This window comes from Podarcis liolepis (genome assembly GCF_965112155.1).
Source record: "Podarcis liolepis genome assembly, chromosome: 13".
Lineage (NCBI taxonomy): Eukaryota > Metazoa > Chordata > Lepidosauria > Squamata > Lacertidae > Podarcis > Podarcis liolepis.
This window is the reverse complement of record NC_139573.1, coordinates 11,679,462-11,751,550: the sequence shown is the minus strand read 5'-3', so window position 1 is coordinate 11,751,550 and position 72,089 is coordinate 11,679,462. Positions and strand designations below refer to the sequence as shown.

Sequence of the window (72,089 nt, the reverse complement as noted above, 5' to 3'; positions counted from 1 at the left end):
ACCTTTGGGAGCTTGCCTTGCCTTACTCTCAGCACAAGAAACACATTTCATGTGGTAGGGACATTCTTTTAACCTCATACCCTGAACCATATCAGGCATTTTTGCCACAGCCTGGAAATTCAGATGAGCATAAATACGGTGATAATAATGAATACATTGGTCATGCAACTTCTCATTCTTATCCACAGACAAATTGCAACACTCTTTCTCAGTTGCTTCTGCAGTGCCTGTACCTGAAACAAAAGGCAATTGGTACAATCCATTTACACATTTTGCATACAGAATGAGCTTGCCATCTCTAAGAATTTCACAGCGAGATTTAGCAAACACCACCTTAAACCCTTGACGATCAAGCTGGGAAACACTCAACAAATTGTCCTGAATATCAGGTGCATACAGGACATTCTTAATAGTTGCATTCAGGCTCTTTAAGAACACAGTTCCCTGAGCCACACTTGTGAGAACTGTCCCATCTGCTTGATGAATTGCTTTCTCTTGCTTCTCAAGCTGAACAAAGAGATTCTTATCTTTGGCCATGTGGTTTGAACAGCCAGAGTCGACCACGAAGAAACTCCGCCCACGTTGACTGGAACAGCGAGAGATCAAGGCCTTTGAAGTAGCAGGTGCTTGGGGATTTCTTCCTCCTCCCCCTCTGCCTCTGAAGTTTCCCTTCTTCTTTGAAGACTTCTTGCACTGGAAACTCAAATGGCCTTGTGCTCCACACGAAAAGCACCGCTTTAATTTCAAAGCTTTAACAGCAGCAGTTTCACTTTCACTTTCCCCTGCTGAAGACTCAGGCACATTTGCAAGCACATTTTTAACAGCACAGTTTTCCCGGCTTTCTCTAACAGCCTGTCTGCGATCCCACTCATTCAGAAGCACACTAGAGACATAATCTTCTGTTAGCCGGTCAAAAGGCATCGTGGAAATCTGGGCAGCCACTCCATCATAAGACTCATCTAGGCTATTGATCATTAACATTGCAAACACAGCCTCTGAAATAGCCAGGTCTCGCTGAACAAGGTCTTGTCTGAGACGCTTTAATTGAGATAGATGGCTAGGCAAATCACCACCTTTCTCCAACTGCAGCCTGCACAGCTTCTTAAAGAAAATCACACTGGAACCAGCATTCTGTCTCAGATGCATATCTCTCAACTTATGCCAAACAGCTTGTGCAGTCTCTTGACCCTCTACGTTCACCAGCAAGTGGTCTGAAACACTCAAAACAATTGTCCCTCGGGCTTTCATATCTGCAGCATGCCACTCAGCCCAATTATCTGCATCCTCATCGGGAGGGTCATCTTCTATCGTGTGAAATAGCTTTTCCCTCTGTAAAAGCGCTTTCATCTTTACTTGCCAAACTCCATAGTTTTCAGGCGTAAGGAGGGGAAAGGACAGAGCCATCTGGCCAGAATGTGCACAGGCCATGTCTGCTATTACTTAGAGCAAGACACTTCCCTCGTGCAACACAGATAAAGCCTTGACTCCTTCAGCCACTCTCTCTCCCACTCAGAGCGCAATTAACAGGCAAACAGGGATGCTATCTTCTTCCTTTGGCAGTCAGCAACATACCTCCATAAATCAAGCAGCAGCAACAGCAACAGCGGCAGCTTGAACACTCTGCTCCAAAACAGCTCTGCTTCTGGGCACCGCAAATCAGTCCAGCATGCAGCGTCCGTTCCACCGTCCGGCAATCAGCAACAGAAACCTCTGGCGACTGGGACGACTGGGACGACTGGGATGACTGGAACAACGCCAGGTCAGACGACTGGAACAACGACTGGGCCCATAACCGATGTCAGCATCGCCCTAGAGCCAGTTCGCCAACTGGACTCATGTACCTCAACCCCGACTGGGCTGGGCGAGCTGGGTAGCACCGCCAGAGACCTCCTTCCCGCAGGAAACGGTCACAGTGCTGTGGACTCACAGCTTAGAGCTGAGAGCACCGGATTCACTGTCTCAATACTTCAGTCGTTGCGCAGCAGAGTTTTGCAGAGTCTTGCAGAGTATAAACCACTCGGAGAGCAGCTCTGTAAAATATCTTCCTTTTATTCTATAACTACAACTATGGTACAAAACTATATACAGAGCTAAGTATTCTGAGCATAAAGCAATGCTACACTGAGAGTCTGCAGCTGCTCTTAGCAGCAATCTAATCTCTAGGATCTCTAACACTCTCACTCTCTCCGATATACTGACTGACTGACTCTCTCTCACACACACAGATATGTTGCTGGGCAGAATAAGTAAATAGGCAGGACACGCCTCCTCTTCTCTGTGGAGTCAGCAGAAACCATCAGGAGATGGTCAGGAGATTCTTGGGTATGGGAGGGGTGAAATCTCCTCTTGAGAGTCCCATGGACTGCAAGAAGATCAAACCTATCCATTCTTAAGGAAATCAGCCCTGAGTGCTCACTGGAAGGACAGATCCTGAAGCTGAGGCTCCAATACTTTGGCCACCTCATGAGAAAAGAAGACTCCCTAGAAAAGACCCTGATGTTGGGAAAGTTTGAGGGCACAAGGAGAAGGGGACGACAGAGGACAAGATGGCTGGACAGTGTTCTCGAAGCTACCAACATGAGTTTGACCAAACTGTGTGAGGCAGCGGAAGACAGAAGTGCCTGGCGTGCTTTGGTCCATGGGGTCACGAAAAGTCGGACACGACTAAACGACTAAACAACATGTGCTGCCTCGGCACATATGGTTCCTACATTTAACATTTCCGACCCTCCTGTTTACTTATAGATCACCTGATGTTACCTGAATCCCCTAAAACATTTTCTTAATATTAACCCCTTCGTGTCCCTTTGGATAGGTGCCACCCCTTTCCTTATGTAATGCCAACTGCCATCCTGGTTATGAGAAGAAAAAGAAGGAGGGGAAGAAGTTTTGTTGTTATGATTGTGATCCATGTCCTCGTGGGATGTTTTCAGATGAGAAGGGTGAGAGATATGCCATATTATATTTTTTTATATGCCATATTAGCATATAAAAGTCATTTTAGAAACTTCTGAGCAAATCGGCAATGGGATTTGCTCTGTTTTATTCTACTATTAACAATAATCTCCCTGCTGTCTCAGTAAAAGCTGCCAGTATGAAGAAATTATATTAGCTTTCTAGTGGGTATAACATGAAAATGTGACTTTACCTGTAATGTAAAGATTTTCCATCACTTTATCTATATTGATCTTTGAAACGTTATTAAATATAACGTTCCATGATGTTTAATGCAGTTTCCCATTGCTGGTGGCTCACTGCTGTGGTGTCACATTTTAATAATGCATTTTACCGTTATAAATCACTAGTGTAGCTCCACCCCAAGATTGTTTTGTCCTGAAGACAGCACTAAAAATTTTAGGGGGGAGGAGGTAATAGGAGTGATTGTCTTTTCTCTAAGAACAAGGATTTTGGGGACCGGGTTAAAATCCTATAAAAATCACCCCTCTTGCTTCCAAGATTTCAGCTGTAATATTTCTCTGATTTCATTATGCAGTACCTGTTGTTCTAAGAATATGGAAGAGGATCACTAAAAATATAGTTTCTCCATATAGGAAATGTTAAATTCCATGCATAACTTTATCTTCAAAGCATCTAGGGCACTAGCATTTGCACTAGAAGTTTTGAAACTTTTCCTCATGGAAACACTATGGTAAGGAGTCTCCTGATTTTTTCAAGAAAACCACTCTTAAGCATATTCTGGATAGTTATCAATTGTCATGCAACCTTTTTTCAGGGTTGGAAACCTGTGCCAGATGTCCTTTGGATCAATATCCAAATGAAGAGCAGAATGAGTGCATTCCCAAGAAACCAAATGTCCTAGGCTTTGGTGAAACTTTGGCCATGGTTTCAACTTTCTCTGCGCTTTTATTCTCTCTGATCACAGCTATGGTACTTGGCATTTTCATTAAGCACCGGGACACTGCCATCGTCAAAGCCAACAACAGAAGCCTCACTTACATTCTCCTTGTGTCCCTTCTCTTGTGTTTCCTGTGCTCCTTGATGTTCATTGGAATGCCTAATAAGGCAACCTGCCCACTCCGACAAACGGCTTTTGGCATCGTCTTCTCTGTGGCCCTCTCCAGCATCTTGGCCAAGACTATTTCAGTGGTTTTGGCATTCATGGCTACCAAGCCAGGATCCACAATCAGGAAGTGGATAGGCAAAAAACTGGCTTACTCCATTGTCCTTTCCTGCTCTCTGATTCAAGTAGGAATCTGTGCCTTCTGGTTGGCAACCTCTGCCCCATTCCCAGATGTGGACATGCACTCTAGCAGTGAAGAAATCATATTCTTATGTAATGAAGGGTCAGTTCTCATGTTCTATGGTGTTTTAGGCTACATGGGCTTCCTGGCCATTATCAGCTTCACTGTGGCCTTCTTAGCCAGGAAGTTGCCGGACAGCTTCAATGAAGCCAAGTTCATCACCTTCAGCATGCTGGTCTTTTGCAGTGTTTGGTTCTCCTTTATTCCCACATACTTGAGCACCAGAGGAAAATACATGGTGGCTGTGGAGATCTTCTCCATCTTGGCTTCCAGTGCTGGGCTGCTAGGTTGCATCTTTTCCCCTAAATGCTACGTTATTGTGGTGAGGCCTGAGCTGAATAACAGAGAGCAGCTGATACGGAGAAAGATGTAAATTACAGTATAGTTTGGCATTTCTGTATTTAGAATCTGTAGAATTGTTTTCATGGTATTTTCACCATCCTTTTTCAAGAAAGGAAGTTACCTGAAATGATCAAAATAACAGAAGAGAGTCTCTTATAATTTATATTCTTGATATCCAGTTTAGTTGCATATGAGGTGTAAATGAACAGGGATGACGTGTATGAAAGAAACTATGAATGATTTCCAAGCACTTGGATGCCTACACGTCCTCTTATTCTTCTTCTCCTGCATCCAAAGAGCTGCCCTCTTATCTTCCCAAGAGGCCCTGAACCTCTTCTGAGGCTATTCTGGGGTGCAGAGAGAAGAGAAGAAAAATAACACAAGAACTTGAGAAGCTTCCCCAAGCCATTTTTGTGCCTATTTGGGAGATCTGGGTATCTATCAAGTTCATGTGGGACAGTCATGAGTTGCAGCAGGTTGGATTAGATGAAGCAGAATGATCCGGGGCCGCTGTGGAGAGGGCCATCAGTCAGTTTGTGGATGCCAGCATCAGACTGGAAAACTTCTGAAAAGGCAGAGTCCTATCTGATAATAAGCTGTACCTTCCTGGGAGAAGGCAGACACCTGACACTATCCGGCACTCCTCCCTGCCAGACACCCCACTCCATGGCATCTATGCCTCTTGCAGGCTTTTAGAATTCCCAGGATAAACTTGGACTTCTACATTTCTGGAATCTCATACATCAATTGACATGATGCTGCGAAGGGAGACAGGAAGTGATTCACCTTGCCATAGGTAGAAACTGCTCTAGACTCAGTGGTCTCTAATACTTGACATAGCCCTGACAGATCAATATCACCCTAGAAATGGAGCCTTTTTCTACTCCCCACTCTTATTTGCACTAGGGGTAGTCAATCTGTAGCCCTCCAGATGTTGCTTAATGACAGCTCCCACCGGCTCATAACAGACCATTATTATCAAGGATGATGGAAGCTGTAGTCCAGAAACATCTAGACGGCATAACAGTGCCTATCACGGCCTTACACTGATGGGCCACCCTGACAATCTTCTGGATTAATGCTTCCTACCAGAGTAAGAGAGAGATGTCTGGAACCAGTGGTTTTCAACCAGTGTGGCATCCTGGGGTGTCTTGAATGATGGTCAGGGGTGCCACGGACAAGACTGGCCTCTGTCCCTCTTTCCTTCCCTCCCTCCTCTGATGCCCTCTTGTGACCCAGCCTCCCAAAGGCTTGCAAAGCCTTGGCTAGAAGCTCCCCTGGGGAATGTTGCCTCGGGGGCTGGCCAGGGCTGCTCCCAAGGCCCCTGTGGGGCAGTGTTAGGAGGTACCTCTCTTTGGGTTAGGGGGGCAGTTCAGAGACCAGGGGAGGCAGCAGCAGCTGCCCAGAGGACTCCCAAGGAGAGGGCAGAAGCGACGTGGCAGAGGGAACACGTGAGGGTGTTTGTAAAAGGGTGGGAGGCTGCCAGCTCTGCAGGCAAGGGGTGACATAACTGGGCTTTGGAGCCCCACAGGGGTGCCGCAGGAAGAGTGTAGTTGGTCAAGGTATTTGGTTTGTTTTTCATTCTGGGTGTCCTGCATTAGCAAACAGATAGGACAAGATGACTTTGGAGGTCTCTTCCTAACCTTTGATTCTGTGATGTGACAGATATGTTTACTTTGGCCGTTCTCCTACCGGTGATGCAACAACGAGCCCAAAAACATTGCAAAAGTAATTATCTCCTCTATAATTATTAAAATTATGGTAATCAATTCACCTGGAAAAACTCCAAAAGGCAGAATGCAAAATAAGAAATAAAAATTAAATCTGAAATGATTAAAAGTACACTGGTGTTCCATAGAGCGCTAAGGTAAGGGAAAAGAGGTGAGGCCAGCTTTTGCTTTTCATTGTATTGGTTAGATTTCAAATGATAGCATTCAATGAATTTTTTGTGACAGTGCTGAAGTTAATGAGAAGGTGGAGACCTGCCTCTTGAAATACACAATTGACAGAGTCAGCTGTCACCAAATCCATCCTGTTCAAGTCAGTGTGATGATAGTAACAATATTGTAGAGAGGCGTATGAAAGTCGGGGTGAATAAGGATATTTGTGATCAGGATGTTGTTGCTGCTGCTTCTCCTGCTGTTTCCCAATATGGTGCCCCAAGTGCATACTGTTGTTTGCAGCGGAAATAATCCTGTGCATATTCCACATGAGTGGTATGAACAAGGTGACCTTATCATTGGTGGGATAATGTCTCATATCCAATACATATTGCCCAGCATTTCCTTCGATGAACACCCATCTCAGGTCTTTATTAACAGCCCAATGTAAGTAAATGGCTCTTAAGATCATTTCATTTATTCTTTCTACATTTATATCTGAGTATGAAGTACTTTATAGTGCTATAGAGACTATAAATACATCTGGAGTGCTCTGGTCCATGGGGTCACGAAGAGTCAGACACGACTAAACAACAACAACAAATAAAGTACTTGGTTTGCTTTAAAACCCAAAGTAAGATTAAACCAAATAGTAAGATTTTATAATGCTATTTTACCCTTGATCAGAGCATCCTCCAATGAAGCTAGACCTCCCCAGTCACAGGAGCAGCGTTAGAGTTCTGCAATAAGTGGCCACACATTGGGTACAAGCCATGGGAGTGCTGTCTCAAAACCTGGTAAACATGGCGCTGGGCTTTGGGAAGGAGGCATGAGCTCTGACAATATCCTAGAGTCCTCCTCCCCAGTTCCCAAAGCATAGTTAGCGCTTTCCCAGCCTTGGGAATGGGGTGGGGGCTCGAGGACCCTACCCGAGCCTCGTGTCTCCTTCCTTAATCCGGTCACAGCTTTACCCACCTTTGGGAAGGCCATGCAAGGGCTATGTGGGTGCAAAATTTTGGCCTCGCCCAGGGCACCATAGTACCGAAGTCTGCCACTGCCAGTCAATTCCATATAGCTAGATTTCAAAAGCCACAATTGTTAAGGGTCAAGGGATCCATTTGGCAGCTTCAAATCTTCAAGCACAGTCACTACATCCTCAGGGCACAATAATTTAAACTGATCCAGCAAAGATGGAACAGAGAGTGCTCTGTATACCATTTGACTCTCTCCAATCATGGCATGCAACTCCGAATCTGATTTATTCCATCCCTAAAGTGTTTTTAAAGTTATAATAGCAGGCTGCTAAAGTTATAAGAGAAATGTTCTCTTGGCCACATAACAAACCTATCTTCAACATTGAAAAGCTCTTCCAGACAGCTAGTTGTGGACACAATTGTAGTGAAGAAGTAAGCCCTCTTCAGCACTGCCCCTTCCCTTCCATGTACCAGGTGCAGAAATGAAACCTGAACCATGTTTGAGTTGATTCTGTTTCAGATCACCACCACTTGCTCTCTAGTCATTGATCCTCCTGCCCACAGTAATATCACATGGCAGACTTGCATTGGGGAGATCTGGGTTCAAATCTCCATTTACTTGGCCAGCTACACACTAGGGGCTTTCATGCATAAGCAAGGGGAGAGAGGAGAGCTATGGAACCCAGCTTGAGCTGCTTTAGTGAAAGATGGTGTAAAATAGAAGTTATGTCTAAAGCACTTTGAAAACAATCAGGGATAAGCATTAAATGCACTGAGTAAGAATTGGATGAGAGCCACTTTAAAATCATCACTTCCAGATCATCAGTCGGCATTCTTCATATCCAAAATGGCAGCTGCCAATTCCATTATCTTCATTTCATACCAGTTTGTGTTGCTAAGGACAACTACTGATGAAGGGGCTTTTTAATGATTTCGATAACTGTACATGTTTCTAGTAATAAAAAGCAACGTGGTTAGAAAAACAGAATGTTATTAAGTGAATATCACTTCTCAGTCTTCATGTTCAGGCAAATAAAAAAATTGATTCGGGTGGAAGAGAGATCCAAACATTAACTCTATAGAAACAAAATCATTTCCGTATTTCTAACATGATTTAATTGAGGAAGTTGTATCCCTCAGATCTAAGTGTTGTGCACTGTTTAATTCCCTATAAAATGGTAAGGGATTTTCTTTGCAGGATTATGAGAAAGTTCTACCAACACGTCCTCGCCTTGGTGTTTGCTGTTGATGAGATCAATGAGAATCCCAAGATCTTGCCCAATGTCACTCTTGGATTCCACATGTATGATAGCTATTTTGATTCAAGGATGACCTACCGAAACACTCTGGATTTGCTCTTTAATTCGCATCACTTTGTCCCCAACTACATATGTGGCATTCAGAAAAATGTGGTAGGAGTCATTGGGGGACTTAATTCTGACACCTCCTCATCCATGGCAGACATCTTAGGTCTTCACAAGATTCCACAGGTAGAATATGAGTTTTGAAAAATTGATATTTCATGCCGTAGTTCACTCTTTTCTCCTCCCACTAGGAATCTGTTGATGCCTAAATTTGAAGTGGCAAAATGGAAAAGGGAAATGGATTGCAATTTATGGAATTTTTTGGGGGGGAAGAATAACATTATTACCCAACCGGGTACATGAAAGGACCTAGGTTCTAAAGAATGTGTGTATTATATATTTAATGAAAGATTTTTTGATATCTTCCAATATTATAAATGGGGAACCTTCCTGTATAGGTATGATGATCTTCAGTATTGTTCACTTTCTTTCTTTTTTAATAAATATTTTTTATTAGATTTTCCATTAAAAAAACATTTTTACAAAATTATACATCCATTTTTAACTTAAACCCTTTTTTCCAGAACTTCCCTCAGCTTGTCTGATAATTTTCCGTTTATTTTTTATCCTCGTCTCACATTTCCCAATATTATATTGCACTCAAATACTCTTAATCACATCATATTTTCAAACAATATTTCTAACAGTAATTTTACAGAGCTTCTTGAAAGCCAACAAACGTTATTATTATCATCACGGAAATTTTTGATATACTCTGTAAATTTCTTCCAGTCCCCAGATAATCTCTGGTCACATTGGTTCCTAATTCTCCCCGTCAATCTGTCCATTTCTGCGTATTCCATCAGTTTCATCCTCCGTTCTTCTTTTGTGAGCATCTCTTCCTGTTTCCATTTCTGTGCCAGCAAAATTCTGGCTGCTGTTACTGCATACAAAACTAATTTCACATCTTTTTTACTAATTTCATTATCCAGTATTCCCAACAAGAGAGCTTCTGGTTTTTTAACAAAAGTATATTTCAGCATTTTCTTTAACTCATTATAGATCATCTCCCAGAAGCTTTTTACCTTCTTACACAGTATTGTCCACTTTCAGAGGCTTATTGAAAACAAATTTCTTGTTATTTTTCTGACATTTGGGGAGGGGTGTATTCTTACCAATATGGTGTTGTTCTGCTGCATTACTAGACTTCTTTTTTGTTGCCTTAATTTTTGCTGGATTATCCTTTAGGATCTTCTGAATCCTTCCATTCCCCCCGCCCTTCCATGGTTACTATTATCAATCTCCCCCCCCAACTGTTTCTCTTATTTTCTCCACAGTGGTACCTTGGGTTAAGTACTTAATTCGTTCCGGAGGTCCGTTCTTAACCTGAAACTGTTCTTAACCTGAAGCACCACTTTAGCTAATGGGGCCTCCTGCTGCCGCCGCGCCACCAGAGCACGATTTCTGTTCTCATCCTGAAGCAAAGCACTATTTCTGGGTTAGCGGGGTCTGTAACCTGAAGCATATGTAACCTGAAGCGTATGTAGCCCGAGGTACCACTGTATTCCATTTTTACCATAGGTTTTCATACATTACAAGCATTATTCAAATCCCGTCAGAGTTTTTAGGTGTTTTCCGTGTTCACTTAAACACATTATGATTTTTCCCCATTCCTTCTTAAAGTTCTTCTCTTCTGATTTTCCCGGTCATTTCAGCATTTCAGCATAGTCCATCAACTTCAGCAGCCATTCCTCTCTGGTCGGGACTTTATCTTTTTTCCATCTCTGGGCCAATAGTATCCGTGCTGTTGTAGTCGCATACATAAATAGTTGTTTCTGCTCCTTTGGTAGCTCTGCATCTTTTATATGTTATGGCTTATTGTGGTCGAATAAAAATAAAATGCACAATATTTAGGAAATCTTCTGAATTTCCAGGAGATCCTCCCACAAGAGTTCTTAGTAGAAATGCCATCAACCTCTCTCTACAAGTGTTATAAAGATTATATACCAAAAGATCAAATGATCAATTGCTTGTATTTCTCCAGTTCCACTTTGGAGTATTGTTGAAGGCAGTGCAGGATAAAAGCTCTCCTGTTCTTGGAGAGAATCCTTCTGTACAAGTATGCAGCTGTGATGACTCCCATAACAATAGGAATTAATATCTACAAAATTAAATGAGCAATATTGTTTGTTTGGTTTTTGAGAAATATATTTTCTATGTAAATGGGGGTCGGCCCTGACTAAGATTAGTAAAATATGGGATATACAGGATTTATACTCAGAAAATGGGTGCATTGTGAATTCTTGTTTCCACTTGGAAAGGTTTGGCTCTTTCCTTTTCAGATTTCATATGGTTCATTTGAACCAGCCACAAATGATCAAATCAAAGTTGCTTCCTTCTACCGCATGGTCCCCAATGAAGATCTTCAGTACAAGGGAATTATCCAGTTACTTCTGCATTTCGGATGGAAATGGGTCGGGCTCATCACTCCAAATAATGAAGCTGGAGAACATTTCTTGCAGATCATTGAACCAATGCTTTTCCAGAATGGAATCTGTTCAGAATTCACTGAAAAAATAGAATACAATCTGCATTTCACTGGTAACATACTTCATATGGTGGGTGAAACAAGGCTTTTGACCCCAGCTTTCATGTCAAGCAAAGCTAATGCAGTTGTTATATATGGAGAAAGTACATCCATTTTATGGCTATCAAGTACTATAGAGGTAAGGAATATGATTCAGCTGATATTGCCTCCATCTAAGAGGAAGCAACCTGGAGGAAAAGTATGGATTACAACAGCCCAAATTGATTTCATATTATATGCTTTTAAAAAAATTATTGAAATTAATGTACAAATGTTCCATGGTGCTATCTCGTCTGCGATTCACTCCAATGAGATTCAAGACTTTTCAGAATTCCTAAGGAGTGTAAAGCCTTCCTGGGCAGATGCAGATGGTTTTATCAACGATTTCTGGGGACAAGCATTCAGTTGTTCACTTTCAAATTCCACAGCGTCAGAAGACACATGTACTGGAGAGGAGTTGCTGGAGAGCCTTCCTGCACCATTTTTTGAAATGAGCATGACCGGTCACAGCTACAGTATCTATAATGCTGTGTATGCTCTGGCACATGCCTTACATATTAGGTACTCCTCTGAAGCCATCAGCCAAAGGACAAAAGGTGGAGACAGACTCTCTTCTCAGAATGTAGAGCCTTGGCAGGTAATGTTTCCTCTTATTAAGTGTTCATCTTGCAAAGTGTTCAGTGTTCTGCACTGTGTTGATAATATAATGTGAGTTGGCATTCATCTATAAGTAAATAATTAAAGTAATAAATACTTCAAAGATTAACTTTAAATTATTTCATTTCCTATAATTATACTAAGCAGACTTTAGATTATACAGACTTTCATAAGTGACACACAAGCAGCAACTACTTGACAAGTTAATAATTTTTCTAAAAATTTAAACATTTACAACTGGCACTGTTCCAATATTTCTACTGGCATTTAATTAGACCAGTGGTTCCTAATTTCCTTCTGAAAATTTTGATAACTCTATGGTAGTTACTGTTCAAAGCAATGTTTTGAAGAAAATGTGGGGTAGCCCAGACTAAGCAAAGGATTTTAAGTATACTGGAAAATAGACCATAAAATTGGTGATTTTACCATGCAAAAATGACCAAGATTTAGTTGGAGGGGAGACATATTTAATTTCATTAAAGTATAGTACAATGTAGAAATTATGACACACATACACATCCTGCTAGAAATGTCATAATTTCTTCATTGTACTATACATTAATGAAATATATACCAGGAACCAGACAGAGGGCCTTCTTTGTAGTGACGCCCTCCCTGTGGAACGCCCTCGCTTCAGATGTCAAGGAGATAAAGAACTACAAAACTTTTAGAAGACATCTGAATGCAGCCCTGTATTGGGAAGTATTTAATGTTTGATATTTTATTATTATTATTTATATGTACTACTCCTCTGGCTGGGATGCCTCAGCCACTTGAGAGTGTATCTCAAGCTGCCTGAAATGACCCTTGTGGCCAGGTACACTATGTTTCAACCCACATTGAGGGGGTCTGGTGCGCATGTGTGATGTCATGTGCTACATGTGAGGTTACAGATTTGGAGGCACCCAGGCAGGCCCATCCGGGCCTTTCAGAGGGTTCTCTAAGGCTTCTCCCAAAGGGTCTGTAAGGGGCTCCATCGCCCACTGCTGCAGCAGGAGGTAGTGATGGAGCCCATCACAACAGCAGGAGGGCCCACTAGAGCCCTGCCGGCTGCAGAATATTGGCCCCATCATTAAAAATGTTGTGGGTGCCTGGGAACCCAGGGCCATGCAGTGATGTTGCTCATCTGATTGGGGTACCCCAGCCACTCTGGGAAGTCTCTGTCAAAACAAAACGCAAGACATGATGAAGGAAGGGAGGGTTTAGCCCTGTCACAATATAGATTGCTTAAACAGGTTTGGCTTGTGATAGATTCCAATATAGATTGCCTGAGCAGCTTTGGCTTTAGATTCCAATAAACAGGTTTGGCTTGTGATAGATTGCAATATAGATTGCCTGAGCAGCTTTGGCTTTAGATTCCAATATAGATTGCCTAAACAAGTTTGGCCTATGACACTGGTCAAGTAGATGAGAAGCCACGTAGGCACAAGGAAAAGGCTTACCAAATAAGACAAGGAAATAGGTGAGGAACTTGCTTAACGTGATTATCCCCTCAAGGTAAAATGCTTGGTTGGCGAGTGGTGATTGGTGAAGGGAAAGGTGTACCTTCAGTATAAGAATGCCTGCCAAATGCCATGTATTTGCGGTCAGTCTTTGGAAGTGATTCCACTGGCAGCCTCTGCGCAGATCTTAATAAACTCTTTTCTCTGAAGAGGAAGTTGCTTCTTTGGTGCTCTTTTGCTCTTCTCGGTCCTGGGCAAGCGGGCAAATGAATCCCCCTTAAACTAAGGCTTCAATGAAACATTTAAAACTTCCCTATACAGGGCTCCCTTCAGATGTCTTCTAAAAGTCAGATTGTTATTCGTTTCCTAGACATCTGATGGGAGGGCTTTCAGCAGGGCAGGTGGCTCAGTGTAGCCACACTTTCTGCATTCAGCATCCTGGCTGAATGACAGGGGTGCAGATGCTCCTTCAGGTATATAGGAGCAAAGACAATAAGGGCTATAAAGGTCAGCATCAACACTCTGCATTTTACTTGGAAACATACTGGGAGCCAATGTAGTTCCTTTAAGACCAGTGTTATATGGTCCTGGCAGCCACTCTCAGTCACCAGTCTGGCAGCTGTGTTTTGGATTAGTTTTAGTTTCTGAGTCAACTTCAAAGGTAGCCCCACATAAAGTGCACTGAAATACTCCAAGCGGGAGATAACCAGAGCATGTTCCACTCTGGTGAGACAGTGCACAGGCAGGTAGGTAGGGTCTCAGCTGGAATACCAGACAGAGCTGGTAGACAGCTGCCCTGGACACAGAATTGACTTGCACCTTCATAAACATCTGTGAGTCCAAAATGGCTCCCAGGCTGCACATCTGGTCCTTTAAGGCCACAGTTACACCATTCAGGGCTAGCGAATCCCCCCCACACCTACCTGCCCCCTGTCCCCAGAAACACTACTTCTGTATTGCTGGGATTGAATCTCAATCCATTAGCCACTATCCACCCCCTAACCGCCTTCAGACACCCAAACAGGATGTTCACACCCAAACAGGATGACTTCTGATTCTCTTTCCACCTAGCTCCACTCATTGCTGCAGAGAATCTCATTCAACAACAGTGCTGGGGATGAAATCACATTAAATGAACATGGAGAATTAGCAGCTGGCTTTGATATTACGAACCTGGTCACTTTCCCAAATAATTCCTATGTCAGGGTCAAAGTTGGAAGACTGGATCCTCAGGCCCCTCCTGGCAAAGAGCTCACCATTAATGGGGACAGAATCCAATGGCACAGAGTCTTCACCCAGGTAAGGAAATCACTGCACACAAGTGGGAGAGAGTGTAGTTTTGCCACATGATGTGAAAAGGGAAGTGCTGCCCAACTTCTGCTGCCACTACTAATAATGCTGCTACTAATAATTTTATGAATAAGTAAACAAATGAACCACATTCATAAAAAACAGCAATATGCACAAAAGACTTCGTGAATTTTTCTGTTGCTGCTTGAGACTGTAGTGTTGAGTTGGAATCATAGAAGTAGGGATGTATAAAGGTGTTTGTCAGATTGGCTTCTGCCACGGGCCCAAGCCCAGGAGGAGACCACAAAACGCCTTCCTCAGAGTGTCTTGGAGCCCAGCTGCCCATCCATGTACCCCATGGGCTGCTGGGCAAGGCATGAAGGATTCTCTCTGTGCCTCAGTGGAGGAATCCAGCTGCTGGCGTTGGCCATCAGAGCAGCTGTGCGGCTCCGCATCCCCAGTTGGCCAGTGGAACTATCATAAGTGTGAGCGGAGTGCCAAGCAGGGCTTGGGGGGAAGAAAAAAGAGAGAGGAAGGAAGGAAGGAAGGAAGGTGGTGAGTGAAGGGGGGATGCAGGAAAGAAGGCAGACAGACAGACCAAGGAGGGCAGGAGGCAGAACCGATGGCCAAGGAGAAAGTGACCGAAGGAGCACAAAAGGTGACAAAAAACAAACTTTTTGAGTTTCTTTTCCATGGTCCCTCCCAACTTTGGAGGCACTGATATATCTCCTTGCCAACGCTCAAGGGAGCCTAGGTACACCACTGCATTGAAGGCATCAATATCCTCAAAAGCAGATCTCAGTTATACTGGAACTAAAGATGGCAGTATGATTGCTCTTGCTTTCAGGATATATATTGGTAAAGAAAAACAGTGCTGTGAAAAGCTCAACCACAGCTGACTTATGAAGGAGAAATCTTCAGTACTTTGGTCCAGAAAGGAATTATTATTTTAAAAGATATTTATTAGATCTGCCTTAATTCCGTTATGCCTTGAACAATGCCTGTTTTCTCAAAATAAATACATAAATAAATTCTGTATAAAGTAAAGTACCATTGGAATATTGACTTAAGATAGTCCTCTTTCAGGTTCACATGGATAAGCATTTTTGGAATATTTTAATGCCCACATCCATTTTGCTTTCAGAATTGTTAAACCAATATTTGCTAAATACCATGCCCATTTCCTTGTATATGAAGGATGAAGAGATTCTTTTTTCATATATTGAGAATCATTGGGGGAAATGTTGGAAATATTTCTTTTTGAAAAATGACACCAGAATTTATAAATTGATTTTGTAGAGAACAAAAAGTTCCAACTTATTATATGTACACATTGTATTGTAGTCCCCTGTCTTTTTATAAAGCTGGTTTTATAAAGCCAGTCCATCACAACCCCAATACATCTGCCCACCATCTTCACTTCATCTTCACTTTATTCCAATGGTATAAGTGGTAGGGGCCGTCCAAATATGAGCAGAACCACAATATTTCACTACTTCCAAATCCCAACACCTCGAACCTCACTAAAGGGACATCAAGTGAATTTCCTAAAGCAAAGGGCATGAGGCTGCAATTCCATCAAAACAAATAACCGATAGTAGTATTAGATTGAATTATGTGATGGTTGCAGCATTAATCAATCTAGATATGAAAAATTGTAATCTTCTTGTGTTTGTATGATGCTTAGAACTGTAGTTTTTTATCGCACTCTATGTGCTGCTTTGGCACATTAACATTTCTGGCCCTCCTACTTACTGGTAGATCACCTAATGTTAGATGAATCCCCTAAAACATTTTCTTAATATTAACCCCTTCGTGTCCCTTTGGATAGGTGCCACCCCTTTCCTTATGTAATGCCAACTGCCTTCCTGGTTATGAGAAGAAAAAGAAGGAGGGGAAGAAGTTTTGTTGTTATGATTGTGATCCATGTCCTCGTGGGATGTTCTCAGATGAAAAGGGTGAGAGATGTCATAGTACCATATACAAGTTATTTTAACATATTCTGATCAAATTGGAAGTGGGGTTTGCTCTGTCTGATACCAATTTATATTGTTTATGAACAATAGTAGAATGATTTCACTTCAGTCTCAGTAAAAGCTGCCACTATGAAGAAATTATCTTAACCTTCTAGGGAGTATACCATGAGGATGTGAGCTTGATCTGTAATGTAAAGATTTTCCAACATTGTATCCACACAAATTCTAAATTGTTTAATACAGTTTCCTATTGCAAGTGGCGCACTGCTGTACTGCCACATCTTAATAACACATTTTAACAATTTAAACCATGATTGTATGTCCACCCACTCTGTTTTGTTCCAAGTTTACTTGGAAGAAACTATAGTTTTGGGGGAAGGAGGATGCAATAGAAGTGGTAGTTTTTTCTCTAAGAAGAAAGCTCTTTGGGGACCTTATCTTCAAAGCATTTAGGACACAAGCATTTTGAGACTTCCGGGTTGGCGCCTCTGGCAATGGCGGATTTCCTCTGATCGGGAGGAATCCGCTCCGTGGAAAACAGGGTCTGAACTGCCATGGCGAGGCGGAGACCCATTAAAAACCACAGGCGGGAGAAGCCTGTGGACGTGGGATTCGGCTGGCACCTTTTGCGCCCCCCTACTCACAGGGAGACCCGGTTTCGGGGATCCGGAGCGACGTGGGGTGAGCGGCGCGGTGCTTTGAATTGACTGCTTCTTTCACGGAGTGAAGCCGCATTGCTGTTGCCGGAGAGCGCTGACTTTTTCCTGTGGACAATTGGACTCTAAACAACTACCCGTGAGTAGAACGGAAAATTGGATTTCTAAACTTTTTAATTTGGCATCGAAACGGGAAGGTCTCAAACAGGAAGTCCGCCTTCCTTTCAATGTAAACAGAGTAAAGCAAAGATGTTGCAAGCTAAAGCCTGGAAAGTTTTCTGTAAAGGATTAAATCTCCATCGGTTAAAATAACTAAACCCCCCTTGGAAGCAGGAGAAGAGGGGGGGGGATTCTATTGTTTAAGCCTGCAGGAGAGAGAGTGAAGAAAGATAAATCATCACTGTTCCGAACCTGGGAACGGACTGTCAGTAAGATTAATGCTTCATTGACTGAGAACAAAATGATGTTGACAGATAGTTAAATAAGAGTAATACATTGTTTCAATTGTTTCCTTTTACATTTAAAAAGGAGGGGGGAAGTAACTGAAAATTGAAACTAGCTCGGTGGCTGGATCTGTGCTTAAAAGGATGGATACAAATAGAAATTGTTTCCTTTAGAGGGAGCTTTTGGAACTGTTGCAGGAGTGGATCCGGGGAATTTTTCAGCTGCAGAGATTAAAGAGTGTGAGAACTAGAGTTTGACCTTGGACAAGAATGTTGACAGAAGAAGCCCTAGTGATTGCATTTTGCAAAACAAGTGCTTTACTGGAACAGCTTCATGAGAAGACGGACGTGAGGATTACTAAAATTGACAACTTGGGGGGGGGGGGAACGGCCGAGTTGGGACAAAAAGGGAATAGGTATACAGAAATTACTCAGGAATTGATCCAGGAATCTGTTTTGACATGGCAAGCTGTGGAGAAGATGAAGGAGAACGTTGTTGTTGAATCTCAAGTAATTCAAGTGGAGGGAGCCCCGGCCTCCCAGAGGCAATTTGATGAAAATAAGCTGTTGCCTTTTATGATTGAATCTAGAGAAAGTCAGATTTGGTGGGATGAAACCCTGCTTGGACTGGAGAAGGAAAGTTGGATAGATCCTCCTATGCAGGGATGCTTTGGCCTTTGGGATTTGGATTTGGGTCAGGGGGAGAGTGGTGCTCTGAAATATTTTTTGGACTTTAGTTCTGACTATGGAGAATGGGCTGACCTGTTGAGAAGGAATAAAGACATTGCTAGGTTGGAGCTCCCCCGAGATCTACTCCTCAGCGCCAAAGGAAGGCAATTAAGACCAAGATCAGCAGAAGACAAAGTAATGTGCATGGATATATATGAAGAAGATCTGCAGAAGGGACAGGGAAGAGAATTAAGAGCCTCGGACAGAAGGTCACCAGGTTAATGGACTATATGGTATTGATAGAAAGGGCTGACAGAATCCGAAACCAGAGAGAGGAGACGGTGGAAGAGGATTGGAATTTTAATTTAATTTTATTTAGAGAAATGTAAAATTAATGAGTGTTAGAAAAATGTTGGAATGAAATTATATGGCTTTAGTAGAAATGTTATAAGGAGTTAAGTATAAATAAGTTTTAGGGTATTAATGGTAAGATAAGGTTAAAATAAATTATGATAATTATATGATAGAAAATACTGAAAGATGGAAAGGATTTGCTGAAACAATTAATGTTGGTACTAAAGGGTTAAGAGGTAACAAGTCGCTCTAATCACTGAGCAGCTGGAAGTCATTAAGCATCCAGGAATGTGAGTTAGTTTGTATAAATAGTCAGTTCACCCGTGTGTTCTCTCTCTCTCTCCGTGTTTGCTAATATGAGTTAAGCTTAGAGTAAAGTTTTCTTTATGCCGGAGATAAAAGCATGTGTGCTTTATCGCCAGGGTTTTTTCTTTTGTAAATAAAGTTTTTTCCTGAGTTCCAAAGTTGCTTGCTCCAGGATTCTTCATTGAAATGTACTGACTCTCCTGCCTTCTTCAACCGCTGCACGAAATTCTCTGCTGAGATAAGATTTATGGCGTTGGAAGCGCACTGGACGTTTACTTAACATTAAACTAATTAAAGTTTAATGGACAATTAATAACTAGAATACAAAAAGGGAGGTGTGAGGAGGTCGTTGAAACAAGTTAATGAAAGATCATGATATGGAAATATTGGATATGTTTTTAATTGTTTTTGTTTTTGTTTTGATATATTGTGTTTTTTATGCTTTGCTTTTTATGTATATGTATTGTAATGTGTTGATTTGTACTGTTTATTTTTTCTGTTTCTTATTCTTTAATTCTTAAACTTTTAATAAATATTATTTTTTTTTAAAGGACACAAGCATTTGGGCAAAAAGTTTTGAAACTTTTCCTCATGCAAAACCTCATAAGCTTATTTGAGTTGTTTCCAATGGTTATATCACATTTTTTCAGGATTGGAAACCTGTGCCAGATGTCCTCCGGATCAATATCCAAATGAAGAGCAGGATCAGTGCATTCCAAAGAAACCAAACGTCCTAGGCTTTGGTGAAACTTTGGCCGTGGTTTCAACTTTCTCTGTGCTTTTATTCTCTCTGATCACAGCTATGGTACTTGGCATTTTCATTAAGCACCGGGACACTGCCATCGTCAAAGCCAACAACAGAAGCCTCACTTACATTCTCCTCATCTCCCTCCTCTTGTGTTTCCTCTGCTCCTTGATGTTCATTGGAATGCCTAATAAGGCAACCTGCCCACTCCGACAAACGGCTTTTGGCATTGTCTTCTCTGTGGCCCTCTCCAGCATCTTGGCCAAGACTATTTCAGTGGTTTTGGCATTCATGGCTACCAAGCCAGATTCCACAATCAGGAAGTGGGTAGGCAAAAAACTGGCTTATTCCATTGTCCTTTCCGGCTCCATTGTTCAAGTGGGACTCTGTGTCTTCTGGCTCGCAACCTCGGCCCCATTCCCAGATGTGGACATGCACTCAATGACTGAAGAAATTATATTCTTATGTAATGAAGGGTCAGTTCTCATGTTCTATTGCATTTTGGGCTACATGGGCTTCCTGGCCATTATCAGCTTCACTGTGGCCTTCTTAGCCAGGAAGTTGCCTGATAGCTTCAATGAAGCCAAGTTCATCACCTTCAGCATGCTGGTCTTCTGCAGTGTTTGGTTCTCTTTTATTCCCACGTACTTGAGCACTAGAGGAAAATACATGGTGGCTGTGGAGATCTTCTCCATCTTGGCTTCCAGTGCTGGGCTGCTGGGTTGCATCTTTTCCCCTAAATGCTACATTATTGTGGTGAGGCCTGAGCTGAATAACAGAGAGCAGCTGATACGGAGAAAGATGTAAAGAACAGTAGAGTTTGTCATTTCTGTATTTAGAATCTGTAGAATTGTTAGCATGGTAATTTCCCTGTGGTTTTTCAAGAAAGGAAGTTACCTGAAATGATCAAAATAACAAAATGATGAAAATAACAATAGAGATTGTCTTACCATTTATGTTCTTGATATCCAGCATGAGGTGTAAATGAACTAGGCTTATGTGTATGCAAGAAACTGTGGATGATATCCAACCACTTGAATGCCTACATGCCCCCTTACTCATCTTCTCCTGCATCCAAAGGGATGCCACCTATCTTCCCAAGAATCCCTGAACCTCTGCTGTGGAGATGATGGAGTTCAGAGAGAAAAGGAATGCAAGAACCTGAGAAGCTGCCTTTTACTGAGTCGTTTAGTCTATCCATCAGGGTTGACCATGACCCCAAGCCAAACTGAGCCTATTTTGGGTGATCTGGGCATTTATCAAGTTCAGGTGAGACAGCCATGAATTGCCGAACGTTGGATGCAAGATACTTTGTCTTCACTATATGTCTAACTGCACTAGCAACCAAAACAGTGTAAAAAGTTGACTGAACCATTTCAAAAGCTGCAGAAAGTAATGGTAAGTAAATAGAGGGAACCAGGCAATAAAGATACTCACTTTATGTTTAGGTAAGGATGAAGAAGAAGGTAAGAATCCAGTACTAATGGCCAAAGATTGCTTGCCCACTGCCACACTCAAGATTCAGTTTCCAGCTTGTGTCATCACACCTCAAGGAAGCCAGTCAAGAACTGACTCTGTGTTAATTACCAACCCAGCCATCCCCCTCCATGTACTGATTATCTTAAGAAATGAATGGAAAGTGAGAATTTCCTGGGAACAGTAATTCTATAAAGTCATGTATCGTGTTTTGTTTGATTCATTTTGAAGCCCCTACATGTATATATTCATTTACGTTGTTCATAATATGTTGAAGCAGAACATTTAAAAGTGATCCAAACTGAAAATCACATGTGCACTCCGTTAGAAATTCTAGGCACAAAAAGACACCTCTAATCAATTTTAGAATTCCCAGGATAAGCTTGGATTTCTACACTTCTGGAATTTCATACCTCAATTGACCTGGGGCTATGAAGGGAGACAGGAAGTGACTCACCTTGCCCATACGTAGACAGTGCTCCAGACTCAGAGGTCCCTAATATTTGACATACCCCTAGCAGAACAATATCTCCCTAGAGATGGAGCCTTATTCTACACCCCACTCTTATGTGCACCATGGGTAGTCAATCTGTGGCCCTCCAGATGTTGCTGAACATCAGCTCCCATCAGTTTTCAACAGACCATTATTATCAAGGATGATGGAAGCTGTAGTCTAGAAACATCTGGATAGCATAACAGTGCCTATCACTGCCTTACACTGATGGGCCACCATGACAGTCTTCTGAATGAATGCTTCCTACCAGAGTAAGAGTCACTGATTTTCAACCAGTGTGCCATGGCATCCTGGAGTGCCTTGAATGATGGTCAGGGGTGCAACAGTCAACACTGGCCTCTCTTCCTCTTTCCTTTCCTCCCTCCTCTGATGCCCTCTTGTGACTTGGCCTCCCAAAGTTTTCCACAGCTTAGGCTACAAGCTCTCCAGGTGAATGCTGCCTCTGGGGCTGACCAGGGGGTGCTTCCAAGGCCCCTGTGGAACAGTGTTAGGAGGTACCCCTTTTGAGGTAGGGGGGTAGCTCAGAGACCAGTGGCAGGAGCAGCAGCTGCCTGGAGGATTCCCAAGGAGAGGGGAGAGGAGAGGAGGCAGAGGGAACATGCCACAAGGGAGGGTGTTTGAAAGGGAAGCTGCCAGCTCTTCAGGCAAGGGGTCACATATCTGGGCTCCTCAGTCCCATAGGGCTGCCACAGAAAGAATGTAGTTGGTCAGGGAGCCGTAGACTCAAAAAGGTTGAAAACCTCTGTCTGTCAGGCTCTCTTGAAAAGCCCTTCCACCTTTGGCTCAACGCCGTAATCAGAAACAGGCAAGGCTTGACAGTAATCAACTTCATAACTCAGAAACAAAGGAGGTATCACACTGCACATCCATCAGCTAAACAAGTCAGTTGAAGAAGCTAAATTTCCTGCCCTTTTCACCATGTTTCTACCTCCCTTCTTAATTGTTCCAACCTTTTCTTGACTCTTTGAGACTGAGAATGGGGTACGGGAAGGAGCTGGATCACTACTGTATTGCAGAGAAGACACAACCCCTACTCCTTCTCTATCAGTGTCTGTGGCTACCTCAATCATCTCCCCTTCACCTTCACTCTCCAGTGGTGATTCCTCTCTGTCCCACCATTTTGAACCTGGTTCAAAGTCCCCTTCCTCCTCAGGTGCCTCCTGGGTTACTGGCTGCCACTACTCTTCCTCGTCCAGCCAGGCCCTGACATTGTCTTAGCTAGTCCTAAACATGTCACTCAGCTTCAAACAGTATATATACGTTCTTTCAAAAGTAGCTGGACTGTATTATCCAGAGTCTCTATATCCTGATATGGTTTGGACCATTTCCATCATTGTTTCCAAGATCTAGCAAGTGGAATCAATGTTACATATGTCAGAGAGTGTCAATACAAGTAGGAAATTAGACAAATGGGGAAAGGATATATTTGGCTCACCTATAAACACATTTTTGTTAGGGAAAAGATGGATGCCAGTCTACAGGTGGGGTGTTTTTCTTTTTCTTGGTTTGTTTTTAGTTCTGGATGTCTTACATTAGCAAGGAAATAGCACAAAATGACCTTGGAGGTCTCTTCCTAACCTTTGATTCTGTGATGTGACAAACAAAAGTGAATATCTCCTCTGTAATTATTAAAATTATGGTAATTAATTCACCTGGAAAAGCTCCAGAATGCAGAATGGGAAATAAAAAATAAAATCTGAAATCATTAAAACAACCCCAGTGTTCCACTGACAGCTATGGTAAGGGAGAAGAGGTGAGGCCAGCTTTTGCTTTTCATTGTATTGGTTATATTTCAAATCATAGCATTCAATTACTTTTTTTGGCAGTGCTGAAGTTAAGGAGAAGGTGGATACCTGCCCCTTTAAGTACAGAATCAGCAGAGTCAGTGGTTTCAAAATACATCTTGTTCAAGTCAGGCTGATGATAGTAACCATATTGTAGAAAGGCAAATGAGAGTCGGGTGTAGAAGGATATTTGTGATCAGGATGTTGTTGCTGCTGCTTCTCCTGCTATTTCCCAATATGGTGCCCCAAGTACATACTGTTGGTTGCAGCAGAAATAATCCTCTCCATATTCCACATGAGTGGTATGAACAAGGGGACCTTATCATTGGTGGGATAGCATCTCATATGGATTACATATTGCCCAGCATTTCCTTCCATGAACATCCATCTCTAGTCTTTATTAACAGCCCAAAGTAAGTAAATGGCACTTAAGATCATTTCATTCATTCTTTCTACATTTATATCTGACTATAAAGCATTTGGTTTGCTTTGAAACCCAATGTAAGATTAAACCCAATACTAAGATTGGAAAGCAAGGCACTTGGCTTTGGGAAGGAGGCATGGGCTCTCGGAAGGTCCGAGAGTCCTGCTGCCTCCTTCCCAAAGCCTAGTTAGCACTTTCACATATTTGGGAACTGGATGGGGGGTCAAGCAGCCTACCCGAGTGAGCCTTGTGTCTCCTTCCTTAATCCGGTCACAGTTTTACCAGCCTTTGGGAAGGCCATGCAAGGGCTAAGTGGGTGCAAAATTTTGGCCTTGCCCAGGCTGCCCATAGTACCCAAATCTGTCACTGCCAATCAATCCCATATAACTAGTTTTTAAAAGTCAAGATGGTCAAAGGTCAAGGGGTCTGTTGGGTAGCTTCAGTTCTCCAATCCTATTCACTACATCCTCAGGCCACAATAATTTAAACTGATCTAGCAAAGATGGAACAGAGAGTGCACTGCATACCATTTGACTTCCTTCAATCATGGCATGCAACTCCAAATCTGATTGATTACATCCCTAAAAAGTTTCTAAAGTTATAGTAGCAGGCTGCTAATGTTATAAGAGAAATGCGTTCTTGGCCAGATAACAAACCTGTATTCAACATTGAAAAGCTCTTCCATGCAGCTAGTTGTGTACACAATTGTGGTGAAGAAGTAAGCTGTCTTCACCACAGCCCTTTCCCTTCCACTTTCCAGGTGCAGAAATGAAACTTCAGCCATGTTTGAGCTCATTCAGTTTCAGGTCACCAGCACTTGCTCTCTAGCCATGATCCTCCTGCCCACAGTAATTTAGCATGGCAGGCTTTCATTATGGAGATATGGGGTCCATTTTTTCTTTTCTTGGCCAGCTATTATCTAGGAGCTGTTTCCATGATGCTTCGAACAGTAACATTTTCTCCCACTATTTGTGCTACCTGGGCACATACGGATCCTACAGCTAACACTTCTGGCCCTCCTATTTACTTTCATGAGTATGCAAGGGGATAACTGAGACCTATGAAACCCAGCTTGTGCTGCTTTGGTGAAGGCTTATATATAATTGAAGTCATGTCTAAAGCACATTGAAAACAATCAGGGACAAGCTTCAAGTGCACATAGCAATAATAGGATGAGAGCCATTTAGTCAATTGGCATTCTTCATACTCAAAATGGCAGCTGCCAATTCCATTATCTTCATTTCATACCAGTTTGTGTTGCTAGGGACAACAACTGATGAAGTGGCGCTATAATGATTTCAATAACTGTACATGTTTCTAGTAATAAAAAGCAACATGGTTAGAAAAACAAAACGTTATTAAGTGAAGATCACTTCTCAATCCTTGTGTTCAGACAAATAAAAAAATTGATTCGGGTGGAAGGGACATCCAAACATTAACTCTAAAGGAACAAAACCATTTCCATATTTCCAACACGATTTAATCGAGGCAGTTGTATCCCTCAGATCTAAGTGTTGTGCAGTGTTTAATTCCCTATAAAATGGTAAGGCACTTTCTTTGCAGGGTTATGCAAAAGTTCTACCAACACATCCTGGGCTTGGTGTTTGCTGTTGACGAGATCAATGAGAATGCCAAGATCTTGCCCAACGTCACTCTTGGATTCCACATCTATGATAGCTATTTTGATTTAAAGATGGCCTACCGAAACACTCTGGATCTGCTCTTTAAATCACATCACTTTGTCCCCAACTACATATGTGGCATTCAGAAAAATGTAGTAGGAGTCATTGGGGGACTTAGCTCTGAAATCTCCTCATCCATGTCAGATGTCTTAGGTCTTTACAAGATTCCACAGGTAGAATATGGGTATTGAAAAAATGGGTATTTCATGCCATTGTTAACACTTTTCTCCTCCCACTAGGAATCTGTTGATGCATAAATATGAAGTGGCAAAATGGAAAAGGGAAACGGGTTGCAGTAAATTGATATATTTGGGGGGTATAATATTAGTACCCAACAATTTACATAAAAGGACATAAAGTCTAAAGAAAATTTATATCATATTGTTAATGGAGGATTGTTCAAAAAGTTTCATTTTGATAAATGGGGCACATTATTATTATTCTTTAAAAAAAGAATTTTAGCAGTTTTCAGTTACAAAATTCCAATATACGCCTCATTGTATCAATACCAAATCATAATATCAATTCCAATATCAATCAATCAAATACCCAATTACTTAATTTAGGTGACCCACCACATGCTAGAATTGAAGGCTTGATCATTTATTTTAATATGTGTGTATATTAATGTGTGTATATTATATTTAATGGAAGATTGTTTGAAATGTTCCAATATTATAAATGGGGCACCTTAATGGGTTCACATTACATCATTCCTGAAAGCATAAATGGGTGCATTGTGAATTCTTGATTCCACTTGGAAAGATTTGGCTTTTTTATTTTTTCAGATTTCATATGGTTCATTTGAACCAACCACAAATGATCAAATCAAAGTTGCTTCCTTCTATCGCATGGTCCCCAGTGAAGATCTTCAGTACAAGGGAATTATCCAGTTACTTCTGCATTTTGGGTGGAAATGGGTCGGGCTCATCACTCCAGATAATGAAGCTGGAGAGCATTTCTTACAGATCATTGAACCAATGCTTTTAAAGAATGGAATCTGTTCAGAATTCACAGAAAAATTTGAATACCACCTGCATTTTACTGGCAACATATTTGATTTGGGTAACACAAGGATTTTGTCCACTGCTTTTCTGAGAAGCAGAGCAAATACGGTTGTTATATATGGAGAAAGTACATCTATTTTATGGCTGTTATCTTCTATAGGGATAAAAAATATATTTCAGCTGATGTTGCCTCCATCTAAGAGGAAGCAATCTGAAAGAAAAGTATGGATTACAACTGCCCAAATTGATTTCATATTAAAAAATGGGGAGGTTAATATACAAATGTTCCATGGTGCTATCTCCTTTGCAATTCACTCCAAGGATGTTCCAGACTTCTCAGACTTTCTAAAGAGCGTAAAGCCTTCCTGGGCAGATGCAGATGGTTTTATCAAGGATTTCTGGGAACAAGCATTCAGTTGTTCACTTTCAAATTCCACTGCATTAGCACTCATTATGGGTACATGTACTGGAGAGGAGATGCTGGAGAGCCTTCCTGCACCATATTTTGAAATGAGCATGACCGGCCACAGCTACAGTATCTATAATGCTGTCTATGCTCTGGCACACGCCTTACATATTAGGGACACATCTGAAGCCATCCGCAAAAGTATAAAGGGTGGAGACAGACTCTCTTCTCAGAATGTAGAGCCTTGGCAGGTAGTGTTTCCTCTTATAAAGTGTTCACCTTGCAAAGTGTTCAGTATTGTGCACTAATGAAAATGTCTGGTTTCTATGGTAACTCGAGCAAACAGAGCCATGCTGTTTGACTACAGAGGAAAATGATGCCATTTTACAGTGTTCAATGCAATGCAGGGATTCCAAAATATAAAACATTATTATTATTATTATTATTATTATTATTATTATTATTATTATTATTATTATTATTATTCCGCTCATCTAATTAGGGTATCCCAGCCACTATGGGAAGTTTCCAACAAATTAAAACAGAACAAGATATGAAACTTTTTTAAAAAACTTTTATAATCATCCCCATACAGGGCTGCCTTCAGATGTATTCTAAGAGTCAGATTGTTGTTCATTTCCTAGACATCTGATGGGTGGATTTTCCAAAGGGCAGGTGTGGGTATGAAGAAAGCCCTCTGCCTGGATCCCTGTAACCTCACTTTTTGCATTCAGTGTCAGGGCTGGATGATTGGGGTGTGGATGCTCCTACAGATATACAGGAGCAAAGACGCTTAAGGGCTATAAAGGTCAGCATCAACACTTTGCATTTTGCTTGGAATCATACTGGAGCCAATGGAGTTCCTTTCAGACCCGTGTTATATGGTCCTGGCAGCCACTCACAGTCACCAGTCTAGCAGCTGTGTGACACCCAACCCAAACCCCCTGATGATCTCTCCCAGTGGCTTCATATAGATGTTAAAAAGCATGAGGGAGAGAACGGAACCCTATGGCAACCCACAAGTGAGAGCCCAGGGGTCTGAACACTCACCCACCACCACCACTTTCTGGACACGGCCAAGGAGAAAGGAGCAGAACCACCAGTGCCCCCTGCTCCCAACCCCTCTAGACAGTCCAGAAGGATGTTATAGTCAATGGTATCAAAAGCCGCTGAGAGATCCGGCAGAACTAGGAAACAGTCTTCCCAGTCAACAGTCTGGCAGCTGTGTTTTGGATTAGTTTTAGTTTCTGAGTCAACTTCAAAGGTAGCCCCACATAAAGTGCATTGTAGTATTCCAAGCAGGAGATAACCACAGAATGTTCCACTCTGGCGAGACAGTGCACAGGCAGGTAGGGTCTCAGCTGGAATACCATGATAGAGCTGGTAGAAAGCTGCCCTGGACACAGAATTGACCTGGACCTTCATAAACATCTGTGAGTCCAAAATGGCTCCCAGGCTGCACACCTGGTCCTTTAAGGCCACAGGGCTTAAGGAATCCCCCACACCTACCTGCCCCCTGTCCCCCAGAAACACTACTTCTGTCTTGTTGGGATTGAATCTCAATCCATTAGCCACCACCCACCCCCTAACTGTCTTCAGACACCCTAACAGGATGTTCACTGCCTTCACGGGTTATGAATTAAATGCTAGGTATCATACACATTTTGGTGAACACCCAGCACAAACCTTCAATGATTTCTTCCAGCAGTTTCAAATATATCTGGAAAGCATAGGAGAGATGACAGAAGCCTAAGGCACCCCACAAGTGAGCTCACAGGGGTCCAAACACTCATCCCCCACTACTACTTTCTGGACATGACCCAGGAGGAAGGAGTAGAACTACTGCATAACAGTGCTTCCAGCTCCCAGCACTCCAAGATGCTCCAGGAGGATAGCATGGTTGACAGTATCAAAAGCAGCTGAGAGATCTAGCAGGACCAGGAAACAGCTTTCGCCTCTGTCCCAAGCCCACCAGAGATGATTGACCAGCATGACCAGGGTTGATTCAGTATCCTGCACATCAACTCAAATCCTTTCCATTTCTTAATGATTTACAAAGGGTGATCTGAAATTAGCAAGCCTAAAGGTTTATGCCTCCATTATGTATCTTCCTGGAGGTCTCTTGGCTGCTGAGTTTATGCTAGTTCATGATATCCCTCTCTTCCTGTATCTCCTACTAAAATTTGGATTCTCTCCATTGCTAATTGAAGCGGTGAACTCCTGGAGGAAAATAACTTCAATCCTTCTAGAAAAGCTATTTAGCATTATAAGTCAAATACAATATTTTCTATTTCTTCTGATTCTCTTTCCACCTAGCTCCACTCATTGCTGCAGAGGATCTCATTCAACAACAGTGCTGGAGATGAAATTACATTAAATGAACATGGGAAATTAGCAGCTGGCTTTGATATTACAAACCTGGTCACTTTCCCAAATAATTCATATATCAGGGTCAAAGTTGGAAGGCTGGATCCCCAGGCCCCTGCTGGCAAAGAGCTCACCATTAATGGGGACAGAATCCAATGGCACAGAGACTTCACTCAGGTAAGGAAATCACTGCACACAAGTGAGAGAGAGTGTAATTTTGCCACATGAGGTGAAAAGGGAAGTGCTGCCCAACTTCTGCTGCCACTATTAATAATGCTGCTACTAATAGTTCTTTTTATAACTAAACAAATGAACCACACCATAAAAAGAGCAATATGCACAGAAGACATGTCACACCAAGAAGGACCAATGGCTATCAGACAACATGTCCAACATGCTTGTTTGTCCAAGGCAGCTCTCCAGTTAGTAGCATGAGATAGAATGAGATAGATTTCTTTGATACCGCTTCCGACACTATTGTTGAGTTGGAATGATAGAGGCAGGGGTGTAAGGAGGTGTTTGTCAGGTTGACCCCTGCCATGGGCCCAGGACCATGGCGACCCTCCCCAAAAATCATGCTAGGAGCCCAGTGGTCCATTCATGTACTCCATAGGCTTCATGGGTTGCTGGGCAAGGCATACAGGCTCATCTCTTGGTGGGTTTATCCAGCTGCTGGCATTGGCCATCAGAGCAGCTGTGTGATTCCACATCTCCAGTGGGCCTCTGGCACTATTATAAATTTGAACAGAGCGCTAAGCAGGGCTTGGATGGAAGCAGAGAGAGGGAGATTGAGAGTGGCAAGAGAAGGAAGGAAGGAAGGAAGGAAGGAAGGAAGGAAGGAAGGAAGGAAGGAAGGAAGGAAGGTGATGGGTGAAGGGTCGATGCAGGAAGGAAGGCAGGCAGGCAGACCAAAGAGGGCATGAGGCAGAACTGATGGCCAAGGAAAAAGTTTTGGTGACAAGATGGAAACTTTTCAATTTTCTGTTCCATGATCCCTCATGACTTTGGAGGCACTAATATATCTCCTTGCTAAGGGCACAAGGGAGCCTAGGTACACGTCTGCATTGAAGGCATCAGTATCCTCACAAGCAGATCTCAGTTTTACTGGAACTAAGTGTAGCAACATAATTGCTCCAGCTTTGCGAATATATATTGGTAAAGGAAAACATCACAGGGAAAAGCTCAACCACAGCTGACTTACGAAGGAGAAACCTTCAGTGCATCAGTCTAGAATGGCATTATTATGTTAAATTTCAAAATATATTTATTAGCTCTGTCTTAAATCCATTATACCTCAAACAATGCCTGTTTCTGTCAAATAAATAAATAAATAAATAAATAAATAAATAAATAAATAAATAAATAATGTGTAAAGTTAAGTACCATTGCAATATTGACTTAAGATAGTTCTCTTTCAGGTTCACACTAATAAACATTTCTGGAATATTTTAATGCCCACATCCATTTTGCTTTCAGGATTGTTAACCCAATATTTGCTATATCCCATTCCCATTTGCTTGTATATGAAGGATGAAGAGGTTATTTTGCATATGATGAGAGTATTAAAAAGATCTTTGCTGCTATAGTTCGACATATTTTTCCAATTCCTTCATCCATAACTTTTCAGAAGTAGTTGCCTACAAAATCATATATTAAAAAATAAGACATTGGCAGGGAAATGTTGGAAATATTCGTTTTTGAAAAACGACACCAGACTTTATGAATTGTTTTTGTAGAGAACAAAAAGTTCCAATTTATTTTATGTACGCATTCTATTGCAGTTCCCTCCATTTCATGAAGCTGGTTTTATAAAGCCAGTCCATCACCACCCCAATACATTTGCCCACCATCTTCTCTTCATCTTCACCGTATTCCAATGGTATAAGTGGTAGGGAGCATCCAAATAGGAGCAGAACTACAATATTTCACTACCTCCAAACGCCAACTCCCTGAAGTTGACTAAGGGGACATCAAGTGAAATTCCTGCAGCAAAGGGCACGAGGATGTAGTTCCATCAAAAGAAATAGCCAGTAGTAGTATTAGATCAAAATATCTGATGGTTGCATGAATGGTCAATCTAGGTATGAACATTATAGCCTGCTTGTGTTTCCATGATGCTTCAAACTGTAACATTTTCTCCCACTATTTGTGCCACCTGGGCACATATGGATCCTACTATTAATGGGAGATCAACTGATATTAGATGAATCCCCTAAAACATTTTCTTAATATTGACCTCTTCACGTATCTTTGGATAGGTGCCACCCCTTTCCTTATGTAATGCCAACTGCCTTCCTGGTTATGAGAAGAAAAAGAAGGAGGGGGAGAAGTTCTGTTGTTATGATTGTGATCCATGTCCTCGTGGGATGTTCTCAAATGAGAAGGGTGAGAGATACCATATTACCATATTCAAGCTATTTTAGAATATTATGAGCAAATTGGCAATGGGGTTGGCTCTGTATAGTAACAATAGTAGAATAAATAAAAAAATTCCTTCCAGTAGCACCTTAAAGACCAACTAAGTTAGTTCTTGGTATGAGCTTTCGTGTGCATGCACACTTCTGTTTCAGTGTATCTGAAGAAGTGTGCATGCACACGAAAGCTCATACCAAGAACTAACTTAGTTGGTCTTTAAGGTGCTACTGGAAGGATTTTTTTTATTTTGACTATGGCAGACCAACACGACTACCTATCTGTAATAGTAGAATAATCTTCATTCTGAGTAAATGCTATCAATAAATTATGAATAAATTATCTTAACCTTCAAGAGTGAAGGAACTGAGATTAATCTATAATTTTCCAACACTGTATCTATGTACATTGATCTTCTAAACATTATTGCATATAATGTTTTATAATGTTTGATGAAGTTTCCAATTGCCAGGGGTTCACTTCTGTGTTGCCACATTTTAATAATATATTTTAAAGTTAGAAACCATGAGTGTAGGTCCACCAGGTCTGTTTTGATGCACCAAGACAAAATATTTGTACATGCATTCTGCCCTGGAAGAAACTAAGGTTTGGGCAAAGGGAGGATGGAAAATAATTGGTGGTGTTTTCTCTAAGAACAAGGTTCTTTGGAGACTTTATTTTCAAAGCTTCTAGGCCAGAAGCATTTCAGCTAGAAGTTTTGAAACTTTTCCTCATGAAAACACAATGGTAAGAGGATTTTTTAAAAAAAAACTCTCATAAGCATATTCTGGATGATTTTCAATTGTCATGCCACCTTTTTTCAGGGTTGGAAATCTGTGCCAGATGTCCTTCGCATCAATATCCAAATCAAGAGCAGAATGAGTGCATTCCCAAGAAACCTAATGTTCTAGGCTTTGGTGAAACTTTGGCCATTGTTTCAACTTTCTGTGCGCTTTTATTCTCTCTGATCACAGCTATGGTACTTGGCATTTTCATTAAGCACCGGGACACTGCCATCGTCAAAGCCAATAACAGAAGCCTCACTTACATTCTCCTCATCTCCCTCCTCTTGTGTTTCCTGTGCTCCTTGATGTTCATTGGAATGCCTAATAAGGCAACCTGCCCACTCCGACAAATGGCTTTTGGCATTGTCTTCTCTGTGGCCCTCTCCAGCATCTTGGCCAAGACTATTTCAGTGGTTTTGGCATTCATGGCTACCAAGCCAGATTCCACAATCAGGAAGTGGGTAGGCAAAAAGCTGGCTTACTCCATTATCCTTTCCTGCTCTGTGATTCAAGTAGGAATCTGTGCCTTCTGGCTGGCAACCTCTGCCCCATTCCCAGATGTGGACATGCACTCAATGACTGAAGAAATTATATTCTTATGTAATGAGGGGTCAGTTCTCATGTTCTATGGTGTTTTAGGCTACATGGGCTTCCTGGCCATTATCAGCTTCACTGTGGCCTTCTTAGCCCGGAAGTTGCCTGATAGCTTCAATGAAGCCAAGTTCATCACCTTCAGCATGCTGGTCTTCTGCAGTGTTTGGTTCTCTTTTATTCCCACATACTTGAGCACCAGAGGAAAATACATGGTGGCTGTGGAGATCTTCTCCATCTTGGCTTCCACTGCTGGGCTGCTGGGTTGCATCTTTTCCCCTAAATGCTACATTATTGTGGTGAGGCCTGAGCTGAATAACAGAGAGCAGCTGATACGGAGAAAGATGTAAAGAACAGTAGAGTTTGTCATTTCTGTATTTACACTCTGTAGACTTATTGGCATGGTAATTTCACTGTAATTTTTAGGAAAGGAAGTTACCTGGAATGATCAAAATAACAGAAGACATTCTCTTATCAATTATGGTCTTGAAATCCAGCGTGGTTGCATATGCGGTGTAAATGAACTGGGATTGTGTGTATGAAAGAAACTATAGATGAACTCCAACAGCTTGAAACCCTACTCGTCTCCTACTCTTCTTCTCCTGCATCCAGAGGGTTGACCTCCCATATCTTCCCAAGAGGCCCTGAACCTCTCCTGAGGAGATGATGGGGCGCAGAGTGAAGAGAAGAAAAGCAGTGCAAAAACTTGAGAAGCTGCCTTTTGCTGATTCCATTAGTCTATCTAGCAGGGCTGTGCACCAGATTTGAGCATGCCCCAAGCCAAATTGTCCCTATTTTGGGTGAGCTGGGCATCTATCAAGTTCATGTGAGACAGCCATGAATTGCAACAGGTTGGATCCAAGATACTTTGTCTTCACTACATGCCTAACTGCACTAGCAACCAAACTTCACAAAGTAAGGCTAGGTAAATGGAGGGTGTCAGGCAATAAAGATACTTTATGTTTAGATAAGGATGAAGAACAAGGTAAGAATCCAGTAGAAACAGCCAAAGATTGCTTGCCGACTGCCACTCTCAAGATTCAGTTTGCAGCTTGTGTCATCACACCTCAAAGGAAGCCAATCAAGAAATGACTATGTTCATTATCAACCCAACCATTCCCCGACATGTACTGATTATTTTCAGAAATGAATGGAAAGTGACAATTTTGTGGCAACAGTAGTTCTCTTAAATCATGGGTCATGTTTCATGTGATCCATTTTGAAGCCCCTACAAGTATGTATGTATTCATTTACATTCTTCATAATATGTGGAAGCAGAACATTTAAAAGTGCTCCAAACTGAAAATCACATGTGCACTCCACTAGAAAGTCTACACACAAAAAGACACCTCTAGCCAATTTGATAACTCTCAGGATAAGCTTGGATTCTCCCCCCCCCTTTTTAAAGTGCTTATTAATTTTCCAATAAGAACATCTAATTAACATATCAAATCAAATCCAATAAAAATAAAAAACTAAAATACAAAAGTCCAATTGTCTTCCAAATTGTAATCTTAATTTTTTTGACTTCCCATGGTCTGACTTCCAATGTGTTTTCAACATCATAGTCCTGCATCTTGTCATCGATGTTTTCATAATTCCGTATTGTGATTTTATCGTCCATGTTTGTCTCTGGCTCTGTGACCCTCAATCATATCAGAAGACGAATGCTTTTTTTCTCATGGAGTGCAGATTTGCCAGTGTGTTGTGCTCTTTCAACGGTTTTTGTTTTTCGATCACGCCACTTCATCTAATTGCCTCCATTCCATGCTTCTGTCCAGCTCTTTAAAGATGATTGTTTTGGCAACTCCCAAATCGTTAGTCTTTCCCGTCCAGCTGTTATCAGAGAAACGGGGGGGGGGCTCCTTCAAAGACTCCTTGTTGATTTATTCTTAAGCAAACTGCTTGCTATGTAGCCATATATCAGACATGACGATCAATTAGCCTTTGGAATCCACCGAGTCTCCCCTCCGGGCCCTGGAGGGGGGCTGTTAGACATCCATTTAGCCTTTTCTCTCACTCATAATGAAAAAAATTCTTTTTGCAAACAGTTGCATATTTAATATTGTCTCCAATCGTTATAACCAACCATCGCTTAGCTCCTGTTTTTCTTAATCAGGGAGGTATTTCAGACATTCCATAACTCGGTAGTAGGCGCCATTTTGTTCTTTATTTTCGTCTTTAACAGGCATTTCAAATCAAGCCCCTCCAGATTCCAAACATCATGATGAGGATCTCTTTGAAGTTCAATCTTTTACACCAGACACTGTACATACTGCAGGTTTTTTTCCAGCTTCGTCAGTTCAGAGCGTATCTGTTTGTTTTTCAAATCTTTATATTTCCCCAAAGAGATGCATCCGGCTATGGGGTGGCATTCCGTCCCTTGCTCCGTGACCCAGGGCCCCTGCCGCCTACCACATCGGCAATCTGGGGCAAACCGCGGGTCGTCGAGACAGCCCTCCCCTGCCCTGGGGAGGCTCCAGGGCTAATTACCCCTATATCAGCCCTGAATTATCGGAACGACTGGAGTCCGATCATGTGGGAGGTCACCATTTCCCACCACCGGAAACAGGAAGTCGATATGCTTGGATTTCTACACTCATACCTTTTAAAAAAAAATATTTAATCATTTTTTCAACACAAAGAACAACCACAAAAAACACATCTCTCATCTCTGCCTTGGATACAAGCTCCCCAGATGAATGGTGCCTCTGGGGCTGGCTAGGAAGAGCTTCCCAGATCCCTGTGGGGCAGTGTTAGGAGATGCCTCTCTTTGGGGTAGGGCAGCAGCTCAGAGACCAGCAGCAACAACCCAGAGGACTCCCAAGGAGAGGGGAGAGGACAGGAAGCAGAGGGAACACACCACAAGGGAGAGTGTTTGGAAAAGACTCTCCCTTTCACCCTAACTCTCCATTAATGATTCCTCTCAGTCGGAAGATGCTGCCCTCGCCCGCGGTTGCCATAAATCACCCCCGAGTTTGGATGAAGGAGGTGGTGAGAGGCACTGGGCAGAAAGCTCTCAAACAGGCTCGGAACTTCCTGAAGCTGCTTTCAGGAGCGAATCTGGTTGCGTTGCTTAAAAAGAAGAAAAAATTGGAGAAGTAAGCGCACATGCTTCAAGAGAGGTCGGGAGTGTTTTTATCTGCTAATAATTTTACCACTGAAGTGAAGAAGATCGGGACGGAAGGAATAGAGATAACATCAGAGAATCGCAGACATGTTGGTAGGTGGAACAGAACGGAACGGAAAGGGGGGGAAGACTTTTTACTTTTTTATGTGATTAATTTAACAACCCTCCCCCTTAAAGAACAGTCTCTGTTTTTATCTGCTAATAATTTTACCATTGAGATGAAGAAGATCGGGACGGAAGGAACAGAGATAACATCAGAGAATTGCAGACATGCTGGTAGGAGGAATGGAACGGAAGGGGGGGAGACTTTCTACTTTTTCATGTGATTAATTTAACAACCCTCCCCCTTAAAGAACCGTCTCAACGACTAATTTGCAAGAGGGATTAAAAATGAACTGTGTGGGGGGGAAATAATATGAATTAAAGGTTTTATTCTGTGAAAGATTTGGAAACAAAAAGAAGCTCTCTCTGTGACGCAGCAAGAATTGTGACTCGATATGGACAGGCAGACCTTCACTACATGATAAATGGTCTTAGGGAGGAAGAGCCGTGGATTGGTTATCAGTTTGGGATCGTAAATTTGAAAGGCTATTACCCTCCTGGAGGACTAATTTATGATGCAGCGGGTCTGGAAAGTTAATGAGCGGACATTTAGACTGTATTTCATCGGAGCGGCAAGATGGCGTGTCTGCTCGAACGAATGCCTGGACTATTGGATTTCTGTGAGAGTTCTACGAGAGAACTCGGAGGTGACAGAAAAGGAAAATGAGTAACGACAAAGAGTTGAGAAGATGGGAATGAAAACATCATTGTAAACATGAAAGCAGCATAAATATAGATGATTGGACTCCGGCCGATCACGAAGCATGGGAATCCCCCACAAAAAATTATAATTTGGACTTTATGATGTGTATTGATACATCTTGGACTAATTGGTATGATATGTTTAATTTGGTAAATGGAAATTTAATAAAAATTATTTTTAACAAAAAAAAATAATGATTCCTCTCAGTCCCACCTGTCTGAACCAGGTTCAAAGTCCCCTTCCCCCTCAGGTCCCTCCTGGGCCATTGGCTGCCAATACTCTTCCTCGTCCAGCCAGTCCCTGACACTGTCTTAGGTGTTCCCAAGCATGTCACTCTGCTTCAAATGTGTTCTGTGAAAAGTACTGGGACTGTATTATCCAGGGTCTCTATATCCTGATATGCTTTGGACCCTTCCCATCTCTGTTTCCAAGATCTAGCAACTGGAATCAATGTTGCATATGCCAGAGAGTGTCAGGGCCAATAGCAGTAGGAAATTAGACATGTGGGAAAAGGATGCAGTTGGCTCACCTCCAAACACATTTTGATAGAGAAGTTTTTAGTGAAAAGATGGATGTCTGTCTACAGGTGGGGTGTTTTTCTGTATCTCTGGTTTGTTTTTAGTTCTGGATGTTCTACATTAGCAAGCAGATAGGACAAGATGACCTTAGAGATCCCTTCCTAACTTTTGATTCTGCAATGTGACAAACATGTTTACTTTGGCCATTCTCCAACTGGTGATGCAACACAGAGTCCAACAACATTGCAAAAGTGATTATGTCTTCCGTAATTATTATAATTATTATAATTAATACACCTGGAAAAACTCCAGAAAAGCAGAATGGAAAAAAAGGAAGGGCGAAAAAATGAAATGATTAAAAGTAACCCGGTTTTCCATAGACGCCTACAGTAAAGGAAGAGAGGTGAGGCCAGCTTTGATAGAGGAGTTTTTAGGTAAAATATGGATGCCTGTCTACAGGTAGAATGTTTTTCTTTTTCTTGGTTTGTTTTTAGTTCTGGATGTCCTGCAATAGCAAGCAGATTGGACAAGATGACCTTGGAGGTTTCTTCCTAACTTTGATTCTGCGATACGACAAATAGGTTTACTTTGGCCGTTCTCCTACTGGTGATGCAACACAGAGTTCAACAACATTGCAAAAGTAATTATCTTCTCTATAATTATTAAAATTATGGTAATCAATTCACCTGGAAAAGCTCCAGAAGGCTTAATGGGAAATAATAAAAAATAATTAAATCTGAAATGATTAAAAGCACCCCGGTGTTCCATAGAGAGCTAAGGTAAGCTAAGGAGAGGTGAGGCCAGGTTTTGCTTTTCATTGTATTGGTTGGATTTCAAATCATAGCATTCAATGATTTTTTTGTGGCAGTGTTGAAGTTAATGAGCAGGTGGATACCTGCCCCATTAACTACAGAATTGGCAGAGTCAGTGGTCACAAAATACATCCTGTTCAAGTTAGGCTGATGACAATTACAATATTGTAGAGAAGCAAAGGAGATTCCAGGTGTAGAAGGATAGTTGTGATGAGGATGTTGTTGTTGCTGCTGCTTCTCCTGCTGCTTCCCAATATGGTGCCCCAAGTGCACACTGTTGTTTGCAGCGGAAATAATCCTGTGCATATTCCACATGAATGGTATGAACAAGGTGATCTTACCATTGGTGGGATAGTGTCTCATATCCATTACATATTCCCCAGCATTTCCTTCCAAGAACACCCATCTCAAGTCTTTATTCCCAACCCAATGTAAGTAAACAGCTCTGAAGATCATTTCATTTGTTCTTTCTACATTTATATCTGACTAAACTGCTCTTGGTTTTCTTTGAAGATTAAACCCAATAGTAAGATTTTTATAAGACTATTTCATTTATGGTTCAGAGCAGTAGTTAGAAAGTGGGAACACTCCATAATCTGCTTCAATGTACATGGTATCTCTCCATCCTCCAATGAAGCACAGATCACTCACTAGACCTCCCCAGTCACAGGGGTGGCATTAGGGTTCTGCGAGAAGTGGCCACGCATTGGGCACAGAGCCATGGGACTGCTGTCTCAAAACCTGGTAAGCAAGGCGCTGGGCTTTGGGAAGGAGTTATGGGCTCTGACAAGGTTTGCTTTCTGTCACTTTTTGTGCTCCTCCAGTCACATTCACCTTGGCCATAGGCTCTGCTTCTTGCCCTCCTTCATCTGTCTGCCTTCCTTGCTTCCTGTATCCCTTCATCTTCAAAATGACAACGGCCAATACTATTATTTTCATTTCAGACCAGTTTGTCTTGCTAGGGACAACAACTGACAAAAGGGTGTAGTTATGATTTCAATAACTGTACATGTTTCTAGGGATAAAAAGCAGCATGGTTAGAAAAACCGAATGTTATTAAGTGAAGATCACTTATCAATCTATGTATTCAGACATATAAAAAAATCTGGTTCAGATGGAAGTGAGATCCAAACATTAACTCTAATGGAACCAAACCGTTTCCATATATCCAACATGATTTAAGAGAGGCAGTTGTATCCCCCAGATCTAAGTGTTGTGTACTTTTTAATTACCTATAAAATAGTAAGGCATTTCATTTGCAGGGTGATTAGAAAGTTCTACCAACACATCCTCGCCTTGGTGTTTGCTGTTGACGAGATCAATCAGAATCCCAGGATCCTGTCCAATGTCACTCTTGGATTCCACATCTATGATAGCTATTCTGATTCAAAGATGGCCTACCGAACCACTCTGGATCTGCTCTTTAAATCACATCACTTTGTCCCCAACTACATATGTGGCATTCAGAAAAACGTAGTAGGAGTCATTGGGGGACTTAGCTCTGACACCTCCACATCCATGGCAGATGTCTTAGGTCTTTACAAGATTCCACAGGTAGAATATAGGTATTGAAAAATTCATATATCATGCCGTGATTCACTCTTTCATCCTTCCACTAGGAATCTGTTGATGCATAAATATGAAGTGGGAAAAAGGAAAAGGGAAACAGGTTGCAATATATTATATAATAATAATAATAATAATAATAATAATAATAATAATAATAATAATTCATTTTTACCCCACCCTTCTGGCTGGGATTCCCCAGCCACTCTGGGAAGCTTCCAACAAAATATCAAAATACAATAGTGCGTCAAACATTAAAAGCTTCCCTAAACAGGGCTGCCTTCAGATGTCTTCTAAAAGTCTGGTAGTTATTATTCTCTTTGACATGAATGGAGTGCATTCCACAGGGCGAGTGCCACTACCAAGAAAGCCCTCTGCCTGGTTCCCTGTAACTTTGCCTCTCACAGTGAGGGAAGGCCTTCGGTGCTGGACCTCAGTGTCCAGGCTGAATGATGGGGGTGGAGACGCTCCTTCAGGTATACTGGACTGAGGTCATTTAGGGCTTTAAACGTCAGCACCAACACTTTGAATTATGCCCGGAAGTGTATAATATTAGTACCCAAAAATATACATGAAAGCACCTAGGTTCTAAAGAAAGTTTATATAATATATTTAATGGAGGATTATTCAAAAAGTTTCAGTTTGATAAAAGGGACATATTATCATTAATTTTAAAATATAATTTTATCAGTTTTCAAATACAAAATTCCAATATACACCTCGTTGTATCAATACCAAATTATAACATCAGTTCCAATATGAATCAATCAAATACCCAATTACTTAATTTAGGTGGCCCGCCACATGCTGGAATTGAAGGTTTGGTAATTTACTTTAACTCTTCTGAACCGCAGAACTCTTCTGTGGTTTAGACCACAGCGCCACCTGCGTCCCTTTGAAGCTGGATTACAAAGCCATAAATAACCTGAGACAACAATGTCCTTCTCCCTAGGAATCATAAGATCCTCTCCCTGTGTACGTATGATGATGTTTAGTACTGTATGATGATGTTTAGTACTGTATGATGATGTTTAGTACTGTCCATTTTCAGAGGCTAATCGAAAACAAATTTCTTGTTATTTTTTCTGGCATTTGGGGAGGGATATGGTGCTACCAATTTGGTGTTTTCTGCTGCATTACTGGACTTCATATTAGTTGCCTTAATTTTAGCTGGTATTTTACTTTTATAGGATATGGTTTATTGTGGTCAAAGAAAAATAAAATGTACAATATTCAGGAAATGTACAGGATTTCCAGGAGATCCTCCCACAAGAGTTCTTAGTAGAAATGCCATCAACCTCTCTCTACAAGTGTTTTAAAGATTATAGACAAAAAGATCCTGATCAATTGCTTGTATTTCTCCTGGTCTACTTTAGAGTATTGTTGAAGGCAGTGCAAGGATAAAAGCTCTCCTGTTCCTGGAGAGAATCTGTGTGTACAAGTATGCAGCTGTGATGACTCCCATAATAATAGGAATTAATATCTGCAATAATAAATGAGCAATATATTTTCTATGTAAATGGGGGTCGGCCCTGTCTAAAAATAGGAAATATGAGATATAAAGGATTTATATTCAGCTAAATGAGTGTGTTGTGAATTCTTGTTTCCACTTGGATAGGTTTGGCTTTTCTATTTTTCAGATTTCATATGGTTCATTTGAACCAACCACAAATGATCGAAGCAAAGTTGCTTCCTTCTACCGCATGGTCCCCAGTGAAGATCTTCAGTACAAGGGAATTATCCAGTTACTTCTGCATTTTGGTTGGAAATGGGTCGGGCTCATCACTCCAGATAATGAAGCTGGAGAACGTTTCATTCAGAACATTGAACCAATTCTTTTCAAGAATGGAATTTGTTCAGAATTCACAGAAAAAAGTGAAAACAATATGCGTTTCACTGGTAGCGTATTTGATATGCTGGGTGACATAAGGATTTTGTCCCCAGCTTTCATGGCAAGCAGAGCAAATGCAATTGTTATATATGGAGAAAGTACATCTATTTTATGGTTGTCATGTGCTATAGAGGTAAGGAATACAATTCAACTGATATTGCCTCCATCTAAGAGGAAACAACCTGAAAGAAAAGTATGGATTACAACAGCCCAAACTGATTTCATATTATATTATTTTGAAAAAATGCTGAAGGTTAATATACAAATGTTCCACGGTGCTATCTCCTTTGCGATTCACTCCAAGGAGATTCAAGACTTCTCAAACTTTCTAAGGAGTGTAAAGCCTTCCTGGGCAGATGCAGATGGTTTTATCAGTGATTTCTGGGAACAAGCATTCAGTTGTTTACTTTCAAATTCTACTGCGTCAGCAAACACATGTACTGGAGAGGAGTTGCTGGAGAGCCTTCCTTCACCATTCTTTGAAATGAGCATGACCGGTCACAGCTACAGTATCTATAATGCTGTCTATGCTCTGGCACAGGCCTTACATATTAGGTGCTCATCTGAAGCCATCCGCAAAAGGATAAAGGGTGGAGACAGACTCTCTTCTCAGAATGTAGAGCCTTGGCAGGTAATGTTTCCTCTTATAAAATGTTCACCTTGCAAAGTATTCAGTGTTCTGCACTGTGTTGATAATATAATGTGAGTTGGCATTCATCTACAGTGGTGCCTCAGGTTACATACGCTTCAGGTTACATACACTTCAGGTTACAGACTCCGCTAACCCAGAAATAATGCTTCAGGTTAAGAACTTTGCTTCAGGATGAGAACAGAAATCGTGCTCCAGTGGTGTGGCGGCAGCAGGAGGCCCCATTAGCTAAAGTGGTGCTTCAGGTTAAGAACAGTTTCAGGTTAAGAACGGACCTCCGGAACGAATTAAGTACTTAACCCTTAATAATTAAAAGAAGTGTATCTGACGTGTATCTGAAGAAGCGTGCATGCACACAAAAGCTCATACCAAGAACAAACTAAGTTGGTCTCTAAGATGCTACTAGATAATTTTTTATTTTTTATATATATTTCTACTTCGTCAGACCAACATGGCTACCTACCTAAATAATTAAAAGTAATAAATACATGAAAGATTAACCTTAAATTATTTTATTTCCTATAATTATACTAAGCCGACTTTAAATTACACAGACTTTCATAAGTGACAGAATAGCAGCAACTACTTGAAAGGTTTATAATAGTTCGGAAAATTCACTGCTATTTAAAGATTAAAAACTGGCGCTGTTCCAGACTTACAACTGGCATTTAATTAGACCAGTGATTTCCAATTAGCTAATTATTGATAACCCCCTGTTTTTCAAAATCTAAAGCATGGAACTCCAGCTTTTGAAAATTTTGATAACTGTAGGTAGCAAACCAATGTTTTGAAGAAAATGTGGGGTAGTCCAAAAGAAGCAAAGGATTTTAAGTCTACTAAAAAACAGACCATAAAATTTGTGATTTTACCATGCAAAAATGACAAAGTTGTGGTTGGAGCGGAGACAAATTCAATTTTATTAAAGTAAAGTATAAGTGAACAAATTTAGACATTTCTAGCAGCTTCTAAACCTACATCTATCTATCTAGCTCTATCTATCTATCTATATCTATCATCTATCTATCTATCATCTATCTATCTATCTAACCAGTTTGAGAGGTCTAGCAGGACCAGGTTTCACCTCTGTCCCACCAGAAATCATTGACCATCATGACCAGGGTGGGTTCAGTCTCCAGAACATCAACTCAAATCCCTTCCAATTCTTAATTATTTACAAAGGGTGATCTGAAACAAGCAGGTCTATAGCCTTATGCCTCTATTATATATTTTTCAGCATGGTGTAGCAGTTAAGTGCGGTGGACTCGTAATCTGGTGAACTGGGTTCACTTCCCCGCTCCTCCACATGCAGATGCTGGGTGACCTTCAGCTAGTCACACTTCTCTGAAATCTCTCAGCCTCACTCACCTCACAGAGTGTTTGTTGTGAGGAGGAAGGGAAATAAGATTGTTAGCCGCTTCGAGACTCCTTAGGGTAGTGAAAGGCAGAATATCAACTCCAAACTACTCTTACTCTTCTTCTTCTTCTTCTTCTTCTTCTTCTTCTTCTTCTTCTTCTTCTTCTTCTTCTTCCTGGAAGTCTCTTGACTGCTAAGTTTATGCTGATTCGTGATTTTCCTCTCTTCCTGTACCTACCACTGAAATTTGGCTTCTCTCCAATATGAACTGAAGTGGTTAACCTGTGGCACAGACAAGATTTAATGAACACTCATATCAAAGTGTTCTGTAAATTGACAACCATAGTCTTTTATATACTAATCTTTCATGTTCTTCCGCACACATTTAATGCTCCTAACCATTCTTTTAGCTTCTTTTAGCTTCTTGTATACTTTTTCATATACCATATTTTCCCGTGTATAAGGCGCCCCATGTATAAGACAACCCCTATATTTTTAAACCCAAAATTAAGAAATTAAGTTGTTTAGCTTTTTGGGGGGTGGGGGAGGTCACTTCTGCCAATCGCTCACCCACCTGTCCACCACTGCCAATCGCTTACCACAGCCCCTGCCAATCACACACCTCACCACAGCCATCAATTGTCTGCCTGCTCACCGCCACCAACAGCCCACCTGCCCACTTGTTGCAACCGTCAATCATCTGCCCAACTGCCGTAGCCATAGCCAATCTCCTGCTTGCTGCTGCCATTAATCGCACATCCCCCTTCTGCATTCACTATCCGCATATAAGACGAGCATTGTCTTATACATGGAAAAATACGGTACCTTCTGTTTTAATACTTTTTAGCTTTCTAAAACATTTTACAGGTTCTAAACAACAGTACCCCACCCTACTTATGTTGGTCTACAACAGTAATAAAGAAATATTGATTGAAGTGGATAACTCCTGGAGGAAAATAACTTAAATCCTTCTAGGAAAGCTATTTATATTTGTAAGACTATTACAACATTTGATGGGCCTTCTGATTCTCTTTCCACCTAGCTCCACTCATTGCTGCAGAGGATCTCATTCAACAACAGTGCAGGGGATGAAATTACATTAAATGAACATGGGAAATTAGCAGCTGGCTTTGATATTACAAACCTGGTCACTTTCCCGAATAATTCATATATCAGGGTCAAAGTCGGAAGGCTGGATCCCCAGGCCCCTGCTGGCAAAGAGCTCACCATTAATGAGGACAGAATCCAATGGCACAGAGCCTTCACCCAGGTAAGGAAATCACTACACACAAGTGGGAGAGCGTGTAGTTTTGCCACTTGAGGTGAAAAGGAAAGTGCTGCTCAACTTCTGCTGCCACTATTAATAATGCTGCTACAGTGGTGCCTCGCAAGACGAAAAGAATCCGTTCTGTGATTCTCTTCGTCTAGCGGTTTTTTCATCTTGCAAAGCAAGCCCATTGACAGATTAGCGGATTAGCGCTATTAGCGGCTTTTAGCAGCTTTTAGTGGCTTATCGGCTTATCGGATCAGCTGATAAGTGGCTTAGCGGCTTAGAAAAGGGGGGAGGGGAAAAAACCCGCAGGAACTCGCAAGACATTGTCGTCTTGCGAAGCAAGCCCATAGGAGATTTGTTTTGCGAAGCACCACCAAAACGGAAAACTCTTTCGTCTAGCGAGTTTTCCGTCTTGCAAGGCATTCGTCTTGCGGGGCACCACTGTACTAATAATTTGATTAATAAATAAACAAATGAACCATGTCATAAAAAGAGCAATATGCACAAAAGACATGTCACACCAAGAAGGATCAATGGCTATCAGACAGTGTTGTCCAACATGTTTTTTTGTTCAAGGCAGCTCTCTACATAGTGGCATTAGATAGAATGCTAAGCTAACTGTATCATTGTGAATGAACATTGTAATCTTCATGAGTTTTCTTTGATACTGCTTGTGACACTATTGTTGAGTTGGAATGATAGAAGCAGGGGTGTATGTAGTTGTTTGCCAGGTTGGCCCCTGCCACGGGCCCAGACCCAGAAGGAGCCCCCAAAATCACGCCCTGCTCAGAGTGGCTAAGAGCCCAGCTGCCCCTTGATGTACTCCATGGGCTGCTGGGCAAGGCATGAATGATCCTCTCTGTGCCTCAGTGGAGGAATCCAGCTGCTGCCATTGGTCATCAGAGGATCTGCGTGGTTCCGCATCCCCAATTGCCCAGTGGCACTATTATAAGTGTGAGCAGACTGCCAAGAAGGACTTGGAGAGTGGGGGGGCAGCAGAGGAAGGAAGGAAGGAAGGAAGGAAGGAAGGAAGGAAGGAAGGAAGGAAGGAAGGAAGGAAGGCGGTAAGTGAAGGAGGGATTCAGAAAAGAAGGTAGACAGACAGACCAATGAGGACAGGAGCCGATGGTCAAGGAGAAAGTCACTGGTTACAAGATGCAAACTTTTTGAGTTTCTGTTCCATGGCCCCATTTCAAACTTTTTGATTTTCTATTCAATGGCAATATTGTTTAAAATTTCAACAGATATTTGTTAGATCTACCTTAATTGAGTTATACCTCAAACAATGCCTGTTTTTGCAAAATAAATAAATAAAATGTAAATTTAAGTACCATTTGGATATTGACTATTTCAGGTTCAAAGTAATAAACATATTTACAATACTTTAATGCCCACATCCCTTTTGCTTTTAGGATTGTTAAACCAATATTTGATAAATCCCATTCCCATTTCCTTGTATATGAAGGATGGAGAGATTCTTTTGCATATGTTGAGAGTATCTCGGCAGCCATAGTTTAACAAATCTTTCCATTTTTTTTTCAATCCATAACTTGTTAGCATTAGTTGCCTACAAAATCATATTTTTTAAAAAGGTCATTGGAAAAATGTTGGAAATATTTCTTTTTGTAAAATGACACCAGACTCTATACATTGATTTTGTAGAGAAGTCCCAACTTATTTTATGTGCACATTGTATTGTAATTCCCTGCTTTTCATGAAGCTGGTTTTATAAAGCCAGTCCATCACCACCCCAATACATCTGCCCACCATCTTCACTTCATCTTCACCGTATTCCAATGGTATAAGTGGTAGGGACCATCCAAATATGAGCAGAACCACAATATTTCACTACCTCCAAATCCCAACTCCCTGAAGTTGACTAAGGGGACAACAAGTGAAATTCCTGCAGCAAAGGGCACGAGAAAGTAGTTCCATCAAAAGAAATAACCAGTAGTAGTATTAGATTAAAAAAATCTGATGGTTTGCAGTGATGGTCAATCTAGATATGAACATTATAATCTGCTTGTGTTTATATGATGCTTCGAACTGTAACTTTTTCTCAAACTATTTGTGCTACCTGGGCACATACGGATCCTACAGCTAACACTTCTGGCCCTCCAATTTACTGATAGATCACCTGATCTTAGATGAATCCCCTTAAACTTTTTTCTTAATATTCACCTCTTTGTGTCTCTTTGGATAGGTGCCACCCCTTTCCTTATGTAATGCCAACTGCCTTCCCGGTTATGAGAAGAAAAAGAAGGAGGGAAAGAAGTTTTGTTGTTATGATTGTGATCCATGTCCTCATGGGATGTTCTCAAATGAGAAGGGTGAGAGATGCCATATAACCATATACAAGCTATTTTAGGAAATTTTGAGCAAATAAGCAATGGGGTTTGCTCTGTATAATCTCAATTTATATTGTTTATTAACAATACGCTTCAGGTTACATATGCTTCAGGTTACGGACTCCGCTAACCCAGAAATAGTACCTTGGGTTGAGAACTTTGCTTCAGGATGAGAACAGAAATTGTGCTCCAGCAGCGTGGCAGCAGCAGGAGGCCTCATTAGCTAAAGTGGTGCTTCTGGTTAAGAATAGTTTCAGGTTAAGAACGGACCTCCAGAACGAATTAAGTACTTAACCCAAGGTACCACTGTAGTAGAATAATCTCCCTTCTGTCTCTGTAAAAGCTGCCACTATGAAGAAATTATCTTAACCTTCAAGAGAGTATACCATGAGGATGTGACTGTAATCTGTAATGTAAAGATTTTCCATCAGTGTACCTAGATACATTGATATTCTAAACATTACAAGTAAAGGTAAAGGGACCCCTAACCATTAGGTCCAGTCGTGGCCAACTCTGGGGTTGCGGCGCTCATCTCACTTTATTGGCCGAGGGAGCCGGTGTACAGCTTCAGGGTCATGTGTCCAGCATGACTAAGCCGCTTCTGGCGAACCAGAGCAGCGCACGAAAACACCATTTACCTTCCCGCCGGAGCGGTACCTATTTATCTACTTGCACTTCTTTGACATGCTTTCGAACTGCTAGGTTCGCAGGAGCAGGGACCGAGCAACAGGAGTTCACCCTGTCACAGGGATTCAAACTGCCAACGTTCTGATCGGCAAGTCCTAAGCTCTGTGGTTTAACCCACAGCACCACCCACGTCCCATTCTAAACATTACTGCATATAATATTCCCTATTTTTTTTTAAAAAAAAAATTATTAAAGTTTTCTTGGTTTACAAAGGTATATGCAGTGTCTCTTTTTTTCAAGTTACATTTTTCATAGGTCAGTTCATTTGTTGAGACATTAGGGTTACATTAGGAAGAGAAAAGGGGGGAAGAGGTGGAGGGGGCCATGGTGCGTGGCGGTGGGGTCGGGAGGCGATATTTCTATTTTGCTTAAAAATAGAAGTGTGGGGTTTTGTGTCAGTGTACATTGTGCAGGTGCTCTTTGCTATTCGCATGTGTTCCTTTGGTGGTGAGAGAGATTGGGGTTGGCCTAGGATGCAGTTGCTTGCTTGTGGTTGCTTGTGGTGAACTTTGTTTTCGTGTGTGAATGGGAGTAGGTGGGTGTTTTGGATGAGGTAACCATATTGATTCATATGCTGTTGGTGGATTCTTGTCATTGTCTTGTTGGGCTGTGTATGTGATAAAGGGGAGCCATACCGGAGTGAAGGTATCTTCTTCTATTTGTCATCGTGTCACTTTCAGTTTATTGGTTAATTTTTCTAGTAGCACTGTTTCCCATAAAATTCGATACCATTGGTCCATGCTTACTCCTGACAGGTCTTTCCAGTGTCTGACTATGATGTTTGTGGTTGCTGAGAGTAGGTGGGTTATGAGTTCTTTGTGATGCGAGTGGGCATTGTTGTCTTGGAATATGATTAGTAGGGCCAGTTCTGGGGTGATTTCTAATACTTGCTTAGTTATTTTACATTTCTTGTATGGCTGTTGTCCAGAATAGTTGGATTTTGGGGCATTCCCACCACATGTGTAGGTATGTGCCTGTGGAGGTGCACCCTCTCCAGCATTTTGGTGAGGTTCTCTAATGTTTAATGCAGTTTCTCATTGATGGTGGCTTACTGCTGTGCTGCCACATTTTAATAACACATTTTAATGATATACACCATGAGTGTAGATCCGCCTGCTCTGTTTTATTGCAAAAACACATAAAAATTGTACATGCATTCTGCCCTGGAAGAAACCAAGGTTTTGGGGGAGGCAGGGTGGAAAAGAATTGGGGTCTTTATTCTAAGAACAAGGTTCCTTGGGAACTTTATCTTCAAAGCTTCTAGGGCACAAGCATTTCGACTAGAAGTTTTGAAACTTATCCTCGTGGAAACACTACGGTAAGGGAACTAATGATTTTTAAAAAAAACTCTTAAGCATATACTGGATTGTTTCCAATTGTCATACCACCTTTTTTCAGGATTGGAAACCTGTGCCAGATGTCCTCCGGAGCAATATCCAAATGAAGAGCAGAATCAGTGCATTCCCAAGAAACCACATGTCCTAGGCTTTGGGGAAACTTTGGCCATTGTTTCAACTTTCTCTGCACTTTTATTCTCTCTGATCACAGCTATGGTACTTGGCATTTTCATTAAGCATCGGGACACTGCCATCGTCAAAGCCAACAACAGAAGCCTCACTTACATTCTCCTTGTGTCCCTTCTCTTGTGTTTCCTCTGCACTTTGATGTTCATTGGAACTCCTAAGGAGGCAACCTGCCTTCTCCGACAAACAAGTTTTGGCATCGTCTTCTCTGTGGCCCTCTCCAGCATCTTGGCCAAGACTATTTCAGTGGTTTTGGCATTCATGGCTACCAAGCCAGATTCCACAATCAGAAAGTGGGTAGGCAAAAAACTGGCTTACTCCATCGTCCTTTCCTGCTCTTTGATTCAAGTAGGAATTTGTGGCTTCTGGCTGGCAACCTCTGCCCCATTCCCAGATGTGGACATGCACTCAAGCAGTGAAGAAATTATATTCTTATGTAATGAAGGGTTAGTTCTCATGTTCTATGCTGTTTTAGGCTACATGGGCTTCCTGGCCATTATCAGCTTCACTGTGGCCTTCTTAGCCAGGAAGCTGCCTGACAGCTTCAATGAAGCCAAGTTCATCACCTTCAGCATGCTGGTCTTCTGCAGTGTTTGGTTCTCCTTTATTCCCACGTACTTGAGCACCAGAGGAAAATACATGGTGGCTGTGGAGATCTTCTCCATCTTGGCTTCCAGTGCTGGGCTGCTGGGTTGCATCTTTTCCCCTAAATGCTACATTATTGTGGTGAGGCCTGAGCTGAATAACAGAGAGCAGCTGATACGGCGAAAGACGTAAATAACAGTAGAGTTTGTTGTTTCTGTATTTAGACTCTGTAGACTTGTTGGCATGGTAATTTCACTGTGTGTTTTTTCAAGAAGGGAAGTTAAATGAAATGATGAAAATAACAGAAGAGAATGTCTTATCCAGTGCTTATTTTCCAAGATCTAGCAACTGTTTAGTGGTACTCTCATTTTCCTACTCTGCCCCTTAATAAGGCCAAACGTAGATTCACAAAATGTTTAGGGTTATGCATCTCCAAGTGTCCCCTCGGGGGGGGGGATCACTGGTGTTATCATCTATGTTCTTGATATCCAGCATAGTTGCATATGAGCTGTAAATGAAACAGGATTATGTTTATTTAAGAAACCATGGATTATATGCAAAAACTTTGAATGCCTATACATTCTGTTTCTCTTCTTCTCCTGCATCCAAAGAAATGCCCCCTATCTTCCCAAGAGGCCCTGAACCTCTCCTGAGGAGGAGGTGATGGGGTACAGAGAGAAGAGATGAAAAGGAACACAAAAAATTGAGAAGCTGTTTTATAATGAGCCCATGAGTCTATCCAGTAGGACTGTGTTCCAGATTTGACCATGCCCCAAGCCATATTGTCCCTATTTTGGGTGACCGTCTATCAGGTTCATGTTAGACAGCCATAAAATTTCAGAAGACTGGATCTGAGATACTTTGTCTTCACTATATGCCTAACTGCACTAGCAAAGAGGCTGAGCCATTTCAAAAATTTCGCGCAAGTAAATGAAGGGAGCTAGGCAGTAAAGATATTTTATGTTTAGGTACGGATGACGAAGAAGGTAAGAATCCAGTAGTAACGGCCAAAGATTGTTTGCCCACTGCCACTCTCAAGATTCAGTTTCCAGCTTGTGTCATCACACCTCAAGGAAGCCAAGAAATGACTCTATGTTCATTACCAACCCAACCATTCCCCTACATGTACTGATTATTTTAAGAAATGAATGGAAAGTGACAATTTCATGGTAACAGTAATTCTATTAAATCATGGGTCATGTTTTGTGTGATTCATTTTGAGGAGTCTACATTTATGTATGTATTCGTTTACGATGTTCATTATATGTGGAAGCAGAACATTTAAAAGTGCTCCAAACCGAAAATCATATGGGCATTCCACTAGAAATTCCAGGCACAAAAAGACACCTCTAACCAGTTTTAGAATTCCCAGTATAAACCTGGATTTCTACATTTCTGGAATCTCTTAACTCAATCGACATTGCCATATGTAGAGACTGCTCCAGATTCAGAGGTCTCTAATACCTAACATACCCCTAGTGGATCAATATCATCCTAGCGATGGAGCCTTATTCTACACCCCACTTTTATTTGCACCAGGGGTCATCAATCTGTGGCCCTCCAGATGTTGCTGAATTGCAGCTCCCACCAGCTTACAACAGACCATTGCTATCACGGATGATGGAAGCTGTAGACCAAAAACATCTGGACGGCATAACAGTGCCTATCAGTGCCTTACACTGGGGTGCCTTGAATGATGGTCAGGGGTACCACGGACAACACTGGCCTCTGTTCCTCTTTCCTTCCCTCCCTCCTCTCATGCCCTCTTGTGACTCGGTCTCCCAAAGGTTTCCACAGCCTTGGCTACATGCTCTCCACATGAATGGTGTCTCTGGGACTGGCCAGGGGGTGCTTCCCAGCAGTAGGGCAGTGTTAGGAGGCACCACTGTTTGGGGTAAGGGGCAGCTCGGAAACCAGGGTCAGCAGCATCAGCTTCCTGGAGAGGGCAGAGGAGAGGAGGCTGAGGGAAAACATCACAAGGGCGGGTGTTTAAAAAAAAGGTGGGAGGCTGCCAACTCTGCAGGCAAGGGGTAACATAACTGGGGTCCTGAGCCTCACAGGGGTACCACAGAAAGAATGTAGTTGGAGAAGCGACCCGTGGACTCAAAAACCTCTTGTCAGGCTGCCAGATAAGCCCTTCCATTTGTGGTTCAATGCTGTAAGCAGAAAAAGTCAGGGCTGGAGAGTAATCAACTTCATAGCCCAGGAGACATCACATGGCACATCCATGAACTAAGCAGGTCAGTTGCAGAAATTAAATTCCTGCCCCTTTCAGAATAATTTTTTATTAACCGACCAATCACATCAAATCAAACCAGATTACATAAATTCCAAATTACACAGCCGAATTTTAAATTTTTGTTGGGGGTACCCATATTTCAAGTTCCGAAGGGGATCCAATCAACTTCTTGCTTCTTGTTGCTGTTTTAATGTCCACAAATCTAACCATATGATGTTCACTGTACTATCCAGTCCTTTCTTATTGTTTTTCCACATCTCTTGTTGTTATTTTCATATTTTTCCTTTCTCCTTGTGACCTCTGATAGTCTCCACAACCTGGTTAAAACAGTTTGTAATCCTGCGTGGATATTATTATTTTTTTATCCAGTAGTCATATCCAGACGTTTTCCATAGAACATCACTTCCATACATCAAAACAGTCTTAGCGTCATTAATCTTCACCAATCTGCCTCCTTTCTCAAACCTCTGAGGAGATTCACCAGGAATGCAGTCTGAAAACAAGTCCGTTCCTCCTCCCGGCTATAAATCCTTTGGCAACATGGTGACTCTGAATTAATTGCTGCGCCATTCCAAAAGCTCTTATTGCTTCTCGATCTCCATAAAGCATACTTTTGGTTAAAGTTTATCTCCACACAGACCTTAATCATCCTGCTTGGGTCAGTTTAACCAATGGTTCTAATGAGGAGGGGTTCTTTGTAAATCACATAGAAGGAAAGTAAAAAAGGTCCGTCCCCCCCCCCATTCAGTCCCGTTGCCAACATACCCAGCCTTTGGTGTATCTTCATCATAAAATATTCCTGTTGCTCCAACCCGTCGTCTTCTTTCGCAGAGGTCCCTTAATTAGCAGACTTCACTCCCCTTCCTCACTTGAAATATGTGCATTTGCTTCTTTTGTAATTAATTATTCGAAATTGCTGCAGCTAGTGCATGATCAGAGACAGCGTCCAGGAGAGCCGAGGTCCACACGGGGGCATTCTGCCTAGTGCCCTCACCCCCTTCTTTCGAATTTAGGGGTGATTTATGGGCACAGCAGGCAAGGGCAGTGTTCCCCAGTCCCTTGGGGCAACAAGGGAGGTTGCCTGCTCCCATAATAGCCTCTTAATTACCCCGTGTGGGTCGGAGAGATGGTATTGTCGGCCATCTTCCAATGCGCCCCTAGTGGCCCCCCAAATTCCTGCCCCTTTGATCCCCTATTTATACCTCCATTCTTAATTGTTCCAGCCTTTTCTCAACTCTTTGTTCCTGCACTGAGAATGGGGAAGGGGGAGGAGATGAATCAGTTCTGTATGGCAGAGCAGGACACCCTCTACTCCTTCTCTATCAGGGTCTGTGGCTACCTCAATCATCTCCCTTTCACCTTCACTCTCCAGTGGTGATTCCTCTCTGTCCCACCTGTCTGAACCTGGTTCAAAGTCCCCTTCCTCCTAAGGTGCCTCCTGGGCCATCGGCTGCCACTACTTTTCCTCATCCAGCCAGGCCCTGACATTGTCTTAGATATTCCTAAACATGTCACTCAGCTTCAAAAGGTATATACATGTCCTTTCAAAAGTAGCTGGACTGTATTGTCCGGGGTCTCTATATCCTGATATGGTTTGGACCATTTCCATCATTGTTTCCAAGATCTAGCAACTGGAATCAATGTTTCATATGTCAGAGAGTGTCAGGGCCAATAGCAGTAGGAAATTAGACAAATGGGGAAAGGATGCAGTTGGCTCACCTATAAACACATTTTGATAGAGAAAATTTTAGGTGAAATATGGATGCCTGTATACAGGTAGAGTGTTTTTCTTTTTCTTGGCTTGTTTTTAGTTCTGGATGTCCTGCAATAGCAGATAGGACAAGATGACCTTGGAGGCTTCTTCCTAACCTTTGATTCTGCAATGTGACAAATATGTTTACTTTGGCCGTTCTCCTACTGGTGATGCAACACAGAGTTCAACAACATTGCAAAAGTAATTATTTTCTCTATAATTATTAAAATTATGGTAATCAATTCACCTAGAAAAGCTCCAGAAGGCTGAATGGGAAATAAGAAAAAAATAATTAAATCTAAAATGATTAAAAGCACCCCGGTGTTCCATAGAGAGCTAAGGTAAGCTAAGGAGAGGTGAGGCCAGGTTTGCTTTTCATTGTATTGGTTAGATTTCAAATCATAGCATTCAATGAATTTTTTGTGGCAGTGCTGAAGTTAATGAGCAGGTGGATACCTGCCCTTTTAAGTACAGAATTGGCAGAGTCAGTGGTCACAAAATAAATCCTGTTCAAGTTAGGCTGATGATAGTAACAATATTGTAGACATGTAAAGGAGATTCCATGTGTAGAAGGATAGTTGTGATGAGGATGTTGTTGTTGCTGCTGCTTCTCCTGCTGCTTCCCAATATGGTGCCCAAAGTGACCACTGTCGTTTGCAGCAGAAATAATCCTGTGCATATTCCACATGAATGGTATGAACAAGGTGACCTTATCATCGGTGGGATAATGTCTCATATCTATTACCTATTGCCCAGCATCTCCTTCCATGAACACCCATCTCAGGCCTTTATTAACAGCCCAGTGTAAGTAAAGGGCTCTTAAGATCTTTTCATTTATTCTTTCTACAATTATATCTGACTATAAAGCACTTGGTTTGCTTTGAAATCCAATGGAAGATTAAAGCCAATAATAAGATTTTATAAGACTATTTTATAACCTGCTTCAAGATACATGGTATCTCTCTATCCTCCGATGAAGCATAGTTCACTCGCTAGACCTCACTAGTCGCAAGGGTGATGTTTAGCATCTGCGAGCAGTGTGCACACATTGGACACAGAGCCATTGGATTGCTGTCCCCAAACCTGGTAAGCAAGGCACTTGGCTTTGGGAAGGAGTCATGCGCTCTGACGAGGTCCTGGAGTCCTCCTGCTTCCTTCCCAAAGCCTAGCTAGCACTTCCCCAGCTTTGGGAACCGGGGGAGGGGGGCTTTTGGATCCTACCCAAGCAAGCCTTGTGTCTCCTTCCTTAAGCCTGGCACAGCTTTGCCCACCTTTAGGAAGGGCCAAGTGGGAGCAAAATTTTGGCCTTGCCCAAGGTACCATAGTACCAAAGTCTGCACTGCCAGTCAATCCCATATAGCTATATCTAAATTTCTTTATTTTCATTTCATACCAGTTTGTTTTGCTAGGGACAACAACTGACAAAAGGGGTTTAGTAATGATGTCAGTAACGGTGCATATTGCTAGTGATAAAAAGCGGCATGGTTGAAAAAACAAGTGAAGATCACTTCTCAATCTAAAATAATAAGGCACTTTATTTGCAGAGTGACGACCAAGTCCTACCAACATCTCCTTGCCTTGGTGTTTGCTGTTGATGAGATCAATGAGAATCCCAAGATCTTGCCCAATGTCACTCTTGGATTCCACATCTATGATAGCTATTCTGATTCAAAGATGGCCTACCGAACCACTCTGGATCTGCTCTTTAAATCACATCACTTTGTCCCCAACTACAAATGTGGCACTCAGAAAAATGTAGTAGGAGTCATTGGGGGACTTAGCTCTGAAACCTCCTCATCCATGGCAGATATCTTAGGTCTTTACAAGATTCCACAGGTAGAATATGGGTTTTGAAAAATTGTTATTTCATATTATAATTCACTCTTTTCTCCTTCAAATAGGAATCTGTTGATACATCAATATGAAGCAGTAAAATGGAAAAGCGAAATGGGTTGCCATATATGGATATATTTTTGGGGGTATAATATTAGTACTCAACAATGTACATGAAATGATCCAGGTTCTATGGAATGTGTGTACAGTATATTTAATGGAAAATTGTTCGAATATTCCAGTTTGATAAATGGGGCATCTTGATCGGTTCACATCACATCATTCCTAAAAGCAATGCCCTAGCTGCATGAGAGGTATACCAGTCCCAATTCATAGTGATGAAGCTTGCTTTTTAAAAAAAGGTAAAGGTAGAGGACCCCTGACAGTTAAGTCCAGTCACAGACGACTCTGGGGTTGCGGCGCTCATCTCGCTTTACAGGCCGAGGGAGCCAGCGTTTGTCCACAGACAGTTTTTCCGGGTCATGTGGCCACCACATGAAACCAGAGCAGTGCACGGAAACACCGTTTACCTTCCTGCTGGAGCAGTACCTATTTATCTACTTGCACTTTTTGGCGTGCTTGCAAACTGCTGGGTTGGCAGGAGCTGGGACCAAACAACTGGAGCTCACCCCGTCGCAGGGATTCGAACCACCGGCCTTCTGATCGGCAAGTCCAAGAGGCTCAGTGGTTTAGACCACAGCGCCACCCACGTCCCCCTGAAGCTGGCTTACAAAGCCATAAATAACTTGAGACAACAATGTCTCTCACCCTAGGAATCATAAGATCCTCTCCCTGTATACGTATGATGATGTTTAGTACTGTCCATTTTCAGAGACTAATCGAAAACAAATTTCTTGTTATTTTTGAGACCTTTGGGGAGGGGTATAGTGTTACCATGTGGTGTTCTTCTGCTGCATTACTAGAATTCGTATTGGTTGCCTTAATATTTGCTGGTATTTTACTTTCATAGGATATGGTTTATTGTGGTCACAGAAGAATAAAATGTATAATATTCAGGAAATGTACAGGATTTCCAGGAGATCCTCCCACAAGAGTTCTTAGTAGAAATGCCATCAACCTCTCTCTACAAGTGTTTTAAAGATTATAGACAAAAAGATCCTGATCAATTGCTTGTATTTCTCATGGTCCACTTTAGAGTATTGTTGAAGGCAGTGCAAGGATAAAAGCTCTCCTGTTCCTGGAGAGAATCCTTGTGTACAAGTATGCAGCTGTGATGACTCCCATAATAATAGAAATTAATATCTACAAAATTAAATGAGAAATATTGTTTGTTTGGTTTTTGAGAAATATATTTTCTATGTAAATAGGGGTTCGCCATGGCAAAGATTAGTAAATATGGGATATACAGGATTTATACTCAGATAAATGTGTGTGTTTTGAATTCTTGTTTTCACATGGAAAGGTTTGACTTTTTCCTTTTCAGATTTCATATGGTTCATTTGAACCAGCCACAAATGATCAAATCAAACGTGGTTTCTTCTACCGCATGGTCCCCAATGAAGATATTCAGTACAAGGGAATTATCCAGTTACTTCTGCATTTCGGATGGAAATGGGTCGGGCTCATCACTCCAAATAATGAAGCTGGAGAACATTTCTTGCAGATCATTGAACCAATGCTTTTCCAGAATGGAATCTGTTCAGAATTCTCAGATAAAAATGAAGAACTTCCGCATTTCACTGGTAACATACTGGATATGCTGGATGACACAGGGATTTTGACCCCAGCTTTCATATCAAGCAAAGCAAATGTGGTTGTTATATATGGAGAATCTATTTTGTGGGTCACTGTTGCTATAGAGGCAAGGAATATGATTCAGCTGCTATTGCCTCCATCTAAGAGGAAGCAACATGTAGGAAAAGTATGGATTACAACTGCCCAAATTGATTTCTCATTAGCTTTTTTTAAAAAACCTATTGAAATAAATATACAAATATGCCATGGTGCGTTCTCCTTTGCCATTCACTCCAAGGACATTCAAGACTTCTCAGACTTTCTGAGGAATGTAAAGCCTTCCTGGGCAGATGCAGATGGTTTTACCAACGATTTCTGGGAACAAGCATTCATGTGTTCACTTTCAAATTCCACTGGGTCAGCAGACATATGTACTGGAGAGGAGATGCTGGAGAGCCTTCCTGCACCATATTTTGAAATGAGCATGACCGGTCACAGCTACAGTATCTATAATGCTGTCTATGCTCTGGCACACGCCTTACATATTAGGTACTCCTCTGAAGCCATCAGCAAAAGGACAAAGGGTGGAGACAGACTCTCTTCTCAGAATGTAGAGCCTTGGCAGGTAACTTATAAAGTGTTCACCTTGCAAAGTATTCAGTGTTGTGTGCTATACTGATATATAATGTGAGTTGGCATTCATCTATAAGTAAATAACTGAAAGTAATATATACATGAAAGATTAACCTTAAATTATTTTATTTCCTACAATTACACTAAACAGACTTTAGATTACACAGACTTTCATAAGTGACAGAATAGCAGCAACTACTTGAAAGGTTAATAATTGTTCTAAAAATACGCTGCTATTTAAACATTTAGAACTGGCACTGTTCCAGTATTTCAACTGGCATTTAATTAGACCAGTGGTTCCTAATTAGCTAATTAGTGAGGATCTACTATTTTTCAAAAGCTAAACCATGGAACCCCTGCTTTTGAAAATTTTGATAACTGTAAGGTAGCAAAGCAATTTTTCGAAGAAAAGGTGGGGTAGCCCCAAATAAGCAGAGGATTTTTAGTCTACTAAAAAACAGACCATAAAATTTGTGATTTTACCATGCAAAAATGACAAAGATTTAGTTGGAGCAGAGACCAATTCAATTTTATTAAAGCATAGTACAAATGAACAAATTTTGACATTTCTAGCAGCTTCGAAACCTTTATCCATATATCCAGCTCTATCTATCTATCATCTATCATCTATCATCTATCATCTATCATCTATCATCTATCTATCTATCTATCTATCTATCTATCTATCTATCTATCTATCTATCTGTCATCTATCTATATCATCTATCTATCTATCTATCTATCTATCTATCTATCTATCTATCTATCATCTATCTAAGTAGGAAACAGGCAGAGGGCCTTCTTGGTAGTGATGCCTTCCCTGTGTAACACCTGCCCTTCAGAGGTCAAGGAAATAAAGAACTACAAAACTTTTTCTCCCTCCCACTCTCCAATTTAAAGAGCACTAAGAAAATGTGTCCAAGGTTTTTCCCCAAATCCCACCTCGCTTGCCATCCAGCGACTCTTTCGAAAGTTTTCCCCCTGCCAGAAAGAAGGAATTGGCCGCAAGCAGAGGCTGAATGATCCATGGAAGGTTTTCCCTGTGCAATTAACAAGAAAAGTGTTTACCCCAGCAGGGGATGGCACTGCAGACCCCCTGGGTGTGTTCTGTGGAAACTCTGGGGTCCCCACACCTCTAATAGTGAACCACTGAATTAGACAACTTGTTGTATGGGGTTAATGGCATCAATTGGCCAAGTGGAATGTATCTGAAGCTGTCAAAAATGACGCTTGGGGCCACCTGCACCATGCTCCTCCCCACATTGTGGGTGTCCCGTGCATATGTGCGATGTCACGTGCTCCATGTGTTGTCACACACTGGGAGGAGCCCTAGCTGCCCCCTCCAGCCTTTTCAGAGGTCTTTTTAGGGTATCTCATAATGGCCTTCAGAGTCTATAAGGGGCTTCATCGCCCCTTCCCACTGCTGCATAGGAGCCCACTGCTGTAGCAGGCGGGCCCACCAGAGCCCTTCTGGCTGCAGAATATTGAGGGGGATTTGACCCCCTCATTGAACAATTTGTGGTTGCATGGGCACATGCCTATCCGCATATAAGACGAGCATCGTCTTATACATGGAAAAATACGGTAGCTTCTGTTTAAATACTTTTTAGCTTTCCAAACCATTTTACAGATTTTAAATGACAGTACCCCACCCTACTTATGCTTGTCTACGATGGTAATAAAAAAAAGATTGCTTGAAGTGGATAACTCTTGTAGAAAAATAACTTAAATCCTTCTGGGATTTAAGACTATTACAACATTTTCTAGGCCTTCTGATTCTCTTTCCACCTAGGTCCACTCATTGCTGCAAAGGATCTCATTCAACAACAGTGCTGGGGATGAAATCACATTCAATGAACATGGAGAAATAGCAGCTGGCTTTGATATTGCAAACCTGGTCACTTTCCCAAATAATTCCTATGTCAGGGTCAAAGTCGGAAAGCTGGATCCTCAGGCCCCTCCTGGCAAAGAACTCATCATTAATGGGAACGGAATCCAATGGCACAGACTCTTCACTCAGGTAAGGAAATCACTGTGGGGGGAGGTGCTGCCCAACTACTGCTGCAACTAGTAATAATGCTGCTACTAATAATTTTATTAATAACAAATGAACCACGTAATCAAAAAGAGCAATATGCACAGAAGACATGTGACACCAAGAAGGACCAATGGCTATCAGACTGTGTTGTCCAACATGCTTGTTGGTCCAAGGTGGTTTTCCGGTTAGTAGCATTAGACATTGTAATCTTCTGGTGCCTCTTGTAACTCTAGGGTCGAGTTGGAATGCTAGAAGCCGGGATGTACGTAATTGTGTGTCAGGTTGGCTCCTGCCACAGGCCCAGGCCCAGGGGGAGCCCCCCAAATCATGCCTTGCTCGGAGTGGTTACTAGCCCGACTGCTCATCCATATACTCCACCGGCTGTGGACAAGGCATGTAGGCTCATCTCAAAGCCTCATGTTTCTGATTTATTCAATCCAAGGCTTGTCAGCACTAGTTGCCTACAAAATCATATATATATTTTTAAAAAGGTCATTGGAAAAATGTTGGAAATGTGTCTTTTTGAAAAAGTAGCAACTTATTTTATGTCCACATTTTATAGTAGTTCCCTGCTTTTTATGAAGTTGGTTTTCTAAAACCAGTTCACCACAACCCCAATACATTTTCCATCAGTGTACCTACATTTTCTGTGCACCATTTTCGCTGCCTCTCTTTTTTCCAATGGTATAAGTGATAGGGCTGTCCAAATAGGAGCAAAACCACAGTAATTCACTACCTCCAAATCCCAACTCCTTGAAGCTCACTAAGGGGACATCAAGTGAAATTACAGCAGCAAAGAGCAGGAGGCTGTAGTACCATAAAAAGAAATAACCAGTAGTGTATTAGATCAAATTATCTGATGGTTGTAGCAATGGTCAATCTAGATACGAACATTGTAATCTTCTTGTGTTTGTATGATGCTTAGAACTATAACTTTTCTCTCCCACTGTGTATGTGCTGCTTTGGCACATAGAAAACCTATAGTTAACATTTCTGGCCCTCCTACTTACTGGTAGATCACCTGATGTTACATGAATCCCCTAAAACATTGTCTTAATATTAACTTCTTCGTGTCTCTTTGGATAGGTGCCACCCCTTTCATTATGTAATGCCAACTGCCTTCCCGGTTATGAGAAGAAAAAGAAGGAGGGGAAGAAGTTCTGTTGTTATGATTGTGATCCATGTCCTCGTGGGATGTTCTCAAATGAGAAGGGTGAGAGATGCCATATCACCATTTACAAGCTATTATAGTAAATTCTGAGCAAATTTGCAATGAGGTTTGCACTGTATGGTCTCAATTAATATTGCTTATTAACAATACAGTGGTACCTTTGGCTACATAAGCTTCAGGTTACATAAGCTTCAGGTTACAGACTCCGCTAACCCAGAAATAGTACCTTGGGTTAAGAACTTTGCTTCAGGATGAGAACAGAAATTGTGCTCCAGCGCCGTGGCAGCAGCAGCAGGAGGCCTCATTGGCTAAAGTGGTGCTTCAGGTTAAGAACAGTTTCAGGTTAAGAACGGACCTCCAGAACAAATTAAGTACTTAACCCAAGGTACCACTGCAGTAGAATAATCTCCCTTCTGTCTCTGTAAAAGCTGCCACTATGAAGAAATTATCTTAACCTTCAAGAGAGTATACCATGAAGATGTGACCGTAATCTGTAATGTAAAGATTTTCCATCAGTGTACCTACATACATTGATATTCTAAACATTACAAGTAAAGGTAAAGGGACCCCTGACCATTAGGTCCAGTCGTGGCTGACTCTGGGGTTGCGGCACTCAGCTCACTTTATTGGCCAAGGGAGCCGGTGTACAGCTTCAGGGTCAGGTGTCCAGCATGACTAAGCCACTTCTGGTGAACCAGAGCAGCGCATGGAAACACCCTTTACCTTCCCGCTGGAGCGGTACCTATTTATCTACTTGCACTTTGACACGCTTTCGAACTGCTAGGTTGGCAGGAGCAGGGACCGAGCAACAGGAGTTCACCCTGTCACAGGGATTCAAACTGCCAACGTTCTGATTGGCAAGTCCTAAGCTCTGTGGTTTAACCCACAGCGCCACCCACGTCCCCTTCTAAACATTACTACATATAATATTCTCTATTTTTTTAAAAAAATATATATTTTTATTAAAGTATTCTTGGTTTACAAAGGTATGCGCAGTGTCTCTTTTTTCAAGTTACATTTTCCATAGGTCAGTTCATTTGTTGAGACATTAGGGTTACATTAGGAAGAGAAAGGGGGGGAAGAGGTGGAGGGGGCCATGGTGCGTGGGGGTGGGTCAGGAGGCGATATTTCTATTTTGCTTAAAAATAGAAGTATGGGGTTTTGTGTCAGTGTACATTGTGCAGGTGCTCTTTGCTATTCGCATGTGTTCCTTTGGTGGTGAGAGAGTTTGGGGTTGGCCTAGGGTGCAGTTGCTTGCTTATGGTTGCTTGTGGTGAACTTTGTTTTCATGTGTGAATGGGGGTAGGTGGGTGTTTTGGATCAGGTAACCATATTGATTCATATGCTGTTGGTGGATTCTTGTCATTGTCTTGTTGGGCTGTGTATGTGATAAAGGGGAGCCATACCGGAGTGAAGGTATCTTCTTCTATTTGTCATCATGTCACTTTCAGTTTATTGGTTACTTTTTCTAGTAGCGCTGTTTCCCATACTATTTGGTACAATTGGTCCATGCTTACTCCTGACAGGTCTTTCCAGTGTCTGACTATGATGTTTGTGGTTGCTGAGAGTAGGTGGGTTATGAGTTCTTTGTGATGCGAGTGGGCATTGTTGTCTTGGAATATGATTAGTAGGGCCAGTTCTGGGGTGATTTCTAATACTTGCTTAGTTATTTTACATTTCTTGTATGGCTGTTGTCCAGAATAGTTGGATTTGGGGGCATTCCCAACACATGTGTACGTATGTGCCTGTGGAGGTGCACCCTCTCCAGCATTTTGGTGAGGTTCCTGGGTGTATTAGCGCTAGTTTCCTTGTTGTTAGGTAATATTCTCTAATGTTTAATGCAGTTTCTCATTGATGGTGGCTCACTGCTGTGCTGCCACATTTTAATAACAAATTTTAATGATATACACCATGAGTGTAGATCCACCCGCTCTGTTTTGATGCAAAAAGACATAAAAATTGTACATGCATTCTGCCATGGAAGAAACCAAGGTTTTTAGGGGAGGGAGGATGGAAAAGAATTGGAGTCTTTATTCTAAGAACTGTTGAATGGTTTCTTTAAATGTAAAAGTTCATCATTGTTCCACTCCATGTGTATGTCTTTAAGGGGCCAGAGCAAGGGCCAGAGCAAGATAACGAGACCCAGCTTTACAACTGTGAAACATAGCAGGTGCTGCTGAGTTGTATTTGATTAAGGTGTGCCAGCATCTGGGTGTAGTATATAAGGAGCAGCACCTAGCTCTCCCATTACCCTGGGGGATGGGTTGGTGGTTGGGTCTGGTTTGTTGATGTATTTAGTGTAAAAGGAGTTTTTGTTTTTGTAATTAAAACCTTGTTTCAGTACTTTTTGAGTCCCTTTTTAATGCATGGTCTCCCCAGCAAGCTCTCTGCAGTGCTACCATACTGCAAAAAGCCAACATCTTTGGTTATGGGCCCAGCTGCTGAGTGGATGACTGCATATTTTTGGACTCTAAGAAAGCTTTGAAAACTCCTTCTCCTGTTAGCGTAGTTTTTGTGGGTCTGGAAGATATCCAGAATGGTTGACTGGGTTCCTGAAGCTGAGAAGGCTCTGGTCTTCCCACAGCTAACAGATGAGAACTATAGTTTATGGTCTTTTCGGGTGGAGGCGCTTTTGACCTCTAGAGAAGTATGGACCTATGTAACTGATGACCCTCCTAACCCTGTAACTAATGCTTGGTCGAAAGGAGATGCAAAAGCCAGGGCGATAATTAATTTGGCAGTCAGTGACCAGCAAGTAGTCTATATAAGAAATAAGAAAACTGCCAAAGAAATGTGGGACAGTCTTGCAGCAGTGCATGTTAGAAAAGAGTCAGCGTCTGCATTGATGTATTTCAAGCAGTTGTACCAGACGAAGTTGCAGCCTGGTGGTGATTTGGCAGCACACTTAAGACGTCTGGAGGCGATACGCGGCGAATTAATTCGAAGGGACATGGAGATACCTGATATTCAGTATATTTTTATCATTCTGTTCTCTTAATGAGGACTTTGATGGTATAGCTAGCCAGATATCTGCCGTTCCACCAGCACAATTAACTGTGGAAGGGGTAACGGCAAGATTAATGGGCGAGTTGGATAGAAGGGAGGCTTGTGCCATAAGCACTCCTGTTTCCAGAAAGAATGAGGAACACCATATGCAAACCTGTGGTGATACAACTGCATTTAAAGCTGCAAAGCGTTGTTGGTTCTGCAATAAGCAAGGACATTTTGCAAGGGACTGCAGATCCAAAAGAAAGCAAAGTACTCCCAAGCCTGTTTCTGTTCGTCAATCGCGGTCGTCAGCCCAGCAGCCGACATCGTACCGTAAAGACAGAAACGAGCCACGAGCTTTTCATGCTCGGACAACAGATCATAAAAGAATTAAAGATGCCAAGTGGAAGTCTTTTGTTATCGACTCAGGAGCATCTCAGCACATTTGCAACGAAGCTTGTTTATTTCTTTCGAAGAGGAAATTGGTAATGTACATTTAGCCAATTCACAAGTCCTGCAGTCGCTTGGCAGGGGTACCATTAAACTTGACTCTTTAAACATTACAATAGCTAACTGCATTTACTGCCTGTCAATGGACAATTTATTGTCAGTAAGGTGTTTTGCCCGTCAAGGCATAACTGTGCGTTTCATAGTGTCTATGTGTGAGTTTTTCGATGGGAACAAACGTCTATTGTATGCCCGGGAATCTGATAGTTTATATAGACTGTATTTTCGCACCTACTCACAATCGTCTATAAATTGCAGAGCAGCACAGTCAAGCCAGGGGTTGAGGAATGTAAGGCCACATTCTGGGTGTGTCCACGAGGCGCACAGAATTCTGGGACACATGAATTTTGCTGATGTAATTAAGACAAAGAATATTGTCAATGGCCTCAACTTAAAACCATGCAAATTCTTTATGCAGTGTCTATCCTGTTGCAAGAATAAGATTAAGGTTGCACGCAAGGGTAGGTGCTCAGATAGGAAAGTAACTGAGCCATTTGAGCGTGTACATTGTGATTTAGTTGGGCCACTCCCACCATCATTAGGAGGTTCGAAGTACTGGCTTACCCTGATAGACCAGTATAGTAGATATTGTTGGACTTATGCAATAGCTGAGAAGTCCCAAGCATTTGAGAAGTACAAGGTTTTTTGCAACTGGATAAAAACGCACTTTAAGAAACCTATTAAGAACCTATTTTCTGACCGGGGCAGGGAATTTGTTTCTGAGGATTTTGAGAAATTCCTGGAAGCGCAGGGGACTACTCATGAGTTATCTTGCCCCCGAAGTCCCTGGCAAAATGGGCTTGTTGAAGTTGTGCAGCGTGACTTGCAGGCAGGGGTTAAAACTTATCTGCACGATGCTAATCTGCCCAAAGCGTTTTGGGCTGAAGCACTCAATGCCTTTTGTTATGTTAGAAATCGCAGTTATCATTCTGGTTTAGATGTCACCCCCTATGAGAAGCTGTTTAAAAAACGCCCTAATCTGAAATACCTACGTATTTGGGGTTCAGATGTAATTATGCATTATCCCGCTAAGCAGAAATTAGGTGAACATAGTGTTCAGGGAAAATTAATGGGCTACCAGCAGGGGGCGTACAGAATTTACATACCAGCAACTGGCAAATTTCATATTACCAGAAGCATGATACAAACTGTAAATTGGAATGGAGTTGCTGTTTTCCAAGATACTGATGGTATAAATGATACTGAGGAAGAAGAGGAAGAAGCAGCAGCAGGAGGAGGAAATGATGCTTCTGAATTAATGGAACAAGACAAAAAGCTTGTTGAATCTGATTCGTTTGATGATTTAAAGTCACAGGCACCCGAGGGGAGGTTAGATTCTCTTGAGTTTTCTGACCGTGAGCTTAGCCTACAGGCACCTCTTCAGTCTGACAATGATGATTTACAACCTGAAACTAGTAGTTCACTTAGTCCCATTAAGTCTGAGGAGTCTGACTCTCCTTCCGGACTGAGACGTTCAGATAGAAAGAGGCAGAAACCACAACGATTTGCAGATGAACATTTTAATACTGTGTATGCCAATAAGGCGTTTTTTGAGCCAAAAAGCTACAATGATGTTCAGAATTTACCTAAGCACCAAGCTGTAAATTGGTATAAAGCTATGAACTCTGAGATAGCTTCTTTAAAAGAGCATAACACTTGGTCTCTTGTACCACAAACCCCAGATATGAGACTTATTGATTCAAAATGGGTTTATAGAGTTAAAATGAATGACAAAAATGAAGTTGTAAGGTACAAGGCAAGACTAGTTGCTAGGGGCTTTCAACAAATTCCAGGCGAAGATTATGATTTGTGCTATTCACCAAGTGTAAAATATGAAACAGTTAAGCTTTTGTTAAAAGATGCATCAATTTGTGGAAAAGCCCACTACGCAATGTTTCTCTGCTCTTAAGAGAGTGGTAATGTACCTTAAACATACCAAACACTATAGGTTGCGGTTTACATCAAGTATTGACAAAGGTTTTGAAATTTTCTGCGATGCATCTCATGCAGTGGAACAAAATAATTGCAGGGGTGTGTCTGGTATAGTGTTTTGTTATAACGGTTGTCCTTTTGAATGAAAGTCCCAGACACAAACCATTATTTGTCTCTCCACAACAGAGAGTGAATTATGTGCATGCGTTCAGGCCACTTGTGATGTAGAATGGTATCTGCAAGTATTTGCAGACCTACAGATGCAAGTAACACTACCAGTAAAAGTTTACCTTGATTCCCAGAGCGGACTTGCTATCCTGTGTTCAGAGACCAATACGCAGCGCACTAGAGTCTTGAGGTTACGTTTACAGTTTGTAAAGAAACTAATTGCTGATGAAATGGTTGTATTTGAATATGTTCCAGGTGACAGTCAAATTGCAGACATTTTTACTAAAGCTCTTCCAAAGGTTACACATGAAAAACATGTACAAAGTATGCTTTATGTTTTTGTTCCACAATGATGAACCGCAGGGGAAATGTTGAATGGTTTCTTTAAATGTAAAGGTTCATCATTGTTCCACTCCATGTGTATGTCTTTAAGGGGCCAGAGCAAGGGCCAGAGCAAGATAACGAGACCCAGCTTTACAGCTGTGAAACATAGCAAGTGCTGCTGAGTTGTATTTGATTAAGGTGTGTCAGCATCTGGGTGTAGTATATAAGGAGCAGCACCTAGCTCTCCCATTACCCTGGGGGATGGGTTGGTGGTTGGGTCTGGTTTCTTGATGTATTTAGTGTAAAAGGAGTTTTTGTTTTTGTAATTAAAACCTTGTTTCAGTACTTTTTGAGTCCCTTTTTAATGCATGGTCTCCCCAGCAAGCTCTCTGCAGCGCTACCATACTGCAAAAATCTTCCTTGGGAACTTTATCTTCAAAGCTTCTAGGGCACAAGCATTTCGACTAGAAGTTTTGAAACTTATCCTCCTGGAAACACTACGGTAAAGGAACTCATGATTTAAAAAAAACCTCAAGCATATACTGGATTGTTTCCAATTGTCATACCACCTTTTTTCAGGATTGGAAACCTGTGCCAGATGTCTTCCAGAGCAATATCCAAATGAAGAGCAGAATCAGTGCATTCCCAAGAAACCACACGTCCTAGGCTTTGGGGAAACTTTGGCCATTATTTCAACTTTCTCTGCGCTTTTATTCTCTCTGATCACAGCTATGGTACTTGGCATTTTCATTAAGCACCGGGACACTGCCATCGTCAAAGCCAATAACAGAAGCCTCACTTACATTCTCCTTGTGTCCCTTCTCTTGTGTTTCCTCTGCACTTTGATGTTCATTGGAATGCCTAATAAGACAACCTGCCTTCTCCGACAAACGGCTTTTGGCATTGTCTTCTCTGTGGCCCTCTCCAGCATCTTGGCCAAGACTATTTCAGTGGTTTTGGCATTCATGGCTACCAAGCCAGATTCCACAATCAGGAAGTGGGTAGGCAAAAAGCTGGCTTACTCCATCGTCCTTTCCTGCTCTTTGATTCAAGTAGGAATTTGTGGCTTCTGGCTGGCAACCTCAGCCCCATTCCCAGATGTGGACATGCACTCAATGACTGAAGAAATTATATTCTTATGTAATGAGGGGTCAGTTCTAATGTTCTATTGCGTTTTAGGCTACATGGGCTTCCTGGCCATTATCAGCTTCACTGTGGCCTTCTTAGCCAGGAAGTTGCCTGACAGCTTCAATGAAGCCAAGTTCATCACCTTCAGCATGCTGGTCTTCTGCAGTGTTTGGTTCTCCTTTATTCCCACATACTTAAGCACCAGAGGAAAATACATGGTGGCTGTGGAGATCTTCTCCATCTTGGCTTCCAGTGCTGGGCTGCTGGGTTGCATCTTTTCCCCTAAATGCTACATTATTGTGGTGAGGCCTGAGCTGAATAACAGAGAGCAGCTGATACGGAGAAAGATGTAAATAACAGTATAGTTTGTCATTTCTGTATTTAGACTCTGTAGACTTGTTGGCATGGTAATCTCACTGTGTGTTTTTTTCAAGAAGGGAAGTTAAATGAAATGATGAAAATAACAGAAGAGATTGTCATATCCAGTGCTTATTTTATAAAAAGGAGATAAAATGTTTAGTGGTACTCTCATTTTCCTACTCATATTGAAATTCTGCCCCTTAATGAGGCCAAACTTAGATGCACAAAATGTTTAAGGTTATGCATCTCCCTGCGTCCCCTCCGGGGGGGGGATCACTGGTGTTATCATCTGTTCTTTATATCCAGCATAGTTGCATATGAGCTGTAAATGAAACGGGGTTATGTTTATTTAAGAAACGATGGATTATATGCCTATACATTCTGTTTCTCTTCTCCTGCATCCAAAGAAATGCCCCCCAAGAGGCCCTGAACCTCTCCTGAGGAGGAGGTGATGGGGTACAGAGAGAAGAGATGAAAAGGAACACAAACATTTGAGAAGCTGTCTTATAATGAGTCCATGAGTCTATCCAGCAGGGCTGTGCTGCAGATTTGACCATGCCCCAAGCCATATTGTCCCTATTTTGGGTGAACGTCTATCAGGTTCATGTTAGACAGCCATAAAATTTCAGAAGACTGGATCTGGATACATTGTCTTCACTATATGCCTAACTGCACTAGCAAAGAGGCTGAGCCATTTCAAAAATTTCGCGCAAGTAAATGAAGGAAGCCAGGCAATAAAGATACTTTATGTTTAGGTAAGGATGAAGAAGAAGGTAAGAATCCAGTAGTAACGGCCAAAGATTGCTTGCCCACTGCCACTCTCAAGATTCAGTTTCCAGCTTGTGTCATCATACCTCAAGGAAGCCAAGAAATGACTCTATGTTCATTACCAACCCAACCATTCCCCTACATGTATTGATTATTTTAAGAAATGAATGGAAAGTGACAATTTCATGGTAACAGTAATTCTATTAAATCATGGGTCATGTTTTGTGTGATTCATTTTGACGAGTCTACATTTATATATGTATTCATTTATGATGTTCATTATATGTGGAAGCAGAACATTTAAAAGTGCTCCAAACCGAAAATCATATGGGCATTCCACTAGAAATTCCAGGCACAAAAAGACACCTCTAACCAATTTTAGAATTCCCAGTATAAACCTGGATTTCTACATTTCTGGAATCTCTTAACTCAATCGACAAAAGACTGTACAGGGAGCCAGGAGGTGACTCACCTTGCCATATGTAGAGACTGCTCCAGATTCAGAGGTCTCTAATACCTAACATACCCCTAGTAGATCAATATCATCCTTGCGATGGAGCCTTATTCTACACCCCACTCTTATTTGCACCAGGGGTCATCAATCTGTGGCCCTCCAGATGTTGCTGAATTGCAGCTCCCACCAGCTTGCAACAGACCACTGCTATCAAGGATGATGGAAGCTGTAGACCAAAAACATCGGGACGGCATAACAGTGCCTATCAGTGCCTTACACTGGGGTGCCTTGAATGATGGTCAGGGGTACCACGGACAACACTGGCCTCTGTTCCTCTTTCCTTCCCTCCCTCTTCTCATGCCCTCTTGTGACTCGGTCTCCCAAAGGCTTCCACAGCCTTAGCTACATGCTCTCCAGATGAATGGTGTCTCTGGGTGCTTCCCAGCAGTGGGGAAGTGTTAGGAGGCACCCCTGTTTTGGGATAAGGGGGCAGCTCAGAAACCAGGGTCAGCAGCATCAGCTTCCTGGAGGACTCCCAAGGAGAGGGCAGAGGAGAGGAGGCTGAGGGAAAACACCACAAGGGTGGGTGTTTAAAAAAAAGGTGGGAGGCTGCCAGCTCTGCAGGCAACGGGTAACATAGCTGGGGTCCTGAGCCTCACAGGGGTACCACAGAAAGAATGTAGTTGGAGAAGTGACCCATGGACTCAAAAGCCTCTGTCTGTAAGGCTGCCAAAAAAGCCCTTCCATTTGTGGTTCAACATGTAAGCAGAAAAAGGCAGGGCTTGAGAGTAATCAACTTTATAGCTCAGTAACCAAGGAGACATCACATGGCACTTCCATCAGCTAAGCAGGTCAGTTGCAGAAAGTAAATTCCTGCCCCTTTCATCCCCTATTCATACCCCCATTCTTAATTGTTCCAGCCTTTTCTCAACTCTTTGTTCTAGCACTGAGAATGGGGAAGGGGAAGGAGATGAATCAGTTCTGTATGGCAGAGCAGAAGACACCCCCTATCCTTCTCTATCACCTCCATGGCTACCTCAAGCCTCTCCCTTTCCTGTTCAGTCTCTACTGGTGATTCCTCTCTGTCCCACCTGTCTGAACCTGTTCAAAGTCTCCTTCCCCCTCAGGTGCCTCCTGGGCCATCGGCTGCCACTACTCTCCTCATCCAGCCAGGCCATGACACTCTCTTAGATGTTCCCAAGCATGTCACTCTGCTTCAAACGGTATATACATGTTCTTTCAAAAGTAGCTGGACTGGGTCCAGGGTCTCTATATCCTGATATGGTTTGGACCATTTCCATCATTGTTTCCAAGATCTAGCAACTGGAATCAATATTACATATGTCAGAGAGTGTCAGGGCCAATAGCAGTAGGAAATTAGACAAATGGGGAAAGGATGCAGTTGGTTCACCTATAAACACATTTTGAAAGAGAAGTTTTTAGGTGAAATATGGATGCCTGTCTACAGGTAGTGTGCTTTTCTTTTTCTTGGGTTACTTTTAGTTCTGGATGTCCTGCAATAGCAAGAGGATAGGACAAGAAGACCTTGGAGGTTTCTTCCTAACTTTTTTTTCTGCGATGTGACAAATATGTTTACTTTGGCTGTTCTCCTACTGGTGATG

General features: G+C 41.8%; 3 protein-coding genes across 3 annotated transcripts; all 3 read left to right on the top strand.

Moving 5' to 3' along the window:
• Positions 1 to 2,408: 2,408 nt before the first annotated feature.
• LOC310692612 (vomeronasal type-2 receptor 26-like) lies at positions 2,409 to 8,966 on the top strand (the record flags this gene model as incomplete). The annotated part of the gene is made up of 4 exons (XM_083473555.1): positions 2,409 to 2,942; positions 3,734 to 4,631; positions 6,788 to 6,931; positions 8,657 to 8,966. Exons 1-4 carry the CDS (start codon positions 2,924 to 2,926, stop codon positions 8,964 to 8,966), a joined length of 1,371 nt encoding a protein of 456 aa, XP_083329681.1. The 5' UTR covers positions 2,409 to 2,923.
• Positions 8,967 to 10,733: 1,767 nt separating this feature from the next.
• LOC310691366 (vomeronasal type-2 receptor 26-like) lies at positions 10,734 to 20,854 on the top strand. The gene is made up of 4 exons (XM_083471144.1): positions 10,734 to 11,986; positions 14,520 to 14,747; positions 16,570 to 16,696; positions 19,793 to 20,854. The coding sequence occupies exons 1-4, from the start codon at positions 11,018 to 11,020 to the stop codon at positions 20,692 to 20,694; spliced, it is 2,226 nt and encodes a 741-aa protein (XP_083327270.1). The 5' UTR covers positions 10,734 to 11,017; the 3' UTR covers positions 20,695 to 20,854.
• Positions 20,855 to 42,641: 21,787 nt separating this feature from the next.
• LOC310691441 (vomeronasal type-2 receptor 26-like) lies at positions 42,642 to 69,349 on the top strand. The gene is made up of 4 exons (XM_083471233.1): positions 42,642 to 42,688; positions 60,422 to 60,649; positions 61,754 to 61,880; positions 68,337 to 69,349. The coding sequence occupies exons 3-4, from the start codon at positions 61,862 to 61,864 to the stop codon at positions 69,236 to 69,238; spliced, it is 921 nt and encodes a 306-aa protein (XP_083327359.1). The 5' UTR covers positions 42,642 to 42,688; positions 60,422 to 60,649; positions 61,754 to 61,861; the 3' UTR covers positions 69,239 to 69,349.
• The last annotated feature ends 2,740 nt before the right edge of the window (positions 69,350 to 72,089 follow it).

Excerpts from the sequence above, each read along its gene's own strand:
- LOC310691366 (XM_083471144.1), top strand. The coding sequence starts at position 11,018 with ATGGGATATACAGGATTTATACTCAGAAAATGGGTGCATTGTGAATTC. Across the intron at positions 11,987-14,519 it reads AGAATGTAGAGCCTTGGCAG|CTCCACTCATTGCTGCAGAG; the intron begins GTAATGTTTCCT and ends CTTTCCACCTAG. Across the intron at positions 16,697-19,792 it reads GATGTTCTCAGATGAAAAGG|GATTGGAAACCTGTGCCAGA; the intron begins GTGAGAGATGTC and ends ACATTTTTTCAG.